The 71,324-nt window shown below is 34.6% G+C and overlaps 6 protein-coding genes, 1 long non-coding RNA gene, 1 other non-coding gene and 3 pseudogenes across 10 annotated transcripts; 7 read left to right on the top strand and 4 right to left on the bottom strand.

The window, feature by feature from the left end:
* The first annotated feature begins 12,736 nt into the window (after window positions 1–12,736).
* LOC120127946 lies at window positions 12,737–13,501 on the top strand. Its single transcript, XM_039145751.1, has 2 exons — window positions 12,737–13,061; window positions 13,167–13,501. Exons 1-2 carry the CDS (start codon window positions 12,753–12,755, stop codon window positions 13,437–13,439), a joined length of 582 nt encoding a protein of 193 aa, XP_039001682.1. The 5' UTR covers window positions 12,737–12,752; the 3' UTR covers window positions 13,440–13,501.
* Window position 13,502: 1 nt separating this feature from the next.
* Window positions 13,503–13,839, top strand: LOC120127947. Its single transcript, XR_005516582.1, has 3 exons — window positions 13,503–13,568; window positions 13,629–13,694; window positions 13,775–13,839. It is a non-coding gene; the product is annotated as an uncharacterized LOC120127947 (long non-coding RNA).
* A 106-nt stretch (window positions 13,840–13,945) lies between these two features.
* On the top strand, window positions 13,946–16,280 carry LOC120127751. Its single transcript, XM_039145589.1, has 2 exons — window positions 13,946–14,604; window positions 16,196–16,280. The coding sequence occupies exons 1-2, from the start codon at window positions 13,946–13,948 to the stop codon at window positions 16,278–16,280; spliced, it is 744 nt and encodes a 247-aa protein (XP_039001520.1).
* A 627-nt stretch (window positions 16,281–16,907) lies between these two features.
* On the bottom strand, window positions 16,908–19,122 carry LOC120127945 (multiple organellar RNA editing factor 8, chloroplastic/mitochondrial-like). The gene is made up of 4 exons (XM_039145750.1): window positions 18,622–19,122; window positions 17,992–18,089; window positions 17,827–17,892; window positions 16,908–17,734 (listed from the first exon to the last, which is right to left on the bottom strand). The coding sequence occupies exons 1-4, from the start codon at window positions 19,053–19,055 to the stop codon at window positions 17,022–17,024; spliced, it is 1,311 nt and encodes a 436-aa protein (XP_039001681.1). The 5' UTR covers window positions 19,056–19,122; the 3' UTR covers window positions 16,908–17,021.
* A 2,940-nt stretch (window positions 19,123–22,062) lies between these two features.
* LOC120127707 lies at window positions 22,063–23,884 on the top strand (annotated as a pseudogene).
* A 67-nt stretch (window positions 23,885–23,951) lies between these two features.
* Window positions 23,952–26,111, top strand: LOC120127753 (annotated as a pseudogene).
* A 191-nt stretch (window positions 26,112–26,302) lies between these two features.
* On the bottom strand, window positions 26,303–29,523 carry LOC120127684 (annotated as a pseudogene).
* A 3,139-nt stretch (window positions 29,524–32,662) lies between these two features.
* Window positions 32,663–41,157, top strand: LOC120127683 (probable beta-1,3-galactosyltransferase 13). Of its 3 annotated transcripts, none has more exons than XR_005516563.1 (8): window positions 32,663–33,143; window positions 33,336–33,488; window positions 33,581–33,663; window positions 33,761–33,860; window positions 35,077–35,190; window positions 40,307–40,449; window positions 40,764–40,943; window positions 41,059–41,157. XR_005516563.1 is itself a non-coding variant. In XM_039145543.1 (7 exons), the coding sequence occupies exons 1-7, from the start codon at window positions 32,788–32,790 to the stop codon at window positions 40,850–40,852; spliced, it is 1,038 nt and encodes a 345-aa protein (XP_039001474.1). In that variant the 5' UTR covers window positions 32,663–32,787; the 3' UTR covers window positions 40,853–41,024. The 3 variants fall into 3 exon arrangements, 1 of the variants encoding a protein (XP_039001474.1); XR_005516564.1 differs by lacking the exon at window positions 41,059–41,157 and adding an exon at window positions 40,506–40,630 and having other exon boundaries at window positions 40,307–40,464; window positions 40,764–41,030; XM_039145543.1 differs by lacking the exon at window positions 41,059–41,157 and having other exon boundaries at window positions 40,764–41,024.
* LOC120127958 lies at window positions 37,083–37,241 on the bottom strand. The gene has a single exon (XR_005516584.1). It is a non-coding gene; the product is annotated as a U1 spliceosomal RNA (small nuclear RNA).
* Window positions 41,158–53,596: 12,439 nt separating the features above from the next.
* LOC120127866 (TPR repeat-containing thioredoxin TTL1-like) lies at window positions 53,597–57,390 on the top strand. Its single transcript, XM_039145670.1, has 7 exons — window positions 53,597–54,513; window positions 55,026–55,221; window positions 55,322–55,503; window positions 55,596–55,929; window positions 56,038–56,242; window positions 56,346–56,452; window positions 56,584–57,390. The coding sequence occupies exons 1-7, from the start codon at window positions 53,597–53,599 to the stop codon at window positions 56,734–56,736; spliced, it is 2,094 nt and encodes a 697-aa protein (XP_039001601.1). The 3' UTR covers window positions 56,737–57,390.
* A 2,769-nt stretch (window positions 57,391–60,159) lies between these two features.
* LOC120127864 (phosphoenolpyruvate carboxylase-like) lies at window positions 60,160–64,893 on the bottom strand. The gene is made up of 11 exons (XM_039145669.1): window positions 64,798–64,893; window positions 64,277–64,502; window positions 63,651–64,042; window positions 63,458–63,542; window positions 63,123–63,345; window positions 62,908–63,011; window positions 62,732–62,819; window positions 62,381–62,535; window positions 61,090–62,088; window positions 60,604–60,990; window positions 60,160–60,513 (listed from the first exon to the last, which is right to left on the bottom strand). Exons 2-11 carry the CDS (start codon window positions 64,454–64,456, stop codon window positions 60,217–60,219), a joined length of 2,910 nt encoding a protein of 969 aa, XP_039001600.1. The 5' UTR covers window positions 64,457–64,502; window positions 64,798–64,893; the 3' UTR covers window positions 60,160–60,216.
* Between the last annotated feature and the right edge of the window lie 6,431 nt (window positions 64,894–71,324).

Genomic DNA, 71,324 nt, shown 5'->3' on the forward strand with positions numbered 1-71,324 from the left:
ACTAAATGTGTAATTATACAAATTTTATTAATTGCCACGTCATCTCCTCCATTAATATTTAACGATAGGTGGCTTGATTGACAATATTTAAATAGCTAGGTGACCCGATTGATAAAATTGAAAAATCGGTGGTTAAAGTAAAAGGGGTAAATAGTTAGGTGGTTAATGATATAGTTTACCCTAAAAACAAATGTTTTATAAATATTGTATTTTAATTAAATTACATTTAGATTTTTAACTAATTTATAATTATATGTTTAATATTTTATAATATAATGTTTTATAAATTAATTTAATGGTGCTCATCGTTAACGGTGTTCATTCACGCTCGACGAAAGTTGTAAATTTTTTCTATGAACATATACTAACTTTACGGAATGTTGAGAATAAAAAGAAAACCATACCTATATAAATAAAAGACATCATTTCAAGAGATTTTAATCCAAAATGTTAAAAATTATTCATTACATAAAGAAAGTGAGAATGATATTGTTAAACTAATAGAGAATGTAAATCGAGAAAAATACTTTCATATATCATTAATTTATCAACATTATGTGCACATGCTCATAATTATAATTAATTAGGTTAGATCAACAATTTCTAGAGCAAGTGATTAAAAGTTTTCAGTTTACACATTCCATTTCCCCTAAGTTGTGGGTTTAATACCCATTAGGAGTAAAATTCTCCTCTCCACTCCTAGGTAGTAATTGTTAAAAAAACTAACTAGGCTAACTAATTAACCAAATTACAACTGATTAACAACTATCTCTTAACACTCCCCTCAAGTTGGTGGGTGAAAGACATCTTTTACCCCTAACTTGGACAAGAAGTGTTCATGTTGCTGCACATCCAAGATTTTACCATAATATCAGTTTTTTGTTCCCTTGTGGTCATATGCTCTATTTGTATTTGACCCCTAACTTGGACAAGAGGTAAATAAAAATAAGAAACAGACTTGCAAATAGGGTACTAATCTGGAGGTGAAGTGAATTGGTAGCTGTAAACAGTCATTTAGCCAACAAGAAGACCTATTAACTCTAGAAGAAGATCTAAGGGGAACAAAATTGGATTCTGGTGGAATGGAAGTAGGTGTTTCAATGTAGGACTCTGGAAAAACAGTATCAGGAACCTGGAATGATGATGTTGGTGATACAGATTTAGGAACGTCAGAGAATGTATCTATTGAAACACAATGTGATGGAGGAATATGAGGTGAGAAAGAACCAGGAGAAGAAGAATCAAGTGGTGAAGATGAAGCAGGTGGTTAAGGAACATAAGAATTCAGAATCAGAAATATAATCTTTTAAAGGAAAAAACATGAAGTCTTTGAGAAAACGAAATGGAAAGGTGTCCTCATGGAAAATAACAACTCTATTTACAAAGAAAGTCTTAGTGTCAAGACTAAAAGCAAGTATCTTTTTCGAGTTTCAAAATACCCAAGGAAAACAGAAGATATGACCTTTGGAGAAGCTTATCCTTGTAATTGAGATTAGTGACATAACATACACAGCTAAAAACTCTTAAATGAACAAAGTTTGGAGGCTTTTGATAAAGAACCTCAAATGGAGGTTTTCACATGAGAATGGAGGTAGGGAACCTATTTATAGGGTAACAGGCTATAGTTACACACTCACCCCAAAACTTCACAAGAACATTTGAATGAAAACGTAAGACTCTTGCTACCTCTAAGATATGTCTCTGTTTCCTTTCGGCAATGCTATTTTGTTGTGGGTATGGACACGAGCTTTAGCGTAAAATACCAAGAGAAGAAAAAAGGTGGAACACTCACCACTAAAGAAACTCTGACCCATTGTCACTCCTTATGATTTTTACAGTGGAGGAAACCGGTTCCTGACAAGTAGAAGAAACTGTTTAAGGTATAGGATGGCATCACTTTTCTGTCTCAATAGATACACCCAATGAATACGTGAGCAATCATCCACAATAATAAAAAAAAAGAATAATGTTTACTTTGAGTTGGCATCCTATATGGATCCCACAAGTCAATATGTATGAGTTGAAAAGGCTGTGTAGAGCGAGTAACACTTGTGGGAAAAGAAAGCCTAGTCTGTTTGACTAAAAGACAAATAGTACAATTATGTATAGACTCATTAGTAAACTGTCACAAGCAAACCAACTATCTTATTCATTTTTGTCAAAGTTGCATGCCCCAATCGAGCATGCCAAAGATTGGTATTACTTTTAGAAGAAATACATTTATTTGAAGTAAAATTGATAACAGGAAAAAAAATGCAACATCAGATTTCACAAGTCATATGAGAATCAACCAAAACAGAAGAAAAAAATTAAAGAAGATGAACTCAAACTAGAAGACTTAAAGTTTAAAATAGTATAACTCATTGAATTCTCTACCAATCTCCTTCATCCTTCTAGTGAAGAGATCATGAAATACGTAAAACGGTAAAAGTCAAGATAAAAGTTAAAAAAAAGTTAAGCTCTCGAAGAAGTTTTGAAACAGAAAGCAAACTATGATTGAAGCCAGAAACAAAAAACACATAATGTATGGTATTATCTGAAGTCAAATGAAAAGAACCAAGGTGGGTAACAGAAGCAGTTTTATCATCAGGCAGATGTACGAGCCGAGTAGATGACAAGTAAAAAGTTAAGGAATGACAGCTCTTAGAATCACATGTAACATGATATGTCGCATCAGTGTCTAGGATCCTGTTAAATGTACTACTAAAAGTAAATGCATAGTTATCAATTATATCTGTCAGATTAACAACCATTTCTGCAGCTGGAGCCTTGTTTAGAAGATTCAAGATCTAATTGTACTGATCTTGAGTAAACACAAGAGGCATCAAGGGAGGACATGCCTGCTTCTTAGAACCATCCTCCACAACTATAATCTGTCTATTGTTAACTGCAGCAACTTGCACACCTCTACCTTTAGAAAACTTGAAGTTAGGTGGAAATCCAATCAACCTGTAGCAGTTCTCCTTCTTGTGTTCGTTAATCTTACAACGATCATAAGTCTTAGATAAACGATGATAACATGAAGGACCAATCAAATTTGAGAGGAAAATAGAAGAATCACCAGTCAAAGCAGAAGAACCTGTTGTGATTCCTTTTGGACAATCATTGAGTATGCCTTATTAATAGAAGGAAGAGGTTGACTCAACAAAATTTGACTCCTAACAGCAACATCTCATTCAGCCCCATCAGGAATTGGAAAAGTTCCAACTAAATCAAATATTGAAGATTTTGTTGCGAAATGTCACATTCACAAGAAGTAAAAGTCACAAACGTATCATATTCATCCCAAAGCAATTTGAGTCAAGTATAATAACCTGATATAGTCAACTCTCCTTGAGAGAGTGTAGCAATCTCTCGATAAAGAAAATAAATCTTGGATCCATCCACCCTTAACAAAACGAGCTTGCAAGTCCTTCTAGACGAGAGCAGCACTAGAGGCAAAAAAATATCCATGTTGAGAGTTCCTTATTAACAATATTCAAAATCCATAAGAGGACTATGGCGTTACATCTATCCCTTTTTGACTGAAGAGAATCATCGAAGTCTCCCTGACGACATAACCGCCAACCAAGCCCAACTTATTCTTCGCCATCAAAACGATCTTCATAGATCGACTCTACACACTATAGTTCTCCAAACCAGTTAGCTGGTGCGAAACCAATATCACCCCCGACGTGTCAGATGGATGCAAATAAATAGAATGAGAGAAATCAACGGAATTAGAGATCGAGGTCGACGACGCGGTAGTTGAAGACGACAACATCTTAAACGAAGCTCTAGAAACAAACAAATAAAAAAAAAAGGAAGAAAATAATTCTCGTTTTACTCCTTTCTCGTTAGGCTTCAAAGCCCACACCTTAGGCCCAAATTAGATGAATTGTTTAAGAAAGAAACCTCTTTATGCCTTGTTAAACTAATAGAGAAAGTAAATTTAGAAAAATACTTATCATAATGTATCAACAATGTGTTATATACATGCTCATAGCTGTAACTAACTAGGCTAACTAATTAACCAAATTACAATTGATTAACAACTAACTATCTCCTAACAGATATTCTCACCATTTTGATAAAAAAATACTATTGATCATGATAATTACTTCGGGAGAAATTCTTATAGATCGGATAGAATACAATTTTAAAAGAAAAATATTATAATAATAACTATCATTTAAGAAGATCTAGAATTCGAGATCTTATGCATACATAAAATTTTCGTTAAGAGATTTATCCACTAAAATCATGTGTGCAACATCATATTAATAAAAGTAAAACTTAAAACTTAAGAGGAAAAAAATAAACATAAATAAGCTGAACACAACAACAACAACAAATAGGAGCGTATTTAGGCCTAGGCCTACCTAGGCCATGGCCCACTCCATGCCTAAAAATGGTAAATTGCTCATTTAGTCACACTTATTATTTAGTTTATGTTTTGTTAACTGAAGTGTTATTTATTTTAAATCACATTTAATGTTACGTTTTAGTTCTGTTTTGGTCACTCGTCTTTAAAAAATTGGCAGTGACATTGACATGTCACCATAAGATAATACCACGTCAAGATTGAAAAATAATTAAAAAGATGTCATGTTACCATCAACGTTAATTTTTTAACGGTAGATGAACAAAACAGAACCTAAATGTAAGTTATGTCAGATTTTGAATAATATAGTTGAGTGATCAAAACATAAATTAAATAATAGGTGGGTACTAAGTTTACCCTAAATAAAAAATATATGCATGAATAATGTTAAGAAAATTATATTGGTCCATTAATATATTTTAGATTTAATCCATATATATATTATTACATTTTAAATTGAAATATATGTGAATTGTTTAAATAAAATTTTTATTATGTTTATATTAGCTCAGCCTATAAAACTTTTCTGGATTCACCACTGACAACAAACCAATTGCTAATAATGTGCACGAGGAACAATAATAAAACCAGAGAACAGTAAGAATCGTAAGCTCTTCTTGTTTCATACTATATTGTCTCCGAAACTTAACGAAAAATGGTTGAAGTAGAGAAAAAAAAACGTAATGTTAGTGATGATTTTATAAAAAAAAAAATTGATATTTAAAATAGAAAATAATAATAAGTGGGTGACTAATGATGTACTTTATCGTGATTTTAACACATCATTGATTTCAACAATGGCATCCGTATAATTTTTAATGCGCAAATAGGCTTTGTTGTGGTAGGGTTCTTAAAAAAAATATTGGCTGAATTAGGGTATCGTCGGAATTATTTTTCGAGATGGTATAAATGCTATAGTAATCGGAAACTTAACGAAAAATGGTTGAAGTAGAGAAAAAAACGTAATGTTAATGTTAGTGATGATTTTATAAAAAAAAAATGATATTTAAAATAGAAAAATAATAATAAGTGGGTGACTAATGATGTACTTTATCGTGATTTTAACACATCATTGATTTCAACAATGGCATCCGTATAATTTTTAAATGCGCAAATAGGCTGATTTGTTGTGGTAGGGTTCTTAAAAAAAATATTGGCTGAATTAGGGTATCGTCGGAATTATTTTTCGAGATGGTATAAATTCTATAGTAATCGGAGTATCGTCGGAAATATAGTATGTCTTCCAGAGAATACGTTGGGAACACAATACGTCTTCCAGTTTTTATGTCGTTTAATGAAGTTGAAGACGCAACGGGGAAGCTTGAACAAAGTTGAAGACACACTGTCTTCCCGGCGATTTTTCGAAGACTCACTGTGTTTCCGGCGACTTTCCGAAGACGCACTATATTCCTAGCGACTTCCAACAGGTATTGTAGCATTCACATTAGACTATAAAATAATTTCGGTGATATTCTATTTCAGCCAATAATTTTTTTCATAACACACGGACAACATCACGGGAGCAGCAGAAATACATGCTTTTGTAATTTTATAGCGATTAGTGTACGATGAAAACTACACTCCCCACAGTGTGATGTCCACCGCGTCGTTGCATGCAAGCCCCATTGTCGATCATCACTAAGCATGACCGATCGCTAAGTTTTTCGCCATCTATATAATGTTTGTTGTATTAAACCAAAGTGCTTAAGTTCATCTCTTGTTAGTGGTCTCTTTTTCAGCTATGGCGCCCTACTTTGAGAAATACCTAACCGAGGTAGATGTCAAGAAGCAAGTGGCAATTCCGAGTTACTTCGTCAGGCATCTAACAGCTCACGAAGGGGGATACACCTTGACTTTTCCGGTCCACGTTTGCCGGCGGCTTTTGGGAGTTTGGGTTTTTAGAAGAAACAAGAATGGTTACGCCAAGCCTGTTTTTCAGGGAGAATGGTGAGACTATGTTCGAAGAAAAGGTCTGAGTCCAGGTGATAAAATCATCTTTCGAGTTGAAAGAAATGGTGTCGATGGTGCTCCGAAATACACTATTGCAGCTCAAAAGAGGATCAAAGTTTTTGGCTTCACCGTGGGTTGGAACAAAGGGTTTTAGACATGTTGTGCAAATGAACTCGATAAGCTGTTGTCGTCGTTTCGTTGATGGTGATGGTGATGACGATGTTGACGGTGAAGATGACTATGCTCCAGCGGCTGCTGCGAATCGTGTTCATAAATCTGTAAAGCTTTCCTGTTGTGTTTGGTTTTGATGGATTTCATGTACTCCTAATTTCATTCGAGTTTATGAATGTTAGCTATGTTTTCTGCTCATGCATTTCTTCGTTTAACTTTCAATCGATCTGTTCCGAATCTCTCATCGATATCTCGATACGCTTATTAACGAATAAAATCCACTGCCCCAACCTTGTTCCCTCTAATGTACCCCCCTCCACTACGTTTTTGGCACGTGTATTTCTTAAGCTTCCATTACATTTTTTTTTCCATTTCATTTTCCTTGTTAATTGCCGTTGACTTCTCGTAATAATTATATGGGTAAACCACATCAAATAAATTTGAACTTTAGATTGTACATCAACTTAATCATTAAATTTTAAAATATTTCAATTTAAATATTGGATTTTAGATTTTGTATCAATTTTATCATTAAACTTTAAAAATGCTTTAATTTAAACATAAAACTTTAATTTCAAATTCAATTAAAAAATTGAACCATTAAATTATTAACAATCGGATCATGTGGTGGTTTGGTGTTAAGGTAGTGCTAATATGGAAACTAAAAAATGAGTTTGTATTCCACATCAATTTCTTCATGAAAATTAGGGGGTTTTTTCAATTATAGTCGAGAATTGCTATTATCTGGTGCCTTTTGTAGCTACCATAGACATTGGTGAACACATCTCATTATCCTATACCATTTTATTGATATAGATTTTTTCAAAATCTCTTTAAAACTTGTAAAATTATATAAAAAAAATCATCTATTGAGTTTTGAAAACTTCATCGGATTTGAGAGGTTTGTTAAAAAAGTCAAATAATGGGAAGCATTTTTCTAGATGATGAACAACATACCTTGAAATTAATCTTATTAAATGACAATCATTAAATCTTTAGATAATTCTCATCAATTTGGTTTGGGTTTGTGAAAAATAATTCGAGGGAAAGAAAGAGGACCAAAATATGAATATTTTAATATTGATCTTGTTACATATAAGGATCGATGATGGACAACAATTAATCGGAAATGACGATCGAAAGAGTTGATAAAACTTTTACAAAAAAATAGGAAAAATTACCATGTCATATAATTAAACGATCGAGTGACAAAAGTTCATTAAACCAGTACACAAACTAAAGTTCAATGATTAATGGAATAGTTTGGCCATAATTTTAAAAAAAAAAACTTTTTTCTTAGCAACTGCTGAAACGAAAGGATCAAAAGGGCATTCTATTTGATCGTTGGTAAGGAGTGAGGCAAGGGATAAACATCCATCTCCCATGAAGAAGACAAGGCACAAACTTCTGTTTCTTATTCATCACTGTCTACCGGGTCCTATGAAAAAGAGGGGAAAGTCATTCGATTTTTAGATGTCCAGGTAGACTGAAAGTGCTTTTCTTTCACTATTTTAGAAGGACATAGCTTTTTTCAAGGTTAGTGTTTAATTTATATGTGTGTTTTTTTTAATATAAATTATTAATTCACGATCTATCCATTTTTGTTTGTCATTTTAGGTTCTTTTGAGATAACTTGAGGTCATTGTTAATTGTTATTCATTGAGGAATTACTAAGTTCAGGATGTTACAGCTCGTGAAATTGTTATTGAAAATTATCACAACCACCATTTTGAGCGGATGGATTAAAAAAACAATAGCTAAGCTTTTTTTTAATCAATATAATTTACCTCTTTAGCCATCGATTCGACATTGTTAAACATGCTAATTTTGGCATAAAGAAACTGAATAAAAGAGACTGAATGGCCTAAGATTGATTAAAACTAAATATTTCTAGCACGGAAATGATTAGTTTTCCTTTGTACTAGAATGTATGCCTTGCTTTGGTAAACTGGATTTTTGGTTCTTGAAATGCACAACTTTAGTGAAATATTGTCTCCAGAGATCCTACGACTATGGCCAGAAAAGACCAATTGAATTTTGGCTTGTTTTCACCAGAGGTTGATCAAAATCTTCTCTTGGCTCCATAATTTATAAGGATAAAATGAAGGTCTCACCTTTTGCAAAATGTCTCACATGACATAATTTGAACTAGGTATTATTTTCCGAGAGGTTTACCCTTACATATACAATTCAATATTCAACATCTTTTAGTGTATAAAGATGTTGAATTAAAATTCGTAATTATAGACACATACGTGTAATACATGATGTTATTATAAAATCCATGTTTTGACCCTTACATATACAATTTAATATTCAGCATCTTTTAGTGTATAAAGATGTTGAATTAAAATTCGTAATTGTAGACACATATGTGTAATGTATGATGTTATTATAAAATATAATATAAAATTAAGTGACCAATTATGTACACGTGTCATAGGTATTAAAGTGTCGTAGAAATAAAAGTATAGATACCATAAGTTGTATTTATAACTCGATGAGGGACATAACTATAAACAATTATAATTTGATTTAATATTCAGTTTATATAAAGAGGTACTGGTCTAAAAAAACATGTTAACTTGTTTTACTCTTATCCCGTTAGAGAATTTTTACTACAAGATTTCAATCTATCAATTAATTCAGATACACTACTACATCTGATATTTTATTCATGATGGTTTAACATAATTAAATTTCGATTCATATACTTTTTTTATTATGATTTGGTTCTATTAGAGCCTCCTCCTGACTTTAAGTATCATATTGATGCATAGTCTATCTTGATTGCCAAGTGATGTGGGGATGAGCTCTAGGCTATGATACTTGTCTCAATTAAATCAATATATTATATATACTCAATCGAGTTTAAAATATAATGTTCAAAATCGCATCGATACAGTAGACTTTTTGTATTCTGGTCATACAAGTAAACTTAATGAATGAAATATGTTAGAATGAGAGTTGGATTAATCAATCTTTATTAACTGATGGATTGTGTGTGTTGTGTGGGGAGGTTGAGGGGTCTAGGGACCATTTATTCTTTGAGTGTCCATTCTTGATTGGGGTTCGGAGGCATATTCTAGATCTACGTGGTTTGAATCAGGCGATGCTTATTTGGGAGCAAGAGTTGGAATGGACTGTCACCTATTTGAAAGGTGAGTCACTCCTTGTTCTTTTGCTCAAATTAGCATTAATTTTACTGCATTTGGAAGAAGAGAAACAAGAGATTTTTTGGTGGTCTTGTTAGTGAGAAGCTTGATGTTATAAATGCTATAAAGAAAATAGTTAGATGTAAACTCTATTGAAGAAAGTTTGATAAGATTGATAGTGTATATTCTAAGCTTTGTATAGATTGAGGTTTACTAGACTGATTTTTTTTTGTGAGATACTTTAGTCCTTTGTAGCAACTTTATGTTGTTGTTGTTTTAGATATAACACATATATTTTAAGTGTACATCCTTATAAATGGAAGAATTTAAGTGTACATCGACACTGTTTGAATTTTGCATTTCGCATTTGCAGGAAGGACTGACATAAAAAGTAAAGTAAATTGTATATACCCATTTTTTATTGGACGATATGTTTAATTTTTTTTTATATAATATGATATAAAAAGTAATATTTTGTGATGTTGTGACTTACATAATCATGATATTTTGTTGAGATTTGAGAGTTCAAGCATATTTGAATTTTTGCTTGATTTATGCCTTATATTACGTTTTTGTTGAAAAGCTAGTGTTTTTATAGTACTAGATGACATTAAATACTTCCTTAAGCTTTAGAGCACGACTTGGGATTAAACTAGAGTGTTTGAAAGGATTTTTAAGTAATTCTCGAGTCTTATGATGAGTTTTCTGGGTTGTAGTATTGATATTGTTCATATCCTAGGTGAAAACTAGATTTTCTAGGCCATGATATCCATACCGGATGAACTAGTATCAATATTGGTAATTTAGTTCAGTATCGATACTAGAAGGTTGGTATCCATACTGGATTCTTGGTATCGGTACTAGAAGACTGATTCCATACCAGATGAACTGGTATCCATATTGGAGACTTAGTATCCATACCGAAAGTTTGGTATACATACTAATAGGTATGATATACATACCAAAGACTTGAGATCAATGTCGAAGGTTGTTAAAGGACTACAAATACCCTTGAGAGTGATAAATGACCAGAATACCCTTTTTTGGCATAAATTACCCAAATACCCTTATGGGTTAGAAACTTTAAAAATACTCTTAAAAGGATACATAACGAATGATTGTGAATGACGGATCGTTGCGAAGGATATGCTTGTAAACGAGATGGCGTACCATGCGAATAATGTGATAAAGGAGTCGTGTACCATGTGAACACCGATAAATCAAAGACACGCAAGTTACCCCTCCAATTCAAGGGTGAATCGAAGGGCAATTTGTTGAGAGCGATTAGAGAGTCGTTAACAAATAATGAACCAGATTCGAGTACCGAGCTAATAAATAATACACCAAATGAGTGGAGGTAGTAGTAATCGTCGTAAGAACGTAAAACGCTAAAGACACCTTTAGAGGAAAAAATAATCAAAACGTCCTTGGGTTTTAAATGACCATACTATAATGGTCTAACGAACTAATAAATGTGGAAAGATTAATAAATCCTTGCATAACATTTTAGGTGAGAGATCGAGGGAGATGATAGCAAGTGAGAGGACGATCTCACCTACTTATGTTGTGCTATGATAGTGAGTGGTTGAGCTACATTGTTTTTCCTTGCGTGACATTGATTGATGTGAGTGGCCTGCGACACCTTTTTTATGTATATGTGACTGAATTGTTGTTTGATTAATGAATATCCATAATGTTTGGCTTGACGATTATGTGAGATCGAGTTCCCCTCCATAATCTACCTGAAGGCTATGCGATGATCATGAGATCATTTAGTATGTTGGTAGGAATTTTACCAATGCTTATGTGATATCAGGTTCCCATTTGTGATTAGTATCTGACAGCTATGTGAGACAGGGTACTAACACTGTGTTTGTATGACATTTGTGTGTGTTGCATTTGATGATACATAGTGGTATGGTATTGTGGTTAGAGACTAGATACATGCAAACTCATGGCTAGGCCCTTAGCAGATGATTAACGGAAGCGTGTGACTCAGGTTATAGTAGTAGAACGGTTGAATCTTAAGTAGCTAACGCTTTATTATGATCATACATATACCTATTGTTTATTACCATATCTACTAGCATGCTTATGTTTATGAGACTCATAATACTGCTCTAGATTAGTGATTATACTGTCGAGCGTTGTAAGCTCAACTTTCGGATGTTTTTCGTTCCCATGTTAGCAGTTTGAGCCGTTCGAGGAGTACCATCACAGTAGGATTTCGAGCATCACTTTTAGAGTATTGTATTGTTATTTTTAGAGGACATATATATTCATAGGACCCTTATTATTATATTTAAATTTGTAAACTCTTAGTTATATTATGTTGATATAAATTATGTGTCACGGAGATCCGGTTTGTAAAATTATTTTATAACGGTTGTAGACGTCTTTAAACGAATTTATGTCGTTTTAAATGAAAACAAAAATGATTTTGAAATTTAGTGGTTGCATCGGCAGCCCAATATAGCACTTTAGGCTCAATCGGATTTAGGATGTTACAAAACGTATTGCAAGAGTAGAGAAAAGTGTCACAAGGATAAAGATTCTTATTCAAAATTGAAAAGAAAAAAAATAAGGGGAAAAAAACAAATGGCATCGAATGAAAAAATAAATCAGTGTTGATTGCCTCCTTTTCTATTAATCAGTTTCGGATGATCTCAATTTTTATCCAATAACTCTTGTGTAAATATTTTAGACTAAACAATCTGCATGTACGTGGTATGATTGACTCAGCGAATAACTATTGAAGACGAATATAAGATGATGTAAATATAAGAAAAGATATGAGATAAAGTATCATCGATAAATAAAATTTTATCTTTAGAAGAATGATAATATAGATAATATTCTTAACACTTACTGCAGAAAAATACCAGTCGTCGGTAGTGACAAGGCTGCAGGGAGACGTAAAGTTAGTGTTTAATTCACTTTCTTACAGGAATGTTTCCAAAAGGTGACAAGTTTTGGAACGATGGTCTCAAGGAAAGATGTAATCGGAAAAAGCAACACAAACCTTGTTTTCCCCGAACAATGTCCCATTAAATACGAACAATAAAACATCATTTCCGGGCAAGTTCATCAAGAAAATTGTGCATCTGGTAAACATGGGGGGTTATTCATCAGATGGGTCTTGTTCATTTTTCACTTTGAAGAAACCAGATGATCATTCGTGGGGCGAAGCAGACGATCAATGGATGGAGCTGGTCGGCTTAGTGGAGGATCATAAAACTGAGGACTCTGCTATAAATGGTGGAGTCCCTGAGTCTGTAACAGATCAAGATCAGTTGAATCAAGTAGAAATATCCGAATGTTCATACCACACGAAATCCCAAGGCGAAAGACCGAAACTTACACTAGCTCAGAAAAGAGAGAAGAAAAGACTAAGTGATTACAGGTATAGGCAAAAGCGCAAGGTAAACATACATAGCTTTCTTTCTCATTAAAATCCGATATGGCATCGAAAAATAATACAAATACGATTGCTAAAAAAAGCTTAATGATTGTTTCTCCGAGTGCAGATAACAGCAGATGAATTGACCACGGAGAACAGACACTTGAAAGTGGAAAATGAACGGTTGATTGCTGAGAATACACTGTTAAAATCGCTGCTCGATTCGCTGCTCTGCAATGGTAGAGATGAGAATGATGTTTCTAAAGCTGAAGCAGAACCAAGTTCAAGTTCGGGACAGCCCCTGATGCGGAATGTTAAACCACCAGAGCCACCTGCACAGGATTCGGTACATTTGCGAGCACGAAGAGCTCAGGCCACTGATCATCACAAGGTAATTTGATACAGTAGACATAGTTGCAGGCTTTGCATATGTTTCCACTGATCTGAACTATATTATGGGCAGGCCATGAGAGAACAAATAAGTGAAAGTACCAAGATTCTTAAGGAATTGATCCCTGGTTGCAATAAGGTATACCAATGAAAACATAATTACACTATATATGACATTTTAAACCACTTTTTGACTCAGGGTCAGGGAGCTGTTTTGCTTGATGAGATCTTTAGTTACATTCAATCGTTACAACGCCAGGTCGAGGTACGGATACTTGCATTTATGTTTACATATAACTGTATTCGTTTTACGTTCTGAGACATTGCCGGATGTTACAGTTGCAGTTCTTGTCAATGGAGCTTGCTGCAGTCAATCCAAGAACGAACGCTGCGGTTAAAGCATTTCCTCTTAGAGATGTGAGTACTTTTGTTCAATCCAAAATTCATGTTTAATTTCATCTGTTTTTGGGCTTAGAATTCAAAGTTTGGTAGTGTTTTCAGCTCCTTGGTGAGAACATGAATGAGTTACAAAATCTGATAGAGATGATGCCGGTAAACGAGGTTCCGAATCCCGAAAAACCCAAATCTAGAACATACTGCGATGATGAAACGCCAGTTAACGACCTACTTACGAAGATCGGAGCTGATGAAGAGAGCAATGTGAAGTTTGCAGACTTCAGTGGCCTAGATGGGGATCGCTTAAAACTGGGAAAATATAGTTACCCACACTCTCTGATCCCCACCCTCGAGAGAATCATCGATGCTTACGGCGATATTTCCGTGGCAAGTAAGATGAACCCGATCATTACCGAGACGGTGTACATTTTGTTTTGTGCTTGTGTCAAAGAGATGAATGATTTGCGAATCGAGGAAGTCACCGAGCATATAATATTGAAGTGGAGGGATGCGATCAAAGATGCTTTACGTATCAATTTTGAAGTCGATTTCGCATTAGAACATTTGAAGAAAATTGCCCGAGCTTACATCGGTCAAATGGAACGCCGAAAGGTGAAGGATTTGATTATGAAGATCTCAATGTTGGAGGATGACTTGAGCTCTAAGAAACAAGAGCTTGCAAAGATTTATAAACAATCCAAGGTTTACATTGATGTTGCTGATGATTTTAATGGCAAGTTTGTCGGTTCGGGTATGTTTCAGAGCCTTGATACAACAAGGTGTGCACAAATTAAGTACTTACTATAATTCTAAAACATCCGTACATACAATCATCCCGGCCTCAAAAATACAAATTTATTACAATACAAACACGAATGAATACAATACACGATTAACCCTGGATTAGTCTTTTGTCTCCTGATATGAAGCCGTCGTTGATGTGGGATCGGGCCTTGAATCGCCGGAGCGAGTCTAACTTCCGGCTTCTGAGGGGGCACGGTAACAATGTTTTTGAGGTTATTATTTTCAATGTAACCCATTATCACTTAGCAACCATGGGCAGAATATATAACAGCTTAAATAGAGGCAAAGTCGATGCAAATTATATATTTTAATTAATCGTTAAAGAATCATATATTAGTAAATTATTTTATATGACTTATTAATAATTTTAATTAATTATTAAAAAATATTAATTAACTATATTTATTTTTAATAGCTTTTCTAAATAAGAGTAAAAAAATTGTAAACTTAATTGAAAAATATCACATGCACCATCATGAGACTGAGTCAAAAAGATATGATGCAAGTGTTTATGATTCGACCGTAAGTGTGCAAGGATTCAAACATTTAGATGGTGTACCTATATATCTATAATTTATTGATTAATTTAGATTATAGATGACATGAATTTATTATAAGGATAATATTTTTTAATCTATTTTTCATTTAAAATATTAAAATTTAAATCTTAATCTTACTTAAAAGATCTAATATTTTCTTTGTTAAATTGGTGACGACTACATTATTTTAATCCATATTTATCATTCTATTTTTCAAATAAAAATAATTTTACCACTAATTAAATTTTGCTTTAATACTTAATGATAACAAATTTTATTAAACTATCAAATTATTCTATAATACTTAAAATTAAGTTATATATCAAATATAATTTATAACTTAAATTTTAATATTTAAAATTTTAATTTATCAAACAACACTTTAACTCATTAAGTTTTAATATTTTATAAATTAACTTGAGTTAATTATTAAAACAAAATGTGTAAAGGATATTTTTCTTGTTAAATTCTATTTTCAAATCATTACAGTCAACATTTATGGTAAAATCTAATTAAGAAATCAAAGTTGGTGGCAAAATTCAGTAAAATTAAATAGTTCAATAGCAAATTTCATCGATTATTTTTTTATATATATATTTCTTCACAACACACAAATCTCCAGACGCCATGATGCTAATTTTTATTTATTTTTGAGATATTCAAATATCAATTATTTATACATTTGAGACTATTTTAAAGCTACTTTTATTTATTTGTTTATTTATTCATACATGATACTTTTATTTATTTGTTTATTTATTCATATATGATCTGCTACCTTAAAGTAATTCATCGATGCTAAACATCACTTGGCTGGCATTTTAGGGACTTCTGTAACATCAGGACCGACATGAAAGTTGGAAAAACACATCACCATGGCAAGGTTGCTTTCCTCACTCTTCAAAAACGACATCGTTTTTGACTTGTCTTCCTCGTTCTCCAACTGTATGTTAGAGAAACACATACACAAACACCTTCTCTTCTTCTTCATCATCTTGGTCTTGTCTGTTTTCTTCCCTTCCGGCAGCCGTGATGCATCTACAGAACCCTTGGGAGGAGTATCAAAGGTAGTCGCAACAGAACGTACTCCGCGGTGGTCTTGGTATTACTAGCCATTGCTCGGTTTGCTTTAAAATTTGAATGAGAAAAATGTAAAGCATATATAGAGGGCAGAGTCGATTATTGTTTTGATCACGCAAGTAGGTGGTTATAGAGATTTAGAGCAACATTGGATTAGACAGGAGGGACCCTTGTATTATCCAAAGAAAATACAAGTTAAAAGACTAGGAAAGAAAACGAGGATAAAAACAAATCTTTTAGTACGAGTTTGAGTGTGTTTATGAGTAGAAGCGTACTCAAACCGGTCCAACCCAAATACAAAAATCCATTTCACTAAACAATAACTTGGAAAAAACTGAATTCAAAACCCGATCATACAAGCCAGGTAAACAGACCATTGGACAAGTCCACATGCAAGCTCTTGGATCACACAAGCCTATTGAGTAACCAGACCAGATATGCATAAAAGGAAAATAAGACGCGTCTTTTTGTCTTGAAGGGGTGATGTATGGAATTGCGTTATCTAAGAGCTACGATGCTTAGAATGAAAAAAGCCAGAGAGCAAGAACAAATTAATGCAACATGGGAGGAATTAGTTCGTAAGCAAATATCATAATCAACATGCTAAACATCCAACAAAATTCCGTACTATAGTAGCCAATACGATACAAACAAATTCATCTCAAAATAGTAATTCTTTAGTAGCCGAAAAGTCATAAGTCTAGGCATATTCTCTTTATCTACAGCATTGCCTAAATGCTAAAGTAGTCTTCGAATTCAACTAGAACAAATATTTAATATCGATAGTTTCCACCACCAGGCATGTTTCCACTACCATTGTTTGGACCATAATTACTCTGGTATTCAGCATTGGACGTACCACCTTGATAAGGAGTGTTACCATAGTTTGGGACATTTTGAAAGTTTTGTACATTATCATAGCTAGGGCCGTTTTGGAAGTTCTGATTATTTCCCGACCATCCTTGTTTTGGTGGCATATTCCCCATGCTGTTGTTGGGTGGCGGCATCCCTCGCATATCGTTGTTGGGTGGCGGCATCCCTCGCATATCGTTGTTGGGTGGCGGCATCCCTCGCATATCGTTGTTGGGTGACGGCATCCCTCGCATATTGTTGTTGGGTGGCGGCATCCCTCCCATGTTGTTGTTGGGTGGCGGCATCCCTCCCATATTGTTGTTGGGTGGCGGCATGCCTCCCATATTGTTGTTGGGTGGCGGCATCCCTCCCACGTTCATGTTGGGTGGGGGCATTCCTCCCACGTTCATGTTGGGTGGTGGCATTCCAGCTGTATTCTGCATGCCCTGATTTGGAGGAATATCCCTATTAGGCAGCATGTTCTCCCTTCTCCTCTCATAGTTCCTCGATCTATCATAATTACGAGGTCTATCATTGCGTCTGTTTCTTTCATTTGCTCGAGCATTGTTCCTCACCCATTCCTCATGGTACTTGGGATCGTACGGCACTGCTTGACCATTAATGAAAGGTTCCCCTGGAAAACAACAGCTTATTCTAAGTATTAATAGCTTAAAATAAAAAGCACTCAAAGAAGAAATATTCAAAAGATAGAAACTAAATAATTACCTCCATAATCCTTATTCTTCACATCCAGGTAGGAATCTGGAAGAACCCAACGAACTCCAGGAAGTTCTGAGGGAAAAATAAAAATTTATGAGAATATTTAAAAGAAACTTCACTAAAAAAGCATTGAAGTGACAAGGAAATTAGATAAATTAAGAAATCATGAACCTTTGATTTTATAAGAAAGCTCTTCAGACACAAGAGCTCCAAATGCATAGTAGTGTCTGGTAGAAACAGAATAAATCTTCATCCTCGCTTCATCCTCACTGTATACACAATGCACAAGAAATAAACAGGAATGAGAATATGTCCTCTTTTTCCTTGGATTATTAGAAAATGAGTATCTATAGAAAACATTCACACACATGCTAAAACCCCAATGATTAAATTATACAATACTAAATCATCATGTCAATCAATAGAGCTTTGCTACTAATTTTAATATAACAAACTGCATGAAAATATATCAGACCAAGAAGCCCTGTAATAAAAATTACATGTTTCAAACACTGTAATAAACAATAATGTGCAGATATTGTTCTATCTAATTTAAATCATACTCAAAGAAACAATAACAAAGCAATAAACACTGATTGTCATCGAAGCAGTAGCCTTTAGTCTCACACTCACAGTACATTCATAACATGTAAAATAAAATGATAGAAGACAGGATTGATTAAAACAGAATAAACTAAAACGAATTGCTCAAACTCATATAAACATAAACTACTTGATTTAATATAAAACTAAACAACCAAATAGGAACCCATAATAAAAAAAGCAGCGTAAAAAGGATACCTTCCCACTACTTGAGCTAGAGTTTTGATATAAGAATCAATAATATCATCCCTAGTAGCATCCTCTTTAGGCGGCTCCATCACAACAAGCCAATGTTCAAAATCACAGCCGTCGAGCAAAATCGTTTCTTTCGGGGGTCTATTCGAGTAGTTAGGGTTGGGGTCGTTGAGGGAGGACCTGGCTGCTTTAGTGGAGAACGATTTGACGTATGGGGAAACTGAGTCTCGAAGGAGGAGTGAGTAGCAAGGCGGTGCACGGAGGCGACGGAAGAAGGAGAGGGAAGGCGGTGCAGACGGGGTGATAAGAGTTTTGGTTGAGGAAGCAGCGGCGGCGGATGAGGAAAAGGAAGAGAAAGAGCGGGAGTAAGGGAAGAGGAAGGAAGATAGTGATTTGGGTTTTGAGAGGATAGCGCGATAGAGGGTTTGCGTCGCCATTTTTGGAGGCTGAGAAGTAAGAAGTGTGCGAGGAATAGGTCGGAAATGTAAGGGTTTTTGAAGGGTTTCTTTATAGACGGAGGATAAATATTTTATTTTAGCGTAAACTATATGTTTAGTATCTAAACTATCAACTTTGGTCTGTTTTAGTATACAAACTTTTATTTTTTTCAAATCATACCTATTGTTTAGTTTTTGTTTCATTTTAGTATTTCGTCGTTAAAAATTTAACGAACGGGCTGACGTGGCATAGCTCCGATGGACGGACGACCAGTCTGAACGATGGACCATGAAAGAACGATGAATCGACCAACATAGTCTAGTTTCAGGCCCATCGGGTGGTGGACCATAGAGATCGGAGGATGAAGAAATTGAAAAGTTTATAGTTGATTTGGAGAGATTAAGGTGTTTTCCAGTGAAACGGAGGCTGGAATCACATTTAAGGGGTAAAAAAAGTGCAAACTGGAATGTTTGGGCTTCATTGGCCGACGACTATATACGCAGCGGACAGCAAGCTCGTTTGTTAAATTTTTAACGGTATGATATTAAAATGAAACAAAAATAAATAGTAGGTATGGTTTTGAAGAAAATGAAAGTTTAGTACTAAAAGGGGCTAAAACTAATAGTTCAGGTACTAAACACGTAGTTTACTCTTTATTTTATTAGATAAACTACCTATTTGATCACCCATCTATTATTAGTTTCTATTTTAGTCATTCAACTATTATTTTTTAAAAATAATACTTAACGTTACGTTTTTATCTGTCTTCGTTATGACTACTTAGCAGAATTGGAGTTTAAGAGTTCATGTGCATACATACCGCTGTTTATCAGGAGGAACAATAGGGTTAATATGTACATGTTAGTTTTTGTTGATGATATAATAATAACAGGTCAGTTAGAAGCAGAGTTAGAAAAAGTTGTTGGTCACCTAAGCTCTGAGTTGTGCTTAAAAGATCTGGATGAGTTAAGCTACTTTTTCGGCATTGAAATTCTAAGGAAAGGCAGGGTATTGTTTTTAAATCGAAGGAAAATTGTGCTAGACCTGCTCAAGACCAAAATGGACAAAGCAAGACTGACCCCTACTCCCATGGTTGCATCTGTTAAGTTGAATCATAGCAACAGTGGAAGGCCTCCTGAGGACGCGAAGGGTTATAGGTTCGCTACTTTATGCATGTCATATGAGACTTGACATTTCGTTTAACGTCAACAAGGTAGCGCAGTTTATGTATGTTCTGTGTGAGGGGCATTTAACAGCTGTAAAGAGAATCTCAAAGTGGTACTGTTGATTATGGGTTGGTTTTTGCTGCCTCGGAGGAATCGTCTACCTTAGTGGCTTATGCTGATGCCGATTTGGAGAGTGACGTGGATGATAGGAAGTCAATCTCGGGTGTCACTGTGTGTTTCTTGGTGGAAGTCTTGCTGCATGGTGTTCGAAAAAACAACACTCGATATCTCGTCAACAACAGAGGCGGAGTTAGAAGCATAACCAATGATACAGACGAACTAACATGGGTAGATCCATTGCTTTAGGATATGGGTGTAGCATGAGAAAAGATATCAATCGTTCGGAGTGATAATACGAACCTCATAGCCACGAGCAAAAATCCGGTGCTTCATGCTAAGTTTAAGCTTGTTGAGCTTGATATATACTTTATTAGAGAAAAGGTTGTCACAAGAAGTGTTCAAATCAATTATGTGCCTATCCAAGTACTATTTTTCTGCGTTTAGAAGCAAATTAGGAGTGAAGGAGCAGGGAGAATGTTGAAGTATGTTGTTGGTCTTATTAGAAGTGGGATGGTTAAGGTGATTGAAGCAGTTTTATAGTTGAGTTGGATGAGCTGTAGAGAGTTGGTCACGAGCTTGTAGTATAAAAGTGGTGTATGTGTAATCAAACATGAGTTTTTTTTGTTTTTTTGTTTTGGATAAATTTACATGTATATATCTAAAGAAGCAGCAATCTGCTACAAAATAAACAAATCACGCCAAGCTCGCAACCATATACCAACTATGTAATTCTCCAATTTATACAAAGTTGAACATTCACCCTATCTCTCATATCTACCAACAAGCCTATTTCTTATAAATTTACAAATGTCATTCACAATGTCTTCACCTCCTAAACTGACATTTCGGAAAATTTGATGGTTCCTCTCCTTCCAAATAGAGTAGATAAACTCACTCCAAGAAAATCTCAAAATCAGAGTAAGAAGAGACTTACCGCGAAGGTACGAGTTCGCGCAAGCCAACTTCTCTTCCCAGCCGAGAACATGTCTATCCAACCTACATAAGACTGCAAAAGAGCACTTAAAAAAATAAATGGTTCCTGCTTTCATTAGCCGAGTCACAGAGGACACAATCACAATCAACCCCATGTGAACTAATCTATCTTTAGTTGTCAACCAGTAAAGGATAGTCGTCCAAGTAATCAACATATGCCTCGGAACATGCAGAGAGAACCAAGTAATCAAACATGAGTTGTGGTTGTAAAGATTGAATAAAAAAGATGATCGGTTCTCTTCTTGGTTAGCTGTACATGGTTTCTTGTTTGTACAGTTCGTCTTTATTGCTTCTGTTTCTACTTGTTGCTGCAAGGTTTGACACCGGTATTACAATGGTGTCTACTGCATGTCTATGTTCAATAGGGTATCATAATCACCAATGAGTTTAGCTTTCTCCCAACTACCTTATTTTTATCTGTCAAAATAGGGAAGATAGGGTATGGCCACCAACATTAACCCCTCTAGCAATCAAGATTAGCTCGCCTGAAAAAAAAATAAAGTCAATTAAAATCCAATGACCCAAACAGACAAAATTTACATGCATGCAAACCGAACTAAAAGAAAATTACATGCATCAGATGCATGCAAACCAAGTAGTCATTTATTTTGTTGTTGTTGCTTGTTGAAGGGCGCCCAATTAGGTGTGTTAGTCCATCTCCTTTTGTATTCTTTCTTCACATAAGGTATCCCAGATTTTCCTCTCAACTTTCACCTTTTTCTGTTAAATGGAATTGCTCGTGAAGTCACTGGTTTCCGGTGGCAGGAAACCTCCTTACAGATTAGAAACTTGAAATTTTTCTTACAAGTTGAGCACCACATTTGAAGACTACTTCAGGATGATTTTTTGCGGTGGTCGGAATCGAGATAGACCAGCAAAGTTCATTTTGGAGGGTGTGGATTGTGAAGCTAGGCCTGGACAGATTACTGCAATAGCAGGACCGAGTGGTGCAGGCAAAACTACGTTGCTAGAGATTCTTGCCGGAAAGATACCGCCTTGTGAAATGTCAGCAGGGGACGTTCTTGTCAATGGCAGGCCCGTTGATGTTAAACATTTTCGGAGAGTTTCGGGATATGTTACTCAAGACGATGCGCTGTTTCCGCTGCTTACCGTCGAAGAAACACTCATGTATAGTGCACTTTTGAGGCTACCGGAAGGGAAGAAGGAAGCTGATTGTAGAGTGAAATGGCTGTTGAAAGAGCTTGGATTGGAGCATGTGTCGGGTTCAAGGATCGGTGAGGGATCGAGCAATGGCATTTTGGGTGGAGAAAGGTGACCAGTATCGATCGGATTCGATTTGGTACATGACCCTGCTGTTATCTTGATTGGTGAACCAACTTCAGGGGTTGGATTCTGTTTCAGATCTTCATGTAGTGACACTGCTGAAATCAATGGCAATAAATCAAGGAAAGACTATTGTTTTAACCATCCACCAACCTGGTTTCCGGATCCTCGAGCTGTTCGGTCACATCGTTTTGCTTTCAAATGGATTCATTGTTCATATCAGAGAACTAAATCGTCTTGAAGAAAGGCTAAAGTTATCTGATCATTGACTCCATCGGCAAGTCAAAGCCCTCGAATTGGTCATCGACGTTATAGAAACCTTAGCCGTGCCAAATCCAAGATCTCTAAGCAACATAAACCAAGAAGGTTGTCGAAGAAGGAGCCCTGCCGATGTCGAAAGAGAGCTAACCGTTTACCCGAATTCCCAATTCTACGAGGACTTGATATTAGTTCAGGGATTCTGCAGCAACATATTCAGAACCAATTTGCAACAAGAGTCATACAAGCCTTGGTAGCTGGATTTGTACTAGGAACCATGTACTTCAACGTTGGAAATTATAAAGGAAGAACCTCTCTACAAACTCAAACCAGCTTTTTCTCCTTCACGCTCACTTTCTTGCTATCCACGACAACCGAAGGACTGCCGATTTTCTTGCAAGAAAGAAGGATTCTGATGAGAGAAACATCAATTGGAGCTTACAGCGTTTCCTCTTACGTCTTACCCAACACCATCGTTTTCTGCCGTTTCTTTTAATGATCAGCATCCTCTTTGCTTCATCAGTTTACTGGCTCGTCAGCTTGAGATGAGACGCCACCGACGGATTCCTTTACTTCTACCTGGTGGTCTGGATGGTCCTTCTGATGTCCAATTCATTCGTGGCATGTTTCAGTGCACTTGTGCCGAATTTCATCATGGGGAACTCGATGATTGCTGGTTTGATGGGGTCTTTTTTCATGTTTTCAGGGTACTTTATAGCTAAAGATAAGATACCGAATTACTGGGTTTTCATGCACCATTTGAGCTTCTTTAAGTACCCATTTGAGTGCTTCATGATAAATGAATATGGAGGGAAACAAGGAGAAAAGAGATGCATTGAAGTAGAGAATGGTGAATGTAGTTTGTTTGGGAGGTGGTTCTTGAGACAACAGGACCTGGAAGATTCACAGAAATGGACCAATCAGGGTGTGGCGCTGGCTTCATTGTGGGTTATAGAGTGCTTTGTTTATTGATTTTGCGATGTAGATGTTACAGAGCAAGAAACTAGATATGTGACACTTCCTTTTTCATTTTATTATACCATCAATACATGTATGTAAACTAATTCAAACGTGATAGGTTATGGATCGGGATCCAATTATGGTCTTCCCACTTTAGAGACCCTTAGCTTTTTTGTCAGTTCCAAATCCATTGAAATCCATCCTTTCCTTGACGAAAGACTGAAAAGGTGACAAAATAACCCTTAAATTAACATTACTCAACTATATACATATCATGAAACTAATCATGTAGCCTATAATGCCTATTTTCATATGGTTTTAGGTACGGTCCATTGTTCAAGACGACTATAGTCGGCCGGCCGGTGGTGGTATCGTCGCATGCCGATTTCAGTTACTTCGTGCTGCAACAAGAGGGGAAGCTTATCGAGCTCTATTACATGGATTCCTTCACGCAGATGGTTCACCAAGACAACATGAATAATTTAGGTGGCTTCTTTCACAGGTACCTAAGGCACTCTGTTCTCAATCACTTCGGAGATGAACCTCTCAAACGTAAGCTGTTGTCTGAGTTTGAGGATGTAATAAGCCATGAATTGCATGAGTGGACCAAACAGCCATAGGTTGATGTAAAACGCCGCACTGTTCCCGTAAGCAATTCAAGTATATAACCAGATAATCGTGATCCCATTATATATATATGTATATGTATGTATTATAATGTTGATTCATGGTTGGGGTATTTGCAGATCTTATTTGATTTGGCCTCTCAGATACTGATGAGTCATAAACCAGAAGAAAATCTAGGTGAAGATTTAAACATGTTGCAAGGAGTTATGAGGTTTCCCTTATATTTCCCTGGTACTACTTTCTAGAACTGTATACAGGTAAAAACCCAACCATTGAGAAAATTCTATTATACTAGATCGATTATATCCTGAGTCGACTCAAGTCGAGCCGAAGTAGTAATAAAGACGAGTCTTTATGCATGCAGAAGAAAAGAAAAGCATTAAAGCTGACGAGCAGGTTGGTGGAACAGAGGATGGGTTACAATAAAATGGAGACTTCCTTGACCAAATAGTGGGAGACATTGGAAAAGAAGCATTTCTGACCAAGGAATTCGTGCCCTTCCTTCTGTCTGGGTTAACCCTTGCTACTGTTGAGACTATCTTCCCCGCTATCACTTTGGCCACCTATATCTGAAGGACAATCCGTCCATTCTGCAGCAATTGAATGTTCGTTCATATGCTTATTTCTTACTTACTTCTTTCCATTAAACCAATACTTGAGTGTGTGTATTTTCTATCCTGCAGGAGGAGCATGAGGAAATTCTTAAGAAGAGACAAGATGCCAGTTCTGGACTTGTATGGGAGGAAGAGGAAACAAATCCATGAATTTCACTCATTACGTGAGTTGATTAAGTCGACTAATCCAAATCAGGTACCACAAAAGATTTTCATGTTTATTGGTGATATTTTTCTTTTATATTTTCTTCAGACCATTAATGAAACACTTAGGTTGGAAAATATCCTTCCAGAAATGCTGAGAAAGGTCATAGCTGACATTCACGTTAATGGTAATTCTTAATAGCAAATACATATACATGCATGCATCCTTTTACATATTAAAATAATAGTAATAGTTAAAATTGCAGGATATACAATACCTAAAGGTTGGGTTCCTCTTCGTTACAGCTCAACATCTCAACTCTAATACAAATGAAGATCCTCTAACCTTCAACCCTTCAAGATGGAAGGTAATTTTCAATTAAGCTGTCATTATCTTATTCCAAAAATGATTAAATTAAGTGTTTGAAAATATAAAGAACATTGGAAGCAATACAAGGGCAAATCACTTCATACCATTTGGAGGGAATAGGCCATGTGCTGGTGCAGAGTTCAGCAAGGTTCTACTGGCCGTCTATTTACACGTCTGGGTTACTATATTCAGGTTTGTTTCTAACCAGACTTAATCTAATATTACCTTTTTTTTATTATTATCTAATCTTCACTTTGTGAGAATTAAATCATTATATAGAAGTAAAGTTACATTAAATCTTCTAACTATATACATTATTTTTAATATGATTTAAACCAACCGATCCTTGTAAAAAATATTGGACAGGATGATAAAAATGAAGGGAGGGGAGGTGATTCGTTCACCACTTTTGGAATTCCCGGTTGGTCTCTCTGTTAAAGTTTCAAAAAAGCATTGTTAAATTACCTTTAAAATATGCGTGCACTAAGATGCCCTAGCCCTATGCGTATGTGTGTTCAAGACATTAATTGTGTTATCAATAAAATATTAATAATACAATTTAGATTAATCGAATTTTGTGGAAAAAACATTTTTCAATAATAAAAGTTGAATTAGACGATCAAAATTGTTATCAACTCGAGAGTAAAAACCACTATTATTTGGCAAGAATAGCATCACATTTGAACCAGGGTGTTCATGTTGCTCTCGGCTGTTCCAAAACTCATTTATTTATCAACAACGAACAAAATATTGTACATATAACTCGCTTTTAATATCATCTCAAAGCATCTTCCAGGGTAAAGAGGACATGGACAAACACCTGCACTGGCTGATCTACTGGCATACGAAAAGCATTACTTTGGCTAGCTCTAAGGCTTTAGGGCGTCCGAAAAACTTCTCCACAATTCCGAGTGCAAACTCCATGGAAGTTCCAGGTCCCCTGCTTGTAATGAGGTTTCCATCCACCACAACTCTGTTGTCAATGAAACTCTGATCTGACAGCTTGTTGCACATTGCAGGGAAAGCCGTGGCCTTTTTGCCCTGGGCCATATCAGAATACCACTGTTAAAACATCCGGAGATGTAGATGCTCGATTGCCAAATTATACGTTCTTAGGTATCTAAGTACTATAATTGCTTAATCAGGCCATGAGGTAACTTGGCTTTTGAACATGAAACAAGTTTTCTTTGCATGTAAATGTTATATAATCAAAACAAAAAAAATGTAAACATGAACAAGATCAGACCTTGAGTAAACCATGGGGCTCCAAGACCAAAGCTGGAGATGCACATATAGCCCCGTAGGGTTTGTTTGATTCTGCCTGCTTCTTTAGCAAGTTCACCAGCTTATCAGAGTTGGCAAATGCTTGGGCCCCACCAAGACCTCCCTGAAAACATAAAGGACCAAGTTTAAAATATATCATGGAGAAAGAAAGTCAGCAGAATCAGAGAGCATGGAACATGAAAGAATTCCTACATACCGGCAAGACTATAAGGTCATATGAAAGTTTAGCAGCTTCATCAAGAAGCATATCTGCAACTAGTGTGACTTTTCTAGAAGCAAGAATTTCAAGATTGTTTCCAACAGAGGCCACCACGACATTTGCCTTAGCACGACGCAGAATGTCAATGATCATAACTGCTTCCATTTCTTCTGAGCCATCAGCAATTGGTACTAGAATCTGAAATTTTAATTAAATAGAACCCTTAGTGAAGAAAAGAACCCCAAATTTTGGAATGTCAGAACACTTGGAAGTTGGAAATGAGTATCTGAATGAACTTAGCAACCAACTGCATAGAAGCATTTGGGAAAAATGAAAAATTGTAAATTAAGATAACTATCTTCTTGCAACAACGAACTTACAATTGTCCAGTAATTACATAATAATAACTTACATAATAATAAGATAACTATCTTTGTTTCACCTATGGGAGGAGAAAGCAGCAAGAGAGAAAGGGAGGGTTATAACAAGATAAACTTAGTACTTATTCTAATTTATAGATTCATGATAAAATTCAAAATTCCCTCTGAAGCCTGCGGATTTTGAAACAACCACCTCGGTCCAATGGTCCTGGTACCAAAGCAATTGCCATCATTGCTTACATGAAATTAAGACAAGATGAACCTAGAGTCTCAGAACTCACCTGAGATGCAACAATATTATGCTTTCATCTACTACTGATGCAAATAAATACAGAAGCAAAAATATCAAGGACAAATAAAAGTGCAAATCTGTATCTAAAGCAGCCAATCTTGGAGAGCAAGTGTTCTTTGCATGTTTCAGAGCTTAAATGATACTTTCTGAATCAAAGAAGAAAATAGAACTACAGAGATTGACGGATGCAAGTCACCTCTCACTACACTGTTCTTTCTAAACTTCACTAACTAGTAATTCTTCTTGTCATTGAAACTCCTTAGAATCAAGATTTGGATTTCTACTTGAGTATCCTAATTAGAGTTTTGGAGGGGGTGAAATCAAGCATTAAACACAAAGAATATACACACAGACGTACATCAGAATGAAGATCAATAGAATATACACATAGATGTACTTCATAATGAAGATCAATACATCAAATATCATACAAAATTTGACGGGTTGTAAACAATAACAGCACTAAAACCTCACCTGGGGAACATTATTGTATTTCCATTCCATAGGATTCAGCTCAGTTATTGAATACTCATCGCCGTGGTTAGGACGCATCACCTGAAGATAATCAATTCAACTTCAGAAAATAGTGGTATTATTAATTGGAAGCATCATCTAGTGAGCTTCCAATTAGCCTGATGGCTTCAAATGGAATGCACAAATAACGACTATAGTAGTAGTGCACATACCAATGGCCCAGAAACTTCATCAGCTTTATCTTTCCCATACAATTGCTCAACCAGTGTTACAGCAAACTCCATTGTAGTGCCAGGCCCACGACTTGTCACAACTTTGCCATCCTGCTGAACTCTTGATTCAACAGCTGTTGCACATGATTTCAATTGCTCCATAAATGCTGGGTAACAAGTAGCCTGCCAAAAACAATCATGAATTCTGAGTTCAATCATACAACATTCTGGCAAACAAAAACATGCAACAAAACACATACCATGATCTCTGAAATAAAATAGCTAAACAAGTTATCAGTTAGTACTCACTTTCAGTCCCTTCAACAGACCCCACGAACCAAGCGCAACTGCAGGTGAAGCACACACAGCAGCATAAAACCGCCCATCTTCAGCCTGCTTTTTCACAAGACTTTCAAGAACTCCACAATCTTTAAGGTTGGTAGCACCAGGCATGCCTCCCTATATCAATATATATATCAATAATTATTAGTTTACTTCCAGAAGTTAAAAAAACAATAATTAAACAAAAAAGAAGTCTCAATTTTCAAATTTAAACCAATTACTGCTTTAAATTTCATATATGCATTTTGCATTCAATACCAAAAAGTAAAACCTGAAGAAGAAAAAGAAGAAAAAGCGGAATAATTTACTTACAGGAAGCGCGATGAGATCGAAAACAGTATCCTTACGATCTGAGACGAGAGCATCAGCGACAATTTTAACACCGTGGCAAGCATCAACACGAATATCTTTCTCGACGGAAGCCACCGTGACGTCAGCCCCCGATCTCCGCAACACGTCGATCGTGATCACCGCTTCCATGGGTTCCGTCCCGTTCGCAATCGGTACCAAAGCCTAAAAAATCAAAAAAATAAAACTGAAATTCACAAATTTAAAAGTAGAAAAAAAGTTATCATCTATATTTTTGTAATTACCTGTTTAGTCATCGTGTTTGAAGGCACTGAGGCTGAGCAGGAGAAACGAGGGATTTGATAAGAGAGAAACAGAAATGGTGCAGCTTGGGAGCGAATGGAATATAGTGAGGAGCTAAGTGGTGTATTTGTAATAATCCCATTTCATTTTTAGATTTTTCAATTATATTCTAGAGGGATCGGCTCGGCTCCCTTCTTGGGAAGGGGCTAGATTTCAGTAGCGTTCGGGTATGGCGGCAATGGATTCGATAGTTAATATTAACGGTTTTTATTTTGCCACCTCTTTTAATAATTATTAATTAAATTATACTCCGGTAAAATTATAAATATAATATTTACATTTTAAAGCATTTAATATATTTCTATATTTTATTCTCATCTTTTATTTTAATATCAACGTCAAAAATTATTAAAGCCTGATACATCAAAATATATATATTATTATTTTATCGATATAATACTTTTTATGCAAATAAGAAAATCATATCCAAATTATCATCATCATGACTATGAATCGTGAACATAATTAACAAAGATTAAGGTCTTGAGTTTAAAAGTTGTGTAATATTTATATTTTAAAAATATTTAATATAATTCTATATTTTTTAGGTTTTATATTTCATATGATAAGCTCACTGTTCATATGATGCTTTATAAAAATCGATTTTCTATTTTTCTATAATCTTAAAGTACTCATAAATCATAAACACTCAAACCTACAATATTTTATATATCTAAAATCCAGTCATGATCGTCTAATTGAAACCCACATCATTTCTATTATAACATAAAAAATACACAAATTCCTCTAATTAATCCAAGCTAATCTAATCCTAGATTAATTATAATTAATAATTTAAATCAAATTATAACTAAAACTAAACACAAACCCTAATTTAAAATCCCCTTCTTAATTTATCCAAACTTGAACCAATTCAATTATACTTAACCCGCGTTAACTTAAGTCAATTTATATATTTAAGTGATCTCAATGATAAAAAAAAATATTGTTATTCATATAAATTTTAGATTCAAACAATTACATTTATAGAGTGTATGCATTATCAATGACTAAAAAATCTTACACAAATATTGTTTTATAATCACTCAACACTATTAAAAAATAACTTTAAGCCTAAACTTTATTATCATAAAATAAAAACTTTTAATTCTAAATCTAAATTAACCTAAATATAGACAGAGCTAGGAAGATCCTACAATAAATTTATATAGTATCTTATTTGAATTAATTAATGGGTAAAGTATAGTAATGGTCACTGAACATTTCTGAAGCTTGCATTTAGGTCCCCCAACTTTTAAAACTTGCAATACAGTCCCCCAACATTTATTCCGTTTGCAATATGGTCCCTCAACTTAAACCACTGTTAGAAAATTAGGGTAAATTATATAAACGGTTATTAAACTTTTCAGACACTTGAATTTAGGCCCCCCAACTTTTAAAACTTGCAAAACAGTCATCAATTTCATTCTAAACCCCAATTTCCAAAGTAATTCAATTTCATTCTAAACCTTAAATTCCAAAATAATTCAATTAAATTCAATTATGTCAGATTTATTATTAGTTAATTTCATCTTATTTCATGTGATACATATTTTTTATATAAATATAATAGTATAATTCTTATCTGTTGAAGACATTTTTTAATTAAAAAAAGTAGTTAGGATATAGAAGAGGTTGAAAATAATTCGAATTTTAAATTTATAAAATGTTATTTTGACGTATAAATAAAAGTGTAAACTACTCGGTTGACAACTTAACTATCTAGCCCTTTTTACTTTTGTCATCGATCTTTTAAATTTATCAATCATACAACATAATTATTTAACTGTTTCAACTAAGCCACTAGTCGTTACCAATTGATAAAAATGATGATGTGACAGTTAAAAGGAATTGACATTATTATACATTCAGTCTTTATTATTTATATAATCAATTTGGTCCTAAATTAAATAAAATTTAATAAATTAATCATTTAATTAGGATCTGACATGTGTTAGCACATGATCATGACATGTGTCATTGGTGAAATATGTCACCACCTAATTATTTATATATGCTATCAATTTGGTCCTAAATTAAATAAAATTTAATAAATTAATCATTTAATCAGGATCTGACATGTGTTAACACATGATCATGATATGTGTTATTAGTGACACATGTCACCACCTAATTAGAAGAAAATTAAGTTACAAAGAAGTAAATTTTGGGTCTTGGGCAAACTCAAACCTGAGTCACGCAAATGAAAGATACAGGGTGGAGCCACTAAGCTAACACCATCGTTTGTGTTAAGAGATATACAATAATACATATACTAATAGTATGACCAATGCCAGAAAAAAAAAGAATATAATGGAAAATGGAAATAATGAGATTTGAACTTCGGCAAAAAATTTGAAAGCAATAAATGATGGGAAAATATTATATTTTTTTACAATAAAAAATATTATATTTGATAAATTGTTTGATAGATTTAATATATTTTTAAATATTAGTTGATACAATATTTTAAAAGAATAAATTTAAGATTTATATATTTTTAAACTAAATTTAATAATTATATTTTTCATATTTATAATTCATGATTATATATATAATCTTAAGTTGAGTATTTCTAATATAATTAATAATTTTAATTTCTTATTAAAAATAAAATATTCAAAAAATATAAATGATTCATACATTAATATATGAATATATTTTTTTATTTATACATCTAAATATAAATATACATTTATATAAATATATTTTTATTCGTATATTGAAATATTTTGATTAAAATATAAATATATTTTAAATACTAGTTTATACAAGAAAAACAAAATATATCAAAAATATAAATGATTCATACATTTAAATATAAATTGAATCATTTATATTTTCTATACATCTATATTTAATAAGAAAATAAAATTATTGGGGGACTGTTTTGCAAGTTTTAAAAGTTAGGGACCTAAATTCAAGTGCATGAAAAGTTCAATGACTGTTTATATAATTTACCCTAATTTTCTAACAGTGGTTTAAGTTGGGGGACCATATTGCAAACGGAATAAATATTGGGGGACTGTATTGCAAGTTTTAAAAGTTGGGGGACCTAAATGCAAGCTTCAGAAATGTTCAGTGACCATTACTATACTTTACCCTTAATTAATTTATAGATTAGATATTAATAATTATATTATTTTTAATTTTAACAAAAATTAATTTTAATCTAATCTTAGACTTGAATGAAACCAAATTAATTTTCTACATTAAATCCAATGCTCTCGTTGGAATTTTTATTTTTCTTTATCTTTACAATCCATAAATAAATCAAAGGCAGTCACTTTCTTTGAAACCCGAATGCCCATAAACGAGAGAGATCCGTTTAATAACGGCAGATCAAATCAAATTTATAGTTATGCCATCATCCCCCAAATTCTTCCACTCCCGCCTTTCGCCGCCGGCCAAGCGCCTCACCAGATCAACGCTCCTCATCGTCTTCTCCGTCTTATCTTTTATCTTCGCCCTCTACACTTTAATTTCCTCCGGTGGGTGCGGCCACCGTTGTCTCTCCAACGTAAGTACCGTTCGGGTTCTTTGGGAGCGAGCCGGGAATGTGGATAAAGTCGGTGCTGATGCTGGAGGTGCTGATGCTGGAATCAGAAGGCATAAAGTTATGGGCTTTGTTGGGATCCAAACCGGGTTCCGTTCAGCCGGCCGGAGACGGTCGTTGAGGAAGACTTGGATGCCTTCGGATCGCAAAGGCCTTCAACGGTATGTAATCTTATTTATTTTTCAAATGAGATTAAATCTTCATCTTGAATTTTAGAAAAATTAAGCTCTGTTTAGTAAAGCAAAGTTATAATTTTTCTTTGAAATTATGGGGGGGGGGAAATGAATAATGTTTCAATTAACCCAATACTTCAAATACATATATAATTTTTTTTATTTGTATAATGTTTTCAGGTTGGAAGAGTCAACAGGATTAGCTTTTAGATTTATAATTGGAAGAACAAATGATAAATCAAAGATGGAAGAGCTGGGAAAAGAAGTAGCAGAATATGATGATTTCATTTTGTTAGATATTGAGGAGGAATACAGTAAACTCCCACACAAAACGTGAGTTCTTTTTTCCCTGAATTTTTTTGTTATTGAATTAGGTCTGTTCTTCATTTGAAGGAAGATCCCTTACTTTCGAATGTCTGATTCAGGTTGGCATTCTTTAAAGCTGCCTATGCACTCTATGATTCTGACTTTTATATTAAAGCTGACGATGACATATATTTGAGGCCAGGTGACTACTCTTTTATGCATGTGTTGCAGTGATATTCTTTACCTTTGTATGAATTATTTATGTGGTTAATTGACAATGGCCTATTATCGATTTGCAGATCGACTATCACTTCTAATAGCAAAAGAACGTTCTCACCCTCAGACTTACATTGGATGCATGAAAAAGGGTCCAGTATTTACCAATCCTAAACTGAAATGGTTAGTATTTTTGAGTATTTACTTCTTTAACCGACGGTTTAGATATCTACATATTTCGACTGTTTCTTTAATTCATGTTTCGGATAAGTGTTTCTCTTCAGTTGATGGGATTGCCTAGTGCTGTAAATTGGTAGAAGAGCTGATAAGTTGTTATCTTTGGTTGATACTATGAATTCAATCAACATGAGGAAAGTAAAGTAAAGGAATAGTTCGATAACATCTACTAACACCACTAATTTTTGCGGAAAAGCAGGAAAGCATCATCTTTTGTAATTGTTGGTTTTAAGGCCATGACAGTAGGAAAAGACCTTATCTAATCGTAAAGAATTTAAAACCAGACTACTTACACTGTGGGAAAAAAATTATTGTCACAATTAAACTTGTTTGAATTCTTTTAGTTTTGAGGCAATGATAGTATTAAATGACTGTATGGACCTGTAAAATTTATAAACCGCAACAGTTAAATGGGCTACAAATCTGTTATCCCTATCAATAAGCTTCTAAAAGTTTAGTCCATATCAGCTACTTCTTTCCAGGTATTCGATTTTAACCACAACAGATCTTTACTGCAAAGGAGGCAGAGAAATCTTCACTTACAATAACCTTTATCTTGGCATTTACTATTTTAATAATCATTTAGAGATAATTGCCCAAGCTATTAATATATCCTTGATTTTGAATTACCATGAGAAAAGACAAAATTGATATCATAAGATCTATGGTGCTTTATACCTTGAAATGTCTGTATACATGCAGGGCTACATTGAATATAAATGTAGGTATGTACGTGATATATGCATAAAAAGCTTTAATAAGTCCAAACTCTAATAGGGTTAAGATGCAAGACACTGGTTTTCACCATAAACAATGCATTTTGATTTTAACTCTCTAATATTAAGATGTGATCATTGTTTGGCTACACACGTCTTAATTGCAAATGCATATCATGTTCTGTCTCTGTGCTCTCCTTTGTTGGGAATGGATGTGTAGTACATAATGTTTTGCAACTTACCTTTCCCATTTATATCTTTCCTCTGCAATTTACTTGTACATGTACTTTTAGGATAGGATTTGAAGATTTCCTTTTGAAGAAATATGTCAAAGTTTTCTGTTTAATTATTTTATACAAGATTTAGCATTGTATAACACTGAAAGGGATCGGCTTTGTATTAGCAAAGATATTCGTATGTAGAGTGATTAGAGCTAAATTATGCAGGTATGAGCCACTATCCCATCTACTAGGCTCGGAGTACTTTCTTCATGCCTATGGTCCTATATATGCTCTTTCTGCTGATGTTGTTGCTAGTTTGGTTGCTCTGCGGAACAACAGGTACTCTTAATTATTTTAGAACTAATCTCATTTTTTTTATAGGAATTGAAGGCCTCGTTAAAAACCCCCTTCTTGATTAAAGGAGTTTTAAAGACAAACTCCTTAATCATCGGAAGGAGGAAAAGAGTGCCTTAGGATTTCATTGAACATAAGAAATTACAAGATACAACCAGAAATCCACCCCCAACATAAACAGAACACCAAAAACAATCGAAAATAACCCTAAATAATAGCATAAACTCTGCCTAATCCATCTTAGCTAGAACAACAGCCTCAAATAAGACTGACCACAGTTAAAACCTAAGCTTGGCCTGAAAGACACCACAACGCAAAACAACTTTAATAAAAGCCAAATAAAACAAACGACTCAATCCATATACACCAAGATCAACCACAAAGGCCAAGAGTTTCTACATAAAACGGATGCAAAGGCCAAATCTTGCTCATCTTGTCGTCGGAGACCAACCGAACTTCCAACTCCAAAAACAGAGATCATATGTAAGTCATCTTCCAAAACTTCCATTGCCATAATCTTCCGGAAACAGAACCACTACTAAGCCTTTAGACTCAAAATTCAGATCTTCCCCTAACTTTAAGGAGTCTATCTTTACCTTCTTTAGACTGTGTCCCAATGCTGGAAACTCCGAATCATAAAGGAATCTGCCTGCAGGAACCTCGCGTTGAACCTTCTTCTATTTAAACTTGCTTCGGCAGTGATAATTCTTCCTTTAAGGAGCTGAATTTTTGTCATGAAAAGAATGGAGAGATGTATATTTATTATAATTCCCCTCCATAACTCTGTGTTTCTGCCTGGAAATGTGCGAGAATGAATCATCCCTCAAAGATCGTGCACCACCTTTGATGGGCAAATCAATTAGAAAATCATTCATTCCCTCCTTAGCACGTGCTGTCATACAACAATTCTTGTTGACATTTTTTGCCTCACTCTCCTAAAAAACCAGCACTATCTCGTGTTCCACCTCCTTTGTTCCCGGGTTCAGCATGGCCTCACCATTTAATCTATTGAATGCACAATTATTTATAAGGCTCTCTTTAAGCACATCTAGGGATGGCAAACGGGCGGGTCAGATGCGGATACCCCCTCCCCATCCCCACCTAATATTTTTCAATCCACCACCCGCCCACCACCCATGATGGGTAAAAAATTTTAAATCCACACCCGCCCACACGGGTACATTCTCAAATCCATCCCCACACCCACCGAGTCGAGCTCGAGTATTGCTGAGCTCGACTCGAACTCGAAAACTTTAAAAGTAGGCTCGACTCGACTGAAAAACTCGCGAGCTAAAAATTATCAAGCTCAACTCGAACTTGAAATATAATATTGAAACTCGAACTCGAAAAAACTCAAACTCAAAAAAATTTCAAGAGCTCAATTGAAGCTCGATTTTAAGCTCGATTCTAGCTCAAACTCACCCACTACCACAAATTATGACGTAAGCTCTCCTACAGTGGGAAGACCTTAGGTGAGCGCCCCTCCCAAGTGCAATGGATAAGGCCCTCTTTAAGCACATCTAGGGATGGCAAACGGGCAGGTCGGATGCGGATACCCCCTCCCCCATCCCCACCTAATATTTTTCAATCCACCACCCGCCCACCACCCACGATGGGTAAAAAATTTTAAATCCACACCTGCCCACACGGGTACATTCTCAAATCCATCCCCACGCCCACCGAGTCGAGCTTCGAGTATTGCTAAGCTCGACTCGAACTCGAAAACTTTAAAAGTAGGCTCGACTCGACTGAAAAACTCGCGAGCTAAAAATTATCAAGCTCAACTCGAACTTGAAATATAATATGGAAACTCGACTCAAACTCGAAAAACTCAAACTCAAAAAATTTCAAGAGCTCAATTGAAGCTCGATTTTAAGCTCGATTCAAGCTCAAACTCACCCACTACCACAAATTATGACGTAGGCTCTCCAACAGTGGGAAGACCTTAGGCGAGCGCCCCTCCCAAGTGCAATGGAGGTCGCTTACCTAGGCCATGAGCCTTGCTGATTGTCCATTGATCCCGTCCAAGTAAGTATGTTGAAAGGAGGTAGTTGCCTTTTATTTATAATGCCAAATAAGTAGTCCACTCATGTACTTCCCCAATGTGGGATATTACTCCAGGAAAGGAACTATAAGTCTAGCATTTGGTGGAAAGCTGAATCCGTAAAGATCACATTATAAAGATCAATTGACCATTATAAGTTGCAAGAAAAAATAGTTGCAGTGTTTGTTGACTTGAGAGCAAACATTAGGTAAGCACAAACATAGATATGACAAAGAAGCAGAAACAAAAAACTCCAAATCCGTTAACAAAACCATCATGGACTAACCTAATAGTGGAATGTTGAGAAACTTGGTGGGTAAAATATTCCCATATGTTGCTGTAATGCAGAGTTCAAGCTGCAAATCTCTTAAATCGGACAAGAAGGTCTCCTATATAAAGCAGAAAAAATACTTCTTATAAGCAAGTTAGGAAAGTTATTGGCTTTTATATAGTACTATATCTCACAAAGTAGAAATACTTCTAGCCTAAGTTCAAGATTATTAGAACAAGATGGCAGTAAAATCAGGCTAATTTTGAAGATGGAGTAATAGAGTGCAGTTCGAATTGAAACCTGTACTATTGTGAAGATGAAAACTGAAGTGGGTACTCCATGTCTTTCAAGTTTGGCAGAGAATCTTAACAACCTCGTAAACTAGATGAAAGTCGGTAAACTGGTAATGTGAAATACAAACGCAATCAAACCCATCAAGATAACTGCTAAATTGTCCTATTTGTAGACGACAAATGCAAGCTCTATTATCAAACCGATGAAACGAATATTAAATTCATATACCTCACATTAACACAAATGCATAAACATATCCCTAATATTTGGTTAAATTACAAGTTATATCTTGTAAAATATTAGGATTTATAAATTAGTCTCTAAAATTACACCTAAATTCATAATGGTCCAAAACTTAATGGATATTTAGTTGGGCGGGCTGATGTGGGGCGGGCGGATGCAGGGCGGGTAAGGTCTCAAACCCATTACCCCCCACTACCCGCGACGGGTACCACTTTCTAAATCCACACCCGCCCACTACCCACTAAAATTATACCCATCCCCGCCCCAATTGGAGCGGGTGCAGTGCGGAATCCATGAAATTGTACCCGTTTGTCATCCCTAAGCACATCCTCCACCCCCTTTGACTCAACTCGACCATCCAACATGGGGAAATTAGAAAAATAATCCTTCGAACCCTCATAGCCACGTGCAGACAAACACCTATCCTTATATACATCCACTGCTTCTCTCTCCGCGTGCGCCAACTCTATCTCTTGTTCCCCCACCTCCTCAATTTGCGAATGAACCGTCCCCTGACCCACAACAGCGCTCCTCAGACCCATCATCATTTCCTCACCTATGTTCCTGTCCTCCTCGCCCTCACCCGACAAGAAGCAACCTCTAGTACCACTCCCCATACAACAGAGAATATTTTCTTCTTCCTCAGAACACCTCTTGGGACACTGCACCTCCGATGAGTTAACGTTTCTACTAGCTTCTTCAGCACACACCTCCAACTCGGGAAACTTAATTGGAGAGACACCAATGAGCTCCCCCACCTTGGATAACGGGGAGGCGACTGCCTCTTCCATCGAAGACGACTCAATCCAGACAGATTCTAGGCTCCAACACGGCTCAAACTCAGAAACATGAATTGTAAAGAGCCTATCCCCGGCCTTCAAAACAATGGAATTTTCCACACGAGCTTGATAGTTCGTGATGATCTATAGCAACGCCCTATCAAAAGAGTCGTTATTTAAGGTCCCTTCCTCAATGGAAATAAGAACTCCCCATTTGAGTGCAATATTTTTGAAGGTGGAGAGACACGACATAAACGGAGGGATCCCTTTGCACGAAAGCCATGCCCGACGACTGCTGCACTTAAAATCTTCCACTCTGTCGAAACATTTATTCAAACGCCCCAATCTGATTATGTAGAGTAAAGTCCCTACTCTCTGCATCTTCAAATAAGATTAAAATTGCTAGCCCACTTAATCTCATAATTTTCGGACCAACAATGCCTTCCTTATGCATAATGGCAGCCAACTCTTTCATCTTAATAAAATTTCTGCACCATCCAACCAAGCTGTCTTTGAGAGTTGAGAGCTTATCCTCGTCAACCGAACCAACAATTGGAGCCTCAGTATGACTATCATCCTCCACTAAACTCTTGCCCTCGACTTGATATGGATCAGAGAACTTCTTCCTCCAGAAAACATCACGAGGATGATATCTTGCCATGAAAACTCTAACTTTGTTACCTTGAATCCAAGATCTATCAACACAGTTGATAGCCTTCCTCGCATCCTCCAGTCTGGTGAAACGAACAAAGCCAAACCTACTTCCTCCCTTGCTTCTTTTATTAGGGATGAAAGAATCCACCACCTCGCCATATTTATCTAAAAATAACCAAAGACCTTGATGATGAAGAAACTCTGGAATGTTGAAAATGATCACTGTAACACAATTTTTCCCAACAACTCTTCTCACTTTACTCGCCATCAAATAGAAAGAAAAGGAATAAAGACAAATTTTTTCCTAAAGCGCCTAATTTTTAGAGTACACTGGAATTTTGTCCTCAATCTCATAATTTTCTGTTAAACCTTTTTCTCTTTTCTTATGTTTCTTGTCCCCACCTTTTCTATTTTCGGATCAGGGTTTCACGTGCCGTCAATGTAGGTTTTTCCCTCCAAACATTGGCTAATTTCAATCCTTCGTTCAAACTCAACATGCTTAGTCTAAAATGTTATTCAATTGTTTGAACTCTTGTTTTGAACTATTGTGTCATGACCAGCTTCTTCTTTTTTATCGAGGCATCTAATATAACCGAAAATTGTGTATTCTGATCAAACTTTTTTTCTTTCCGTCCTCCTTTGTTGTGACTGAGGAGGTTGAGGGGTTGTGTATAATGGAAACTGTAGATTTTCTTAAAGAATAGTTCAATATTTGGAAAGCTTAATCCAATATATATTTTGCAACATGTTATTTCTCTTTGACTACTCATTTCATGAGATTGGCTTAATCCAATATATATTTTGTATAAATTGCAGTTTTCGAATGTTTAGTAATGAAGATGTTACAATTGGTGCATGGATGCTTGCGATGAATGTCAACCATGAGCATAACCGGAATTTGTGTGAGACATCATGTTCGCAGACATCTATAGCTGTCTGGGATCTCCCCAAATGTTCAGGTTGGCGATTAAAGCATACAAACCAGTGTACCAATAGTCATTCTAGGCTTGCCAACTGTAATTTACACTATCCCTGAGGATTTTCGTGGCATAAATGGTTTATATTTGCCACAAATTTTCATAGTATGTTTCGGTCAGTCATATGGCAGGTACACCAGGTGATCCACGGATGTTCAACATTGTAGATGATACTGACATATTTCATCATTGATCAATGGAAAATTTCCGAATCCTTTAAGCTGAAAATGGTTGTCATAGAACAATGGCTTCGGAATCTTTAGATAAGTTGTGTTTCTAATACTATTGTTTTGTAGGACTATGTAATCCAGAGGCAAAGCTATTGGAACTCCATGAGCAACAAATCTGCTCAAATAGTTCAACGTTGCCATCGGACGATAATTAGCTTTTCTCGGTCTAAATTCACATGGATTTTTCTGATCTGGACTAGGTGTTTCAGAGAACTGCTTACTCTGCAAGTTGATCTTGCTGCCATGGTAGACATCTTTTTTGTCTTCTACAAATGATTTTAGTAACATACAAATCTTCTTTTCACCGATGATGTAAGTGGCCGATATGATTTACTGTACCATTATTTTACCATTTTTAAAGGTTAAAACGAGAACCTAGTTCACATGGTTCTATTGCCTATTGTAAAATTTACTCGCATAGTGATCTTGAAATTACCCACCTTTGACATCATATTTTGCTGTTTGGTTAATTTGTGTTTTTGAATGTATGTATCTATGCTTTCCATCTTCTCCATTGATCCAAAACCGATCATTCATGGAACATTGTACTCTTGAACTTTGGTTAAGATATTGTTGGGAGAGACGATCGTAAACATGAACATAAACCGTAAAACAAACCTTGATATTGTTGGGACAGACGTCACAGACCCTGAATATGAACTGTAAAACAAACGTGATACTGAAGGAATTTATCAAAATCAAATACGACACTAAAGATTAAAATGACAAACTCTTTGGTCCAGCCAACGGTGGAGCCAAAAAGTTCGATCTTCTTTTGTGCTGCAAGCGTGTACATCGGAGCACCATCGACGTCGCTCCGGCCGATTCGAAAAATAATTTTGTCACCGGGGCTGAGACATTTGTCGCGAACGTATTTACGCCAATCTTTTTGAAAAACCGGTTTAGTATAATCGTTCCCTTCTCTTCTGATATAATACCCGAAATTCTCCCAAATATTACCGGAAACATCACGGACCGGGAAAGTTATTGTATACCCCCCTTCGTAATCAGGCAGATGCTTGACGAAATCAGTCGGAATGGCCACTTGCTTCTTAACATCGACCTCGGTCAGGTATTTTTCAAAGTAAGCCATGGATGAAAGAAGATACGTACTAGAAATGAACTTGTTCTGTTGAACACATCCATATCCCTCGTTTATAAACACAAAGCTTCACGTATGATTGCGATAAGCTTATCGATCGGGTGATATGATAATTGAACATCCTAAAGTTCTGTTTTTCTCGTAAGACATGCAAAGGGTCCGAAATGCAGCATGCAAGTTAGCGCGAGGTGCTCGTCAAAAAGTGTTATTGTGCGATGATTTATCCATCGAATGATGTGACATCACTTTCTGTATATTTTTCTGGAAGAGAATCAAAGAGTCGGATGTTTCTATTTTATAGAAGAAAACCAAATCAAAAGATTATTAAATAAAGAGGCGTACGTTTTTGACCATTGCAAACTCTTACCACTCGAGCTTGTTGCGGCCCAACCGTTGGCAGTCTCGCGCCAACTATGTATATATATATATATATATATGGGATATGATATTATTGTAGAATATAAAACTATTTTAACTTTATACAAATTTAGGACAGTTAGATGAACAAAGATAAATGACTGAAATTAATAGTAAAAAATGAGAAAATATTCACCGAAAAAAATAATAAATAGTTAATCTCTATAATATATTTTCACTTATCTAACTATTCTAAATTAGTATAGAACTAAAAAAATTTACATCATATATTCATAATTTTTATAGGAATAAATATAAAAGTGATTTATAAATTTGCCTAACTCCGTTTATTAGGCTCATTTCCATTCGGAAAAACAAATGTAAAAGTGCTTTGTAAAAAGTTATACAATTTATTTTTTTTATTAAACTAAACGTGATTACAAAGTAATATCTATTCTAAGTACTCTCAATCATCCAACAATAAACGCTCAACCACCCTTGTAATCGTTGGTACTCAACCCGTGACCTCTATAAACAATAAGGATTTCTTTAACCATAAAAATAAATTGGTTCGTACAAAATTATACAAATTTTAATTTGATATAATTGTAGTATATAAATAAACATTATATGCTATCGATGAATTTCATCACCTATAATTATAGTGAGAGACGGATGGTAACAAAATTTAAGGAACCTTGACACTCCCACTGAACAAATAACACAATATGAACAAATATTTTTAATTTATATAATTAATATGACAAATTATATAAAATATACAATAAATTGAGGAACATCATGAACATAAATTACTCATCTGAACTAAAATATTATACCTAATAAATTATATAAAATATGATTCAATGCGAAAAATAACATCAATAAGATTAATACGTCAAAATATTAAAATCTACATGAAATAAATTTACCATACTCTTAAAGGTAAAATACATAAATGGTCCCCTGACTATAGAATATTACTTTGTTGAGTCTTCCAACTATTAAAAGTTACAAAATGATCACCCAACTATAAGGTGTTACTTTGTTGAGTCCCTCAACTATTAAAAATTACAAAATGGTCACTCGACTATTCATTATGTTCCAAACTTGTCATTTTCTGTTAAAAAAATAATGGTCGCCTGAGTTTGACGTCAATCTACTTACTGAGATATGATAAAATATGATATCATAATCTCAAACGACTATCATATCTCTGGCATCATGTTAACGTCCAGCTCAGACGACTGTTAATTTTTTAATAAAAAAGGACGAGTTTGGAACATAATGAATCGTCAGGTGATCATTTTGTAACTTTTAATAGTCGGGAGACTCAATAAAACATTATCATACAGTCAAGGGGCTATTTGTGTACTTTACCCTACTCTTAATATGCAGAAAGAATATTAAGAAAATAAATGTGATATGGAAAATAAAACGAACATAGCGTGAACACATGAGATAAAAATATTTGAAAATACGTCAAAATAATGTTAAATAGATAACGAATTGAGCATAATAAACCGAAAACAATCAAGATACATGATATATATCACGAAAAATAATATCAAGATGATACAAATATAAGTGTATCCTGGCAAACTAAAGAGGGATCAGAAATGAAAATGACAAAAGAAAGAACATATGGAGGTGGAGATGAAAGAGATGTTATTCGTACAAAGGCATTAAGATGTTACTTATGCATAGACTTTCATTATTATTGAAGTATGCTTGCCATGTGGCTTCGCTTATCCATCTCCATGTGACTTTCAGTTCCGACGTGGGAATTATTCCTAACATATTAATTTTAAATTTCTCATAATAATTTGATGTAATATTTTCTATTTTATTTAAAATTATATATATATAGGGGATATTTTTGCTTAGAGTACTATGTCAAAAATTTGAGATAGCTTAACATGCAGACAAGTACCATGCTCACTTATTGAATTATTGAAAAGAAAATGGTGAGCAGGCATTTTTTAAATTGGATATATGATTTTTTGTTGGTATCTTTTAAGCAATATAATAATAATTCATGAGATGAAATGATAGACATATAGAAAAATAGCCTAAATGATAATCATAGCAATACTATATGCTGAGTTGATATGTTAAAATAGTCTAAACTATTAGTTTCAATAGTGGGATTTTGACCCACAATATTGGATTTCACAAACATTAATCGGCCTCAAAGCTAATTTTAAAACGAAAATGTAAAAAGAGTGTACTTGAAGTCTTTTTAAAATATTTTCTATTTTTTATTCTACAAAATAACAACTGATTTGAAAGTGGCAAGGAAATCATATTCAACATGAAGCATACATGTGGCCCAGGGAGATGAACCTTGAATGAGTGGCACTGGCAAATAAATGCATTTAAGAAACCCAAAAATGTCTAATAGATTTACTATTTTTTATATTGAGAAAGAAAATAAATAAAATATAAGATTATTATTTTACGGTTGAGTTTTTTAATTTTATGAATAGAATTAAAGAGTTATGAGAAATGTAATTTCGTTTGTAGGGTTAAAAAATATAATGAATTATGAAAGATAATACATGATATATTAAAAACCTATATATATTTTTTAATTAGAAAACCAATATATATAATGTCAATTACTAGCATATCAATAGATATATTTTAATTTTGCTATGATATGAAAAATTAACACAAATACACTGAGAATATACTGGACATGATATCTAAAAATAGTTTTAGTGTATTACAAAAATTAAATTTTAATATTAATTACTAATATTATAATATGAGGAATGAAAATAATAATAAAAAAGTAAATACAGGTTTAAAAAAAGGAAAATTTGAATTTAATGTAAAAAAGTTTTGGACTGTGTAGTTTGATGTTTTAACTGTATCGAAACATCCAAAAGACAAGCATAAGAAGAAAGAAGTAAGGGGAACCTAATGAATAAAAACAATATGTTATTTGCCGATCAAAACGATAGAAGAGCAGGGTAGCCCTCTCTGTGTTTAGGAGGAATCCAAGGACCACTTTTTTGTAGCAGACTGTCAAGGCTTTTAGATCATCTGCCAATTCATTCATTTATCTGCATGTTGTTTTCACACAGTTTCCATATTTGGACCCCCACCCCTAGAAATAAGGGTACTTCCATCCCTTTAATTAATACTGTTTATTTGTTTTTGTATTTTTTTGGATTAATTCACTATTTGATCCTCAAGTTATATCCATTTCCTAGTTTTGGTACCTAAGTCTCTTTTTTGATTCTATTTGATATTTTACTTAAAATACCATTTCGATCTAGTTTACCTCTACTAGGTTGACGTTGTTTAAATATGACAATGCCAACCAATAAAAATATGGCATGTGGCAGATGATGGCATCCGTGACATGGATAAATAAATATGTGATGCATCCTTATTAGTTGTAGTTGTCGATATTTTAATTTCTTTAAAAATTCAAGGAGTTCTGGTTTAATTTCATTATTTTAAAATTAAAATATCTTAAGGAGTAATTATACCAAAAAATTAGAAGTCAAACTTTCTTTTTAAAATTAAAAAAAGCCCTAAAATATAATTAAATCAGTAAATTTGGGAGGGACGATGATTTAATTTAAATGATTTCAAAAATATTAGTAACCTAAGACCAATTAAATCATAAAAATTTGGGGGACAATTATCTCTCCCACCTCCCATTTAGATCGGATCATATAGATACCAAAGTGGGATGGCTTTCGGTTGGTAGAATGGAATGAGACATTCAGTCCTTTAAAAAATATCTAAACTACAACTTCTAGCATTATAAATGAGCAAGTTGGATTAAGAGGGCTTACTTTATCATATGCTTTTGTAGTATTTTAATCTAGATTAATCAATCAATAGATTAAGTATTAGTGTCTACTTGGACGAAACTAGAAATTTATTAAATGAGAGTCAAAATATTTTTTATTTTCCAGAAATATATATTTTTAATTAAGGGAACCTGACAAAACTTATTTTATTTATTTGTCAAAAGTTAATTGGCATGGACCAAGGCTCAGGCCGGTCTCTATCTAGTTTCGCCCATGAGTATCTATACAAGAAAAAAGTAGGTAAAAAATATGAGGTATCAAAGTGAGAAGATGAGTGTAATTCAGGGACTAATTCATAAATAAACCTTGTGTTTTATGAACGAAATATAAAGATATTTTGAGACTAGAAACAATGATAAATAAATATATTTTCTTAGAAAAATTTATTTTTCCCATGCATGAATATTATCAAGATGGGTCCTACAAAGGAAGTTTACATAGTACAATGAGCGAGGTCGATGTTACCAACACATTCGTGACATGTTTTATAATTAGACATGGAATCCTTCAAGGGTGGTGTCTTGCTTTCTTCATGAGACATCGCAATCTATCACTTGTATATATAGAATTATTTTCATATATTGGCGATAAAAATAGTGTAAATGAATTTTAACATCGTTATGTGTCTTATCTAAATCTTTTATTTAAACATATTATTTAAAGGCGTATTTTAATTATATAATATTAAACTTTAGATAACGACCTTAAAATTCAACTTGATTAAGTACCAAAATTTGAGTATCTAACCTAGTTTTATAATTTTAAAGATGAAACCAAGAACAATGACAAAAATATCTAAATTCCTGGTTTTTTTTTCATCCACTACCATGTGGCAATCACGTGCTTTCCCTTATCTCTTATCTGCAGCAACTCTGAAGCCTTTCCTTTTGACACTGCATTTTATTATATATGTCAGTTTTGATACGTAAAACGAGTATAAAATTATTTTGAATTGGATTACGAGGAAAATTCTCCTATGATCACGTACGGCAGTCTTAATATACGATTAAAAAAAGTCGAATTATGGATTTGATATTTGGGAGTCTTGAATCTGTGGGCAATTTGGCATCCCAAGTAATAACAAGCTTCGTTGATATTTAGATTGGTCGAATTATGGATTTGATCCTTCTACTGTGCTATTTAAATTTTATTTTTTAGATATTAGATCTTTAACTCCAGATAGATTGTGTAATTTACTTCATGGAGTGCACAAGTTGATGGAAGAGATTGTGTTAATGAAAGACATTGATGGTGTAAAAGTAGAAAACACAATAATAAGGTGATGAAAGAATTATGGATCCGTTTTCACTTTTCAAGTTCATAAGGTTAATGAGTAATTACTTTACATAGTTGAGAAACAATTAAAGCAAAGTATGCAATACAAACTTGTAAAAGAAAACAATAACTAGTTTTTTTAATAAATAGGAGATTTGCAATAAATACTCTCAACCTCCACCAGTTGTTCTAAATGTATAATTTTAGATCAACCTAACATGTTTGGGATGGGTTGAAGAGTGTTTACAACGGTTTTTCTTTTTTGAAAATTTAAGGTTTTATGTAGTTTAAGAATGTATTTTCTAATATATGTTCAATCTCATACTCTTAATATCTTATGATTTTCTATTTCGTAAATTTCTAAACTAATTTTAAAATTCACATTCTGGAAATCATATATGCATTTAACCTATTATAAAAGTTTAAAAAAACTCTATAAAAAAAAAAGACACCTTAAGCAATAAGAATAATAAAAGCTTTTAGAGAAAGATTTTACCTTTCTTTCATTCAATTCAATTTGCGTGTAAAATAAAGCATTTGATGTCAACAAACGAAGTTAAAGTATTCCACTTAATTTGGTGGGCTAGTGAAGCTCCCTTGCCAAAGTGCTGAAAAAACATTACTTTTTCAAATTTCCACTCAAAATGTCACCTCAAATTCAACAAGTATTATATATTTATATACGTCTCTAACACGTGGACCCTAAGGGCACCTAATCCCAATAGGTTAAGTAAATTTTGTCCAAAAAAAAACGAGACTGTTTGTTTGTCTTTTAATAAAATTATTTAGCGTTGAATGTTGAATCGTTCAGTATTTAGTGCGTTTATTTTGTACCTCTAAATAATTTAATGCTGACTGATTCAGCACAGAAGTACATTCTGAATCATTCAGAGCCAGTTATCAAACAACATATCATATTCAGAGTAAACCAAGAGCCTCTGAATCATTCAACATTTAAATTATTCAGCATTTAATCATTATGAAGTAAACAAACAATCCCTTAATCAAGGCAAAAGTGGGCTCAAACAAACAGTGTGTAATTGTCATTTTGGTCGGTAATTTTTTGTAGTTTTATATTTAATTCGTCACTTTTACTAAGTTTAAAATAGGGATGGCAAACGGTCGAAACAAGTACATATATCTTTTTTTTCTTATTTTCATATTCACCTAATATTTTTATATCCGTAGTCTATCTACTATCCATGACAGGTAAATTTTTTAAATCCACACGCGCTCACGTGGATACATTCTCAAATTTACTCTCACCCTCATTACCCAACTGGATACCCATCACCCATCATGTATCCGTATGTACATGCCCATACCCGTTTGGCAACAACCTTATAGGTTACAAAATGTTTATACCTTAACATTTGGTTAAGTTACAAGTCATGCCTTATAAAATCTTAATATTTACAGAATAGTCTATGAAATTATACCTAAATTCATAATAATCCAAAAATTTATATGGTGAGTAGTTAGTGGGCGATTCGATGTGGGACGAGTAATGTCCTAAACCCATAACCTACCCACTATTTACGACATGTATGACTTTTTACATCCTCACCCGTCCACTACTCACTAAACTTATATTCATCTCCACTTCAATTAGAGTAGGTGCGATGCGTAATCAACAAATCCTCTCCCATCCCTAGTTTAAAACGTATCAATTTTCTTTCTTTCTTTTTAAAAAAAAAATACTAATTTAATATCGAAACTTGTTATATATAAATATTACGTGTATGTTCAAGATTAAATTATGTTAATTTAAATTGTATTATGTTTAGATTTAATCTAAATTTATGCTAATATAAATTCAAATATATTTTGATTATCATTCTACTTATGCGTTAATAATTATTAATTATCATTCAAGATTGATTTTGTCATCGTTCTTCTAATTCATGGATGTTCAATCTTTTTCCGACGGATATATTTTTACTAGATCTAATGAGATGCTAATACCATAGCTCATTGTCTTATTAAAGTATTATTATATCAAACAGATTATTTTAATTGAAAAATTGATCCTCATAGTATTTTGCTAATATTAACTATGATAATCATCTTAATAGCGTCGAATCCTCATAGTATTATATAAATATACCGATTTAGAAATAACAATCCTTAGAATCTTGATTATTGTACTAATAATATTTTTTATTAAAGTTTTAAATTTCAAAAATAATAACATTAGAGATTGATAAATCAGGTGGCTTTTGTTACTTTAAACAATAGTTATCGATATGAAAGAGAGCTACACCAAAATAATATAAATATATATAGTTGTACAAACACAATTTATTAAACGCGTCTTATTATAAAAATTTTAAGACCAAATTTCAATTATAAGTTCTAATAATAACATTACATACGAAGGGAAGAACAAGTTATTGTGGTGGTCAACGAGAACCATGACGTGGACACCATGAGACAAGCTTGAACATTGCATTCATTAACAAATATTATCTAAAAAGAAACAAAATATAGTTTAAATGCTACCAAATGTAAACCACAAGTAAGCAAGGGGAAATAATATATATATATATGGTGACCATCAAGCTCTTTAAATAAGCTATATATGAATGTTACATATACTCGATCCACCGAACATGGTTTTGAAGCATTTATAGTATCAATCCCTCGGGAGATAATAAAAACCTTCGTAATTTCTTCTAGTATTGAGAGGTTAATTGCTTTCAATTAACTATTATCATATGCTTTCCTATCAATCTCCATGTTATCCTAAATAGTTGCAATTAATGAATAATTTATTTATTATTTAGAAGACTTTAGGGGTTCATATTGTTACATTTAATATGGTTGTGAAAATAAGATTTGAGTAAATTCATTGAACTAAAAAACTAAACTAAAAGTTGAAAATTTAATTAGTTGAATTAGTGAGATAAAATAATAATGATGGGACATTCTTTTATCCCTTAATTAAAACAAGAATAGTGGATATGTAAGAAAATATAAAATGATCATTTTTAACGTACATAATTCATGGAACGTTGTTTTTATTAAAGGGATAAAAAAAATTCTCTACCGATTATTATCATATAATTACCTTATAAAATTAAAAAAAAACTCATGAAGTATGAGAAAATCAATAAAAAAACAAGAAAAATAAGGTATATAAAAATAAATAAATAAATTGAAAGTACAGGATAGCCGTTACAATTAATAAACTTAGGAAGAAACAGCGAAAATTCCAAAAACAAAAAACCAAAAAGAAATGATGACCTAACTCATGTAACTCATGTAAATCCCGATAATAATTAATTAAAAATCACAAATTAATAAAAGTACACCAATAATAATTTTTAATGCAATATAATTAATTAAAATTTTAATGTTACAAACTTTTTAAAAAAATATATAAAAATAATTAAAATCTATAAATCGAATAATTTCTCTATTTCGAGTTTATTGTGCCAATTATGTATGCTTAATTTAAAAGAAGAAATTAAGAATCAAGTTATTTTAACGATTAAATTGATGATTGTCATTTTTAAATATTTTAAGTTTAAACACATCATATATTAAAGGTATTTTAACATTCCCCCTTCAAATAATTAAATCTTTCAAATATATATTATCTTATAAACACTCATAATAATAAAAAAAAATTAAAAGAAAATATTTTATAAAAATGAAAGATACATTCATTAACCACTGAATTAAACAGTGTGATGTTAGATTTTGCTTAATAATAGTAACGTGTACGAACTATTATCAGTATACTCTCTCTGCGCACTAGATCTATGTGTGACTTTTGGACGTAAGAATGTGACCGACGTCTCGCATCTTAGCCCACTATGATAATCAAAGAATTAATTTATTTCATTTAAACATATGGATTTTCTATCCGTATCATACTCCTTAGTTTGATTTTGTAAATTGATTTTTAATTTAAAACTAAAAATATTAATTAACTTGATTTTAGTCAAAAACTTTTAAATTTTAAAATTACAATTCATTTAAATAGTATTTTTTCTCGTTAATACAGAAACAAACATAATTAGTTCATTGAGCTTTGGTCCCTTGCAACTAAGGCAAACACTTCGTTTGAAATTTCATGGTGAAGAAATACTCCTACCGGGCATCCTCTAGCCATTGCAGTAAGCTTATCGGCTATCATATTAACTTCTCTTTTAATGTGATAAACAGTCGAATCCTATTCTCTATTCAGTAGCTCACGTATTAGAATGAAAATAGTGTTGCCATTAACCCCCTCACCCGATCCATTAAGAATATTTACCACCATCGCACACTCGGTCTCCACTATTAACCCTCTAACCACTGCAGCAAGCTTATCGGCTATCAATTTTTTCTTTTAAGTTTCTTTGCTTAGTCATATTCATTAACATTAATTCTTTCATACAATAAAGATCAAGTATCTTATCATAGGTTAAAATAGAAAAAAAAAATAATACATTTGATTATTTTAAAAAATAATAAAATAATATAAATATTTTTCAGTATAATTTATTTTATTTTAACCTAAAATTCTTAATTTTATCTCGATCTTCTCTAAAGATGACTATCTTTTCCTCCTGAAAACTTCAATTTCTTATTTTTTTAAAATATTTTTATTCATAATACATTTTCACATTTTTAAAATCTTATAAATTTAATACTCTTAAAATTGTTTAAATTTATATATTTTCATGTAAAATTTTACGTTATCACTTGATTCACCCTATACTTATAATTTAGGAGGTTATTTATGCTTTTAGCATATGTAAAATTGCATTTGGGGTAAAAAAGAAACTTGGAAAGTGGGCAAAATGCTTACCTGGCATGAATTCGCTCATCATTCCCCTTCTCTGCCACCACTGATAAATGTAGCCTCCTGGTGTCACCATCCCCCTTTGAACGTCCGTTAAATCCCCCGCAATATAAAAACCCAGTGCAAATTAAGAGTTTAATCGATTGGTGTTGAATTCAAATAGTGGCACGTTCAAGTTTAGTTGAAACATTAAAATCTGACGATCGATTTACACCTAATTTTAATTGAATAATAACTATTAAAGTTCAATTTTAATTAAAATTGTTTATTAATTTCAATAATAAAACTTAAATTTGAACTTAAACTTAACTAAACTTTTTTTTATCAATAATATATAATACAATTAAAATTTCATGTAAAAATATACAATAAGTTAAAATTAAAAAATTCGATCGAACTCCAAAGCCATTTATATTATCTATTACCATGATTAAAATTGTTTTAATCAATAACTTGAATTGCTCTAACTAAAAACTTGATACTATAATTATCAACTCAAATTTAATTATTTTCAAATCGAACTCAAATATTCTACATAGATATTTCCTTTGGACCCCTAATCTAAACAGGATATCCTCGAGAATCATCCAAACGCCGTTACCCCCTCCGTTATCTGCTTAGCTGGATGCCACTCTTAGCCCCAAGGTCTTTCCTCCTCAGAGGGCCAGCTGGCACGCCGCTCTCTTCTGCACATGGCCAGCAACTTCTGTCGCGCCATGTTCGAAAATCCCCATATTACCACTCGTTAAACCGCTGTTTTTACGATGAATGCCATTGCTGGCCCTTTTCTTTCAAGTGAAGTTGACACTTTCTCGATCCTATGGGGAATTTGCATGGTTTGAAGTGATATCGTAATTATTGGGAAATTAGAGGGTATTTTGGGTAATTCCGACTTTTAATCTTTGTATTTTTCTTGGTTGCTTAAGCTGCTGGTTAAAAAGTCGATTGCAAAAAGAAGGCGGTGGAAAAAAAATTCCAGTAGAAAGTACAAGAATCTTGGGGCATGGAATAGCAGTCCATTAAGTGAAAAAAAAAAGTCATGAATCAATGAAAAGCCTGACTCGTGAAGCAGTAGGTAAAATATTAAACCAAGAATGAAAAGTCTGCCTCGTGAAGCAGCAGGTAAAAAATTATTAATTCAGCATAAAATAAGTGAATAAATTAAAGCTCTTTCTCGTCCATTTCTTTCCTTCTTTCTCTCTTTGCCTTCCAAATCTTTTTCTCTGTAAAACCCTTCCTTTCTGGCTCTCAAAGAAATTTCACATTCATTCTTTGCTTCTTACTTTTAATATCACGAGATCCCCATCTCTTTCCTTTCCTTTCCTTTCGTTATCTCTCTCTCAGATCTCTCTATTCTTCCAAGTTTCTTCTTTTCTTCTGCTAGAACGGTTCTTCCCACATTCACTTCAACAAGCTCTTCCTTTTCCCCCCACTCACGTTACCAATAAAACCCACCCAGAGGAGACAAGAGAGGGGGGTAAGGGAAGAGAAAGGATAAGGGGACTTAAATTGGACTGACCCCGTTTTTTTTAATGAAATGTCGCATCTAGGTGGAAAGACAGTGCCGGAGCTAGGCCTGGATTTTGATAAACTCGCCGATCAACTCCGTGACTCACTGAGTTACTATGATAACAAACCCGATTTCCGTGAATTCGATCTGGGTTCACCCGTATCCCCCCTCCGAACCGGGCAACAGGGTCTCACGATGACGACAACGACGAGTTCCAGCTCCGGTTCTTCCAGATCCGTTTCGGGTCGGAACTCGTCTAACGCGACCACTAGGAGATCTGAATCGGGTCGAAATAATAACTCGGGTGAGCTTTCCGGCTCGAGTGAAACGAGTCCGACTGCTTCTACTGGGAATATAAAACCTGGTCAGACCAGATCCAAATCCAACACTTCCGCGACCTACCCGTTGATCTATTCGGGTCAAAGAGCCATCAACTCACCGCCAGCCAACGTTCTTCCTACGGGAAACATATGCCCTTCGGGGAAAATCATTAAAACCGGCATGGCGGTGAACCGGAGTTCCAGAATCGTTGTTTTGGGCTCTGGGTCTGGTAATTACGGCCATGGCAGCATAATGCGGGGCGGGCGAGTGGGAACTGGACCCGTTACCGCCTCCAAAGGCGGTGCCTTTGAACCCAGTAGCACCCTTGGAAACCATGGGAATGCGAGTGATTTAATGAGAAAGGCAATGGGGAACTCAGAACCTGAGGATATTAAGAGAGTTGCGAATGAGATGTACAAAAAAGGACATTTTTTAGAGGCTTTGAGTTTGTACGATAAGGCTATAGTTTTGTCACCGACGAATGCGGCTTACCGGAGTAACAGAGCTGCCGTATTGACAGCTTTAGGGAGAGTATGGGAGGCAGTGAAGGAATGTGAAGAAGCTGTTAGATTGGATCCTAATTATGGGAGGGCTCATCAGAGACTGGCTTCATTATTGTTAAGGTGAAAAGAGCTATGATTACGTTAGTGATGGAAATAGTATCGGTGGAAAAAATTTTGGTGAATGATTGCTAGATGCATTTATTCTCTTGTTTGCTATATCTTCACAATTCTTATGATCTGAACTTAATAGCTCATTTTAACGTTGATTGTTTTTATAAGATTAGCTTGGCTTGGATTACTCGCTTGGCTTGGAGCAATCCGGTGAAATGTTGTCAATTGTTTGCTCCTAATGATTTAGTTCGTTTAAGTTATTTTAGAAGGATCCATTGTCAAAGGGTATTAGGCAGCTCATGAACTTATCTGCAATGTTTCTATCTTCTATGAAAATTTGATATATGTGGTTCGGTATTTAGTTTTGATGTTGCCGCCTTTTTTCATTTCATTATTGTAGGCTTTTCTAAATCACTTCTTGTTTCCCACTATTCGTCAAATGCATACGTTTTCACGTTACGCCAGAATCAGATGTGTGTTTAATATTTCAGTTGCACCAATTTAACTCTATTCAATTTCAGGGTAGGGCATGTTGAGAATGCTAGGAAGCACTTATGTTTTCCGGGGCAACCACAAGATCTGGCAGAGTTGCAGAAGTTGCAGGCAGTAGAAAAGCATCTTAGCAAGTGTACAGATGCCCGGAGAATTAGGGATTGGAGAAGTGCATTAAGGGAAGCTGATGCTGCTATTTCTGCTGGTGCAGACTTTTCCCCTCAGGTAAACATCTTGTTTAAAACTTTCCATCTTTAAATTTTGAAGAAATTGTGCAGTTAACAGACATTGAAAATGGCTGAATTGGTTCACATTGAATTTACAGCTTTTTATGTGTAGAGTGGAAGCCCTTTTAAAACTGCATCAACTTAATGATGCTGAATCGAGCCTTTCGGTTGTTCCTAAATTAGAACAATGCATCAACTCCCCACAGATTAAGTTCTTTGGGATGCTTGCTGAAGCTTATCTCTTTTTTGTCCAAGCACAAATGGAGATGACACTTGGGAGGTTAGTTTAAAAACATTACTAGGCTTCATCAGATATAAGATGGAAAAGGCTTTGGGTCATGAGTTAGAAATTTGATGATGGATATATTGCAGGTTCGACAATGCAGTTACAGCTGCTGAAAAGGCTGGGCAGGTTGATGCTCGAAATGTTGAAGTTTCAGTACTGCTCAGCAATGTAAGGTTGGTCGCCAGAGCACGAGCACGTGGGAATGATCTTTTCAAATCCGAAAGGTTCACCGAGGCCTGCTCAGCATATGGGGATGGGCTCAAGCTTGATCCATTAAATTCTGTTCTTTATTGTAACAGAGCAGCATGCTGGTTTAAGCTTGGACGGTGGGAGTCTTCTGTTGAAGACTGCGACCTAGCGTTAAGTATCCAACCAAACTACATAAAAGCCCTTCTTCGGAGGGCAACATCTAATAGCAAGGTAAACAATTATTTAAAGCTTTCCTTCATCATACAGATAAACATCTTTGTGATGGGTATACCCAAATTTGGGTGCTTCATACTAACCATCAGTCATTGTGAACTACAGCTAGAAAGATGGGTTGAGACTGTCAGAGATTATGAAGTTTTGAGAAGGGAACTTCCAGATGACAATGACGTTGCTGAATCTCTTTTTCATGCACAAGTTGCATTGAAGAAATCTCGCGGTAAAGAGGTTTATAACATGAAGTTCGGTGGTGAAGTAGAAGAAGTATCCAGTCTCGAGCAGTTCAGAGCTGCAATATCTCTGCCAGGTAGACGCTGACCTTACATTTTAAACTGTCTTCAGTACTTCAATTGCTCTCTCCCCATTTTACCAACTTGCAATCCTCTTGAGATTTTATTTTTGATCCATAGGCATATCTGTTGTTCATTTTAAGATGGCTTCCAACCTGCAATGCAAACAGATATTTCCATTCGTTGAAGCTCTCTGTGGTCGTTACCCCTCCATAAATTTTCTTAAGGTAAATGATCCATTTTTCTATCTCCATGGTTTATTTGTATTTGCATGCCCCTCTAGATAATGGTTAACTAAATGCAATGCAGCAAGAATAACAGTTTGTTTCTACTTTTTTGTCATTTCTTTGGAGTAAAGGTGGACATCAACGAGAGTCCAGTGATTGCAAATGCGGAGAATGTGAGGATCGTACCAACATTGAAGATATACAAAAACGGCAGCCGGGTAAAGGAACTCGTGTGCCCGAGTCGGGAAATGTTGGAGCACTCGGTGAGGCATTACAGCTTTTAGAACTAGTGATTGTATTGTACTGTACTGTATTCCCAGTTCACCCTTTTTTGCATTCACTTCTTGCCACCCAAATATCCATTTTGTTGGGAACTCTTCCACTACCCTTCCAATCTTTCCTCCCCACCATACCAGGTACATGTGACATAAAACCAGAGAGCTACATAATAATCATCCTATTAGCAGTCAATGCCAGAGGAACCCCAATAAAATTAGCTTTTAGTTTCCCTTTTGTAGCTTTTATTTTTTCATTCATTCCCCATTGCTCTAGGGTTCCCTGTTCTTTCCTCTACCCTTTTCCTTAATTTTCCATTTTTAAGTAGGCCAGTCTGATTCTTGTATCACTGCTTTCATTCAGTGGGAAACAAAAAAAAAAGGATTGGGAAATATGTGTACAATTTAATTACAAGTGGATACTTGGTTACATTTTAGAGAGATACAGTGAGAGGACTGGCAGGCAGGTAGCAAAGGAGAATCTATACATGTATATATGTGATGATATATACAAAATCAACCGAAGCCGTGAGGAAGATTGGATGGATGTTTGGTGGGTACTTAGTTTACTGGGTTAGTGAAAGAAGGATGAAATATGTTGTCATCAATATTGTTGTTTCTTTTTCTCTTAACCATTTCATCAATAAAAAATTCCCATTTTTTCCCATATATTCCTCTCTGCAACTCCATTATTAGTTTTACTTAATTGTCTGATTTTCCATGAATCTCTTAGACTTGGTCATGGTTGGTTTCCCCTTATTCAATAGTGTGGGGGTGGGTAGTTGACACCATTTATTGCTATATACACATGAACTTCTGCCCTATAGGGTAGGGATTAGTCTAAGAACTAAAACATGCCCCCAAGGCCACCATAATTTGTTTATTAAATCATTACTGCATGTTGTAGCTAATTCCATTATAGGGTGTGATTTGATTTGATTTGATGTTTTGAATTTGTTTGCGAGTGAAGTTGTATGGCATTGTCATGTGAGGGGCTAGTAAGGGTTTATCTTTTTTTAATTTGTTGTGGGGAAGCATTCGCATGTGGGCATTTAAGTGTTGTTTGTGTTAAGTTTTAAACACCTAAACCGGGGGTCCAAAAGTGCAAATGGTGGGTGCTTAAACAAGGCCATCACAGCCTTTTGGAGGGGGGTGGGGGTGGCTTTTGTGCTGTGCCAATAAATGCTTTGGGGGAGAAAGAAAGTGAAAAATATTGGGTTTTGATTGGCTAAAAGACAATAAATAAGAAAAAAAAAAGTTTTATTTTTTGGGGTATATATTAATTTGGGGAGTGTGGCAAAGGAGCCATCAAGTTCCAAAATTTTAAAGGTTGTTTAAAGATTCCCCAATTCATAAACCTTCGAAATGTATGATGGGTTTTGGTTTCCAGAGTTCTGCCATGTATTGCATTTTTCCTATGTACATGACCAATTATTGAAGCCATCTCCATCATCCTAACATCAGTACCGTCATCTAATCTTCAATAAAAAAGTAAAAATTTAGTATATCATCAACCTTTTGTTCGTTGATTGATTAATCTCGGTATGATATTATAAAAATCATTTATAAGAACAATCTAATATATTTTATTTATAATGTCAAAAATTTGAATTTCAGACATTGTTTAACAAGCCTTGTATCTCATCTCGTCTTAAGAATTGATTCCCTTTATATATTTGTTTTGAACTAAAACTTAATCGATAACATTGTTAGTAGGTTTTCTATAAATTTATTATGTTTTTTTTATGAGGTGAATAAGTCCTGTTCTACTATCATTTTAAAATTAGTAGTTTACTTGATAATGTTGGATTAAAATTCATAATTGTAGGTACATATGTATAATATACAATGCTATCATAAAAATATGACACAAAATTAAGTGACCAATTATGTTACATGTGTCATAGGTATTAAATTGTTATGAAATTAAAATGTAGATACTATAAGTTATATTTATAATTTAACGAGGGATAAAATTATAAATACTTAATAACTTGACCCAATATTCATTTTATATAGAGAGTTAGTGGACCCAGTAAATAGATTAACTTATATTGCTCATATCCCGTCTAAGAGTTTTTCCGGTAAAAAAAATTTAACTTCTTGGAAGATCACAACCAAAAGAAAGACTCGAGGATTTCAACATATTACTTAATTCAGACAGGCTTTCACATTTAGATTATTATTCTTGATGATTTAAAATGATAGATTTTTTAGTTCTTGATTTTATATTAATTAGGTTTTAGTTCTAACAAATAAAACATACTCAAGTTTAACATAAATTAATTAGATTTTGATTTTTAAATAAAGTAGAAGATTAAATTTCAAAAATTGAAAGGGTAAGAGACTTGGGGCATAATTATACCTAATGTTTATGGAAACCATTAAAAAGAATTGAGCATGTTAAATCCAAATTGGTTAGTATTCAATCATGTTTTCATTAAAATGTCATTTTACGCAAAGGAATATTAGGAATAATAATAATTGCATAAAAGTGTGGAGTCAACAATATTTAGAGCTCTAAAAGTTCTCAATTGATGCTTTCGTAAAATTTTAATATTTATTTATCTAAGTACTAACATTTATATAAAAAAATAACATATAATAACAAGGTTAATTTTACCAATATAGATATTCGAAAAATATTAAAAAAATCAATTTTACCAACAATTAGTTGGTCTAGTGGGATGAGACACTAGATCCCTTAAGCAAGGTCAGAAGTTTGAATCCTGACGTTTGCGAATAGAGCAAATTGGTTGGGAGTTTTGCCCTCGCCTCTGCAGTACCCGATCTGGATTAATCGATTAATAGATCGGATACCAGTGATTAATTCAAAAAAATCAATTTTATTGACTAAATATTCGAAGTTTGAGTCTGTCATTTTGTTTTAAACATATTTTTAATGAATTTAACCTTTGTTGTAGTGATTACTTTGGGCAGTTGGGTCTATATAATAACTATAATATATAGAAAAGAGAGGCAGTAGAACCGTGAGTCAAGGTGGCAGAGTGGTCTACGGCGCCAGACTCAAGTTCTGGTCCTCGTACCGTCTACCCCCCCCCCCTCTCTAAAGCCCTTACCGCTCTTGGTGTTATTTTCTTATTGCACATTCGATATTTATTTTTTATTGAATACATATATAATAACTAGATACATGCATGCATGCATAAAGAAGCTGCGGATTATCCATGTAAACAAAAACCAGAAGCACCCTCAAGGGCATTACTTGCATTAAAAGCATAAATTATTAATCAGTTTCAATGGAGTTCAACTCCCATCCATTTTGTGGCAGTAATAAACACTTGCCACCATATATATATATAGAACTGAGTCCTCAGCACAGCAACATAATCATAGCGTAATAAGATAATATATATATCACTTCCTTTCTGTACCTTCAGAAAGGTTCGCTCCGAAATGACATACATCTCCGATGAATAATTCATCTCTTCTTGACTTAAAACTAGAAGCATGTGTCGCGAAGTAAGTTTAACCAGTGTTTTGCATGCCGGCAGCTATACCCTTCATGGTCAAGATGAGGGTATCCTCCAAACCAGGGGCATATTCGCTTGTTGGGTTCAGTTTCACAAGTTCATCGGCAGGTTTGCTTGATTCCATAATCTCTTTGGAGATATGTGGACGCAACTTGACACTGTAGTTCGGATCACGGATTCGTTTGAGTGTGTAGACCTGACAGACATTTAGTGTTGTGATGTATGAATCACGAAGCCGGAGTCTTTGCTTCAGGTAGGGGTCACCTTCAAGAAGATCCTTGTGCCCAGCAATCTGAAAACCAAAAAGGAAAAAAAAGTTAAGCTGCTCGAGTTTTTGTTAACTGGAGGTACAGCATATGTGCTCAAGGCCCATAGAGTTTACCTGGAGGAGAAGGCTTTTAGTATCTTCATAGTTGGTTCTCAATCGCTCTCCAAAAGACCAGAGTTCTTCAGAAACAAGGAGCTTGTCGTACAAGGCTGCTATGCCGGGATCTCCTTTTGCGAAGACCATTTCAACCAAATCAATTGTCACCCTGAAGAAAGGCCACGCATTGTACATCTCCTGCAGCATAAGGAGATTCTTAATGTCCTTCTGAATGACATGCTTAAATGCTGCTCCAAAGCCGAGCCAAACAGGGAGATGAAATCTTGTTTGTGTCCACGCAAAGATCCATGGGATTGCACGGAGAGACTCAATACCCCCACTTGGCTTTCGCTTTGATGGTCGGCTACCAATATTCATTCTACCATACTCCAGCTCTGGTGTAGCCTACAGCCAAAAGAAAAGGTATAGATTATTCAATCCAAAACTGCTTTAATGAACATAGAACAGATGGTGTTAAGAACATGAGAATGCAGGTTCACTTACAAGGCGGAAATATTCAACAAATCGGGGTTCTTTGAAGACAATGGAACGGTACTCCTCCGTAGCAACAACAGCCATTTCATCCAGCAGTGCACGCCATTCTGGTTTTGGTGAAACTGGTGGGTGCATACCATGCTCAAGTGTGGCAGCAGTAAAACGCTGGAGTGTTCTAAAGCACAAGTGTTCCTCTCCAAATGATTGCTCGATAACTTCACCTTGGACTGTAACCCGAAGTGATCCATGGATAGTCTCTGGAGGCTGAGATAATATAGCAAGATGGGTGGGACCACCTCCTCTTCCAACAGTTCCCCCACGACCGTGGAACATCGTTAGCTTCACTCCAAATTGCTTAGCAACCTTTATGAGCTCCTCTTGAGCTTTGTATAACTGCCAGGCAGCAGAGAGACGCCCAGCGTCTTTACCTGAATCTGAATACCCAATCATAACTTCTTGCTTGCCATTGATCCGGTTCCTGTACCAATCAACTGAGAAGAGCCGAGCCAAAGCAGCAGGTGCAGCCTGGAGATCTGCTAGCTTCTCAAACAGTGGAACAACTCTTAATGGTTGCTTCACATGGCATTCACGCTGCAGGAGCTCAACAGCAAGAACATCAGAAGGGGCAGTTGCCATTGAAATGATGTACGCTCCAAAGTTGTCTGCTGGGAGCTCTGCCAGGACACTGAATGTATCCAAAACATCAGCAATTTCTTCTGTTTTAGGAAGATCAGGACCAAACAACGGACGCTTTCCACTTAGTTCAGATAGTAGCCATTCCTGCCTTTGTTCTTCAGACCACTCACGGTAGGAACCGATTTCTAAGTGTTGGGTAATGGCATCCAAGACATCTGTGTGGCGGTCAGACTCTTGTCGAATGTCAAGTCTGACAAGTGAGAGGCCGAAAGTTGACACTTGCCTCAAGAAATCAAGAAGACTTCCATCAGCAATTGGCCGGTCACCACAAGAGCAAAGTGATCTATAACATAGCTCAAGAGGTTCCAGAAACTGCAAAAAAAAAAAAGAAAAAAAAAGAGCAAAGAGTTAATTAGGGAAGACATCACAATGAGGGAAGAGAAAGTGAAATGGAAGTTCTCAAGACATCACTATCCCAGTCCATAAAGCAAGAGAAAGTGCAGAACTACAAAATCAGATTTTATGGCTGTTGACTATTTTCTAACAAGGCTAGGTATTAGTCAAGGGGCACACAATCTAATAGTAAATCCGTATTTCACTCATAAGAAGTAGGTGGAGTCCAAATTAATAATAAAACCGTGATATAAGATAAACTGAGATAGACCTGCTCAATGTTGGTGAAAGTTTCTTCCTCAGGAATGTCAGAGATACCATGAGATAACATTTGGCGAGACCTTTCACGTGTCTGGTACAGCTTATCCCTAACATCACCAAGAATAACACGGTAGGGTTCATTTGAAGGAACTTTTTTCCAGAACTCTGCATTGTAAGTAGCACCGATGAGAACCAAACCAATGATAGAAACGAACTAAACAAAATGTTGTAGAAACCATCATTTCCTAGTCACATAGATCATCACATGGCATTTGAAATCTAGCCAGAGAAGCATATTTAGTTTTTGTTTCCCTAGTCTAAATACATTCTCTGAGGATACTTTAAAATTTCCGAAGTATACCTATGTAGTGTTTCGCATCTCTCCTTGAGGATCTATGAAGTTCTTCTGCACGAACACGAAGCTCGTCACTGCATCGCCACATGGACAACTGAAAAAAGACATAAAAAAGGATTGGCCTAAAATGGTTCCTTAAAATAAAGCTTCGTATAACGTGTTAGATAATACAAGCTAAATACCTCAAACATCAGATCCTCAATTTGGGAATAGTACAAATTGGCAGCCATCATTCTAGCCAACAAGCAAACATCCCGCGTGACCTCTGGAGTTACCCTTGGGTTGCCTACATTATGAATCAAGAAAATATTCAGTCATTTTAAATAATTAACAAAAAAGAACTTTTACACTACAAGATGCAATCATTTTACATTCAGTTATTCAAGTAGGAATGTACCATCACGATCACCACCCATCCATGAAGAAAACTGAATAAGTGGCGCATTATAGGGAACACGTTCATTGATTCCAATGTTCTTCAAAGCTGTGTCAACTCGCCGCAAGAATTTTGGGACACCCTTCCATACTGTTTCATGGAAGTAGCTCATTCCTGCCCTCATCTCATCTTGGGGAGTTGGAGGGGTCCTTCGGATCTCATCTGTGCGAAATGCAGCTTGAATCTACAAGGAAATGGAATCAAAACAAATCAATGAGTACAAGATTTTTTTTCTTTGCGAGATAAATACCAGGATTATTTACAGATAAAAGAAATATCATGACATGGTGGTATACCTCACGCTGTAGAGCTTCATCAAGCTCCTGCTTATCATCTGGAGTGATATCTTTAGCATACAATTGAGCTAAACAATTCCTTATCCTGGATGCAATGAAAAAACACAGATTTTAAATTTGAAATCGCTTTCAGCGCTATGCTTATTGAGAATTAATGAAAAGTACATAAAGCTGTAAGAATCAAAGAACAAACCTTCCATGCTTCTGAAGTAAAGACCGACGAACTGATTGGGTAGGATGAGCAGTGAAGACCAGATCCACAGTCTGGTTCTTAAGTGCATCGAAAACTTCCTCGGGAGACTTCTTGAGATCATTCACAAGTCTCTTGAGAGTTTCTTCGATGTCTGATTCTGTTGTTGCAGAGTTCTCATCGACAAAATCACCTTTCTTCAACTTGATCCTTCGACGGTGAGCAATCTGAACTTCCTCAGCCAGGTTAGCCAAGTTAAGCATGTGGGAGAAAGCCTTGGCTATAACAATGGAGTCCCCCGGATCCAAACTCGTCAAAACATTTCCCAGCTCCTCGAGTTTCTCGGGGTTATTCTTCCCTTCATACTCAGCAGAAAGTTCATAACATTCTTGAACCTAAAGAAATCAACCACAAAAAAAAAAAAGAGAAAAATACAATTTTTGTCACTGTAAATCACTACACAAATTTTCAGGATCAAATCAATTTATTTAGCATAATGACTTTTAAGCATTAGTTTTCAACATCACGAACTACCAGTCCATCACCATCAAAACTTGAAACAAAGCCATGGGATCAAACGATCAAAAACCAAATATTAAAAGCAAAGCGAAAACTGAATAATGGCGTACCGTTTCCCTAAGATCCTCTCCATGCAAATCTTGAAGAATATCGAGAAACCGATCCAAAAGCAAAGCATCATACTCCACCAATTTATCATCTTCACTTACTTTAGCAGGAACCAAAGCTCGTAGCTGCGCATCAATGGAAGCCAACTTCTCTATCTTGTTACCATTGTTATGAGTCGCCATTGTCACACCCGAAAATAACACTCAACCTTTTGTTCCACGCTTTTCCCTGGGGGTAAAAAAATCAAAAAATCAAAACCCAACGATTGGATGCAAAACCAGCCACAAAACTGACCAAGACCCAATGAACCAAAGAAAAAACAGACCAAGACCCAGAAAAATAAACCTATAAGAATAATAGATTTCTACACAAGCCAAAATCTGAGGAGAAAATTTAGCTCTTTGCCCGCCAAAAACGGAGCAATGAAAGCAAATAACACTAACCAAAAACTGTAAAAAGTTGAGTGTTTTTTAGAAAGACCCAGATTTGGATAATCAAGTAAACGATGTGGATAAAGTAGTACCTGAATCTGGGTATCTGAGAAATCCCAGATTTTGTATCAGAGAAAAAGAGAGACAGTGAAGAGATTTATGAGAAGGTGAACAAAGGGAGAACGATTATTTATAGACGAAAATAATTGTCAATTACCTGACCTTATCAAAATTTTCAGCTTTTTATTTATTTATTTATTATATAGCGGAAATCAGTGTGGACATTGAAGTATGATAGAAAACAAACTACAATAGTAAAAGCAAAAGCAAACTTTTGTTTGATTTTTCTCTATATAATCTTTCTATTAATGCCTTAATATATGAATTGGTTTCTAAAGTTGATCACTTTTCCTATTTTGGTTCTTAAAGATTTTTTTTTGGTAGATATTGATCCTTAAAATATATTTCGTTAGTCCATTCAATCTTTTTTTCCATACACCACATGACGCATTCTGATATTCACCACATGCCAATTTTTTTTAAGGACATTGGTAAAGATAAGGACTAACATGACAAATAATAGTAATGATAATAATAATAGGTTTGATTAGTTAAAAAATAAATAAAAGATCAATGAAGTAAAAACGTTATACTTTAAGGACCATAACATTCATTAAGCCTTATATTTTCAACTAATTTGGGTTTACTTGGACTTTAATTTTACTTTCTAAATTGTAACTAGAATACGCCTATAAGTTAGCATACACTTTAACAAAGGATAATGTCGTAACCGGTTTTTGTCCGGGCACGAATTTTTTACTTGACGGGAAAAGTGATGTGAATAAATGATTTTTAAAATAATTTGGGAGTCGCCATCGGACTTTTGGGTCAGGTAGGTCGAATACCAAAAAATCATCCTTTAAAAGAGTTTTTAATAAAACATCGATTAAAAGATAAACTGATCTGCGTTTTAATCAAAAATTCGTTCTTTTTAATAATAAAAAGAGATTCGTGGTCGGTTACGTTTAGGGAAGGATTAGCATACCTACAACACCCAAAATTAGTACTTTTTAATTATAAATTGTCTCTATTATTAGAAATTTAAAAATTTAAAATATATTTAATTTATAATCCTATTATTTCAAAATTATAATTATGAAAAAATAATATTAATTTATATATATATTTATAAATAAAATATTTATTTATTTAGAAATATCATAAAAGGACTTCTAGGTGCCTTAAGACAGCTATTTTCTTCGATATTAAAAAATAAATAAATAATTAAAACAATTAATATATAATTTATAAAATAGGATATTTATTTATTTAAAGATATCAGAAAATGGACATCCAGTTGTTTTAAGACTTCCATTTCTTAATATTGAAAAATAAATAAATATTAAAACATGATTAAAATAAGTTAAAAGTAATTAAATAAGATTTTAATAAATAAAATAAATATTAGTTATTATATATATATATATGGCTAAATAATAATAATAATAATAATAGTAATAATAATTAAAAGTAAACATATAAAATTAACATATAACTAAACAATGAATAAAATTAAAACTATATATTTAAAATAAATAAAACTTGTAAAAAAATAAATAAAAATTGAAATTAGTGACTAAATTATAACCTAATAGAATTAAATACCTAATTCATAATTAATTATTTAAAATTACAGGGATTAAACATGTTATTTTACTCATTTATTAATTTATGAACTAAAATAAAATTATATTAAATTCGAATGTCAAATTAAAATAAATTAAAACATGCTATTCAGATTAAAATATTAATTATTAAAATTAAAGGCTCTAACTCGAATAATAAAACAATCTAAGTGCTAATAATGTAATTTAGTCTTATTTAATTAATTCAGGTTAAAATATAAATTATGAAAATTATAAGGGATTAATATAGTATTTACCCTAAATATATATAAACACTGATAATGACTAAATTATAAAAAAAAAATTTGAAGACAAAATTAAAATGTTTAGAATTTGATTTCAGTGACTAAAATGAAAGTTTACAAACTTCAAGGGTCTGCGCAACTGATTTTTCTATGCGGGAAATTACACAAACATCCCTCACCAAAACGACGTAGTTTTGGTGAGGGTATAAATATCCTTAAAAAGGCCATAAAGGCCAAATTTTTCTCATTTCTCATTTTTTCTCTCTCTATAAGAGAAATAAAACTCTCTCCCTCTTTCTAAAATCTCCGTTCGGAGAGAGACCAGAAACTGGCCGGCCGCCGTGCTCCGGCGCCGGCACCGCCGCAGGCCACCGCTGACGGTGGCCGAAATTCGAGAAAATAGCTCTGAATACTCCTCTTTCAATTCTAAGGCCGAATATGGCCTTCTTTTATACTAAAATGCTTTAGATCGTTCTACATCTAAAATAACCGTATGTATTACCTTTGGTTATACAATGGCTCCGGTGACGTTCGGCTCTCCTTGGTGGTAAGTTACTTCTCTTTTCCTCTTTGTTGTTCTTTGCTCGTGTTGGTGTTGCTGTGGATGATGGTCTCGTTCTTCTCGTTCTCGCTCCGTTTGGTATCTTCCTCTTTCTGTTCGTGGCTGTCTCTCTGTCTTGCCCTCCTTTTTTCTTTTCTTGCTCTCTCTGTCGATTCTCCTCCCTTTCCCCTTTTGCAGGCTCGGTGGTGGCTTTTATAGCCACCACAAAGCTCTCCATGGACCGGGTAATAAGGGGGAGTTCGGTGAGTCACCAAACTATGGTGGTGACTCACCCTATAGCTTCAACGTGGAGGGGCAGCTGTCGCTGGAAGCTACTGGAAATGCTGCGTGGAGGGGCTGCTGCAGCTGATGGAAATTGCTGGAAATGCTGCGTGGAGGGGCTACTGCAGCTGATGGAAATTGCTGGAAATGCAACGTGGAGCTGCTGGAATGGAAAGGTAAAAATGGTGATTATAGCTGCCCCTCTTTGCTCGTTGTTGTGGAACAGGAATGGAGCAAAGACATAAAACAACATTTTTAGCTTGAAATGTTTAAACTTTTGAGCTATAAGTTCTTCTTATTATGAACTTTTTGCTCACTTCGGACGAGTTCTTCTCATTATGAACTCTTCTACTGGGAATGGCGATCCACCTCCTTCTGTGATGGATTTGACAAAAGGTTGAACAATGTTGATGTTGATATATTTCCCTCTATGATGAGTTGAGCAAAAAGTTGAATAACTTCTTCAGATTATGAATTTCTTCTTCTTTGGGACTAGTTCTTCTCATTAAGAACTCCTCTACTGGGAATGATATTCCATCTTCTTCTGTGATGAAATCTAGCAAAAGGTTGAACAAGTTCTACTCATTATGAACTTTTTCTTCCTCTTCAGATGAGTTTTTCTCATTATGAACTCCTTCTGGAAATATTGATCCTCAAGAGAGGTGTCGTTGATTCAACTTCATATGTGATGAATTAAGACAAGGTTGAACAAGTTCTTCTCATTATGAACTTTCTCTTCCTATTCAGATGAGTTCTTCTTATTATGAACTTCCTCTGAAAATATTGATCCTCAAGTGAGGTTCTTCTTTCATTCAACTTCATAGGTGATGAATCAAGATAAGGTCGAACAAATTCTTCTCATTATGAACTTCTTCTTCCTCTTCAGATAAGTTCTTCTCATTATGAACTCTTTCTGGAAATGGCTCTGCTGCTCTATCTCTTTTCTGGAAAAGTTGATGCTTATCTATCTCCTTCTGTGATAGAGTCATGCAAAAGGTTGAACAAGTTCTTCTTATTATGAACTTCTTCTTCCTTCTTCAAATGAGTTCTTCTCATTATGAACTCGACCTGGAAATGTTGATCCATCGAGTGATGAATTCAAGCAAAAAGTTGAACAAGTTCTTCTCATTATGAACTTATTCTTCTTTTTCAGATGAGTTCTTCTCATTATGATCTCCTTCTGGAAATGCTGATCTTCAAAAGAGGGATTTGTTGATTCAACTTCATATGTGATGAATTAAGGTAAGGTTGAATAAATTCTTCTTATTATGAACTTCTTCTTCCTCTTCAGATAAGTTCTTCTCATTATGAACTTTCTCTGGAAAAGTTGGTGTTGATCTATCTCATTCTGTGATAGATTTATGCAAAATGTTGAACAAGCTCTTCTCATTATGAACTTCTTCTTCCTCTTCAGATAAATTCTTCTCATTATGAACTTTCTCTGGCAACGCTGATCCATCGGGTGATGAATTTGAGCAAAAGGTTGAACAAGTTCTTCTCATTATGAACTCTTCTGAAAATATGGAAAACATTCTGCCCAGAGGTCTTATGAATGGCCCTGAGGTCTTATCATCTTGCACTGTAGGGCTTACAGATGACCCTGAGGCTTTGAGATCAAAAAGCTCCCGAAGGCTTTTTGAAAACATCATGCACTATAGGTCTTACAGATGACCCTGAGGCTATAAGATCAAAAAGCTTCTGAAGGCTTTTTGATAACATCATGCACTGTAGGTCTTACAGATGACCCTGAGGCTTTAAGATCAAAAAGCTCTCGAAGGCTTTTTGAAAACATCATGCACTGTAGGTCTTACAGATGTGGGAAATAGTTTACTAAGTAAAAAAACTAAGGAAATCGTTTTCTTACTTTTCAACAATTTTATTTTTAGAAAAGATTGAATGAGAAACTATGGAAATCGTTTTCTCATTATTTTTCAAAATAACATGTTGATTGGGTAACATGCCCCAATCTCAAGATAAGGCTGTTGGAAATAGTTTACTAAGTAAAAAAACTAAGAAAATCGTTTTCTTACTTTTCAACAATTTCATTTTAGAAAAGATAAAATGAGAAACTATGGAAATCGTTTTCTCATTATTTTTTGAAATAACATGTCGATTAGGTAACATGCCCCAATATCAAGATAATGCTCATTTTTGTGGATTGTGTCCATCTCTTCTTCAGATGTTTGCGTGATTCTTGTATTTGTGGTTTTGAATACCTTCTTCGTGTAAGGTATATTTTACCATGAATCTTCTTGTTCTTCCGGAGATCTGTAAAACTTCATGTTTGAATGCACTCAGATGTATCAATGTAATGCATTGTCTATTGTGTAAATGATATTCTTATGAATGCATGAATGTTGATGCAATCTTCATTTGACTTCAAAGTGGTGAACTCGGTCTTCCTTCAGTTCATCATTTATTGCCAGGGTTACCTCTGGATATCAGTGTAGAAACTTACGCTATCAAGCTTGCATTTATGCAGAATCCTCTGGTCAACTTGTATCTTTGCGTCTTCTTGACTTCATTTAAGTCTTAGAAGAAATGTTTCATTTGTGGAACTCTTGCTGTAGTCAGAGCTATGACCTTGATGCCCCATCTTGTCTTGGATAAAAACAACTTTCTTTGCTTGGACTTGTGTAGAAATCCAATAAAGCTTTCATTTTTGAAAAGAGAATCTATCATATTTAAAAAGATAATCTATCATCTTTGAAAAGAGTGTAGATGTAGATATGTCTGACTCAGCGAGGATTAATTAGGGGAGTAGAGTCTGTTCTGATTTGATTCTTGAAACACATCATAAGGATAATTTATCTCAATTCCTTTCATGTCTCCACATTTAATTGGTTCTCGAACAAAGCAACTTGGACCATATCATGTTGAGATGCTTAACCACAATCTGTCGTTCAACTAGTTTCTTGTGGTTAAAATTTCAGCTCTCCTTCTGCATAAAGAAATCTTCATCATATCTCATCTTATAATCTTGAAGACAAACTTCATCTTGGATCAAAAATGGAAACCGTATGATCACAACATTGGTTCAACATCAGAATAACTGATTCGTAAAACATTTGACAACACATTCTTCATCTCATGTGGTTTCAGCTCAGATGTTCGTAAAGCATTTGACAACACATTCATCCTTTTTTATGGCTTCTGCCAATATTTCTCAATCATTGAAGCTCTTTGCATGGTGTTCAAAATTTTTGTATGATGTCACAAGACCATTTGAAAACAAAACTCAGTGGGGATTCAAGTGTGATGTTAGTATGACCAAAAAGTTGGTCAAATTCACAAAATGTGCTATTGTCGAATTGAATAGGAGATACCAACTGATCACATTTTCATCTCGGGCAAAGGCAAATGTAATACTGATCACGTTTTCTTCTGTAATGAGCATTGTAGAAAGTAGAAACACTTCAGCTATAGGATCCATGTACAGAAAGATATCCGTAGAATTCTTGCTTCTGGGGATGAAATGTACATGATAAAACCAAAATAGATGGAAACTCAGTTCATTTTGGCTAGCAATGATGATCCCAATAACAACGGGAATAACAATAATATAAGTGAGAGTCGAGTCTCCCTTTTCATTGTCATCAAGTAAGCAAAAACTGATGTGAAAAACAGCTTCATAATCTCAACTTTATGGTTGAAACTAACTTCCAGTAATCTCAAAGAAATATTTCCAATCATCACCGACACACAGAATGCAAAATTCAAAGCTGAGATCTTGAGGAACTGAACCTTGGATCGAGTAGTCTACCTGGGGACCATCTTTATTCATGCAACCGTGATGTAGCTTAACAAAGAACACGATGTCATGTGAAACACGGTTAAGAAGATTGGGTATTTGAAAACATACTTGC

Source organism: Hibiscus syriacus, unplaced genomic scaffold (genome assembly GCF_006381635.1).
Source record: "Hibiscus syriacus cultivar Baekdansim isolate YM2019G1 unplaced genomic scaffold, ASM638163v2 tig00110472_pilon, whole genome shotgun sequence".
Classification (NCBI taxonomy): Eukaryota; Viridiplantae; Streptophyta; class Magnoliopsida; order Malvales; family Malvaceae; genus Hibiscus; species Hibiscus syriacus.

Excerpts from the sequence above, each read along its gene's own strand:
- LOC120127946 (XM_039145751.1), top strand. The coding sequence starts at position 12,753 with ATGGGGGGTTATTCATCAGATGGGTCTTGTTCATTTTTCACTTTGAAG. Across the intron at positions 13,062-13,166 it reads GGTATAGGCAAAAGCGCAAG|ATAACAGCAGATGAATTGAC; the intron begins GTAAACATACAT and ends CTCCGAGTGCAG.
- LOC120127751 (XM_039145589.1), top strand. The coding sequence starts at position 13,946 with ATGAATGAGTTACAAAATCTGATAGAGATGATGCCGGTAAACGAGGTT. Across the intron at positions 14,605-16,195 it reads CAGAGCCTTGATACAACAAG|CCGTGATGCATCTACAGAAC; the intron begins GTGTGCACAAAT and ends CCCTTCCGGCAG.
- LOC120127945 (XM_039145750.1), bottom strand. The coding sequence starts at position 19,055 with ATGGCGACGCAAACCCTCTATCGCGCTATCCTCTCAAAACCCAAATCA. Across the intron at positions 17,893-17,991 it reads GCTTTCTTATAAAATCAAAG|AACTTCCTGGAGTTCGTTGG; the intron begins GTTCATGATTTC and ends TTTTTCCCTCAG. Across the intron at positions 17,735-17,826 it reads GAAGAATAAGGATTATGGAG|GGGAACCTTTCATTAATGGT; the intron begins GTAATTATTTAG and ends GTTGTTTTCCAG.
- LOC120127683 (XM_039145543.1), top strand. The coding sequence starts at position 32,788 with ATGCCATCATCCCCCAAATTCTTCCACTCCCGCCTTTCGCCGCCGGCC. Across the intron at positions 33,144-33,335 it reads GATCGCAAAGGCCTTCAACG|GTTGGAAGAGTCAACAGGAT; the intron begins GTATGTAATCTT and ends TAATGTTTTCAG. Across the intron at positions 33,861-35,076 it reads ACCAATCCTAAACTGAAATG|GTATGAGCCACTATCCCATC; the intron begins GTTAGTATTTTT and ends TAAATTATGCAG.
- LOC120127866 (XM_039145670.1), top strand. The coding sequence starts at position 53,597 with ATGTCGCATCTAGGTGGAAAGACAGTGCCGGAGCTAGGCCTGGATTTT. Across the intron at positions 54,514-55,025 it reads CTGGCTTCATTATTGTTAAG|GGTAGGGCATGTTGAGAATG; the intron begins GTGAAAAGAGCT and ends ATTCAATTTCAG. Across the intron at positions 55,930-56,037 it reads GGGCAACATCTAATAGCAAG|CTAGAAAGATGGGTTGAGAC; the intron begins GTAAACAATTAT and ends TGTGAACTACAG.
- LOC120127864 (XM_039145669.1), bottom strand. The coding sequence starts at position 64,456 with ATGGCGACTCATAACAATGGTAACAAGATAGAGAAGTTGGCTTCCATT. Across the intron at positions 63,346-63,457 it reads ATGAAGCTCTACAGCGTGAG|ATTCAAGCTGCATTTCGCAC; the intron begins GTATACCACCAT and ends ATTTCCTTGTAG. Across the intron at positions 63,012-63,122 it reads GATGGGTGGTGATCGTGATG|GCAACCCAAGGGTAACTCCA; the intron begins GTACATTCCTAC and ends TTCATAATGTAG.